The 70,897-nt window shown below is 33.3% G+C and overlaps 7 protein-coding genes and 1 pseudogene across 16 annotated transcripts; 4 read left to right on the top strand and 4 right to left on the bottom strand.

Annotated features, from left to right (window-relative positions):
- The first annotated feature begins 4,419 nt into the window (after positions 1-4,419).
- LOC18105065 (phospholipase A(1) DAD1, chloroplastic) lies at positions 4,420-6,058 on the top strand. The gene has a single exon (XM_024584292.2). It carries the CDS (start codon positions 4,575-4,577, stop codon positions 5,898-5,900), a length of 1,326 nt encoding a protein of 441 aa, XP_024440060.2. The 5' UTR covers positions 4,420-4,574; the 3' UTR covers positions 5,901-6,058.
- A 3,851-nt stretch (positions 6,059-9,909) lies between these two features.
- LOC18105064 (protein VASCULAR ASSOCIATED DEATH 1, chloroplastic) lies at positions 9,910-19,379 on the bottom strand. Of its 2 annotated transcripts, none has more exons than XM_024584889.2 (18): positions 18,966-19,379; positions 18,815-18,874; positions 17,946-17,996; positions 17,646-17,711; positions 17,442-17,537; positions 17,204-17,305; positions 16,979-17,076; positions 16,699-16,883; positions 16,227-16,267; positions 16,004-16,091; positions 15,779-15,865; positions 15,613-15,667; positions 14,535-14,601; positions 12,680-12,779; positions 11,792-11,853; positions 11,659-11,698; positions 11,228-11,532; positions 9,910-10,460 (listed from the first exon to the last, which is right to left on the bottom strand). In XM_024584889.2, exons 1-18 carry the CDS (start codon positions 19,152-19,154, stop codon positions 10,212-10,214), a joined length of 1,941 nt encoding a protein of 646 aa, XP_024440657.1. In that variant the 5' UTR covers positions 19,155-19,379; the 3' UTR covers positions 9,910-10,211. The 2 variants fall into 2 exon arrangements, with proteins under 2 accessions (XP_024440657.1, XP_024440659.1); XM_024584891.2 differs by having other exon boundaries at positions 11,228-11,529; positions 18,966-19,378.
- Positions 19,380-28,583: 9,204 nt separating this feature from the next.
- LOC18105063 (serine/threonine-protein kinase D6PKL1) lies at positions 28,584-34,076 on the top strand. 2 transcript variants are annotated; one of them, XM_024585080.2, is made up of 4 exons: positions 28,584-29,016; positions 29,125-29,210; positions 29,782-31,124; positions 33,064-34,076. In XM_024585080.2, exons 3-4 carry the CDS (start codon positions 29,830-29,832, stop codon positions 33,956-33,958), a joined length of 2,190 nt encoding a protein of 729 aa, XP_024440848.2. In that variant the 5' UTR covers positions 28,584-29,016; positions 29,125-29,210; positions 29,782-29,829; the 3' UTR covers positions 33,959-34,076. The 2 variants fall into 2 exon arrangements, with proteins under 2 accessions (XP_024440848.2, XP_006375136.2); XM_006375074.3 differs by lacking the exon at positions 29,125-29,210.
- Positions 34,077-37,935: 3,859 nt separating this feature from the next.
- On the bottom strand, positions 37,936-43,477 carry LOC18105062 (nitrate regulatory gene2 protein). The gene is made up of 4 exons (XM_006375073.3): positions 42,121-43,477; positions 41,819-42,003; positions 40,425-40,645; positions 37,936-38,993 (listed from the first exon to the last, which is right to left on the bottom strand). Exons 1-4 carry the CDS (start codon positions 43,289-43,291, stop codon positions 38,204-38,206), a joined length of 2,367 nt encoding a protein of 788 aa, XP_006375135.3. The 5' UTR covers positions 43,292-43,477; the 3' UTR covers positions 37,936-38,203.
- A 6,052-nt stretch (positions 43,478-49,529) lies between these two features.
- LOC18105061 (leucine carboxyl methyltransferase 1 homolog) lies at positions 49,530-55,295 on the bottom strand. Of its 2 annotated transcripts, none has more exons than XM_006375072.3 (13): positions 55,045-55,292; positions 54,832-54,920; positions 54,606-54,748; positions 54,276-54,323; positions 53,968-54,049; positions 53,672-53,774; positions 53,139-53,259; positions 52,947-52,994; positions 52,297-52,380; positions 51,724-51,788; positions 50,698-50,749; positions 50,419-50,457; positions 49,530-49,903 (listed from the first exon to the last, which is right to left on the bottom strand). In XM_006375072.3, the coding sequence occupies exons 1-13, from the start codon at positions 55,125-55,127 to the stop codon at positions 49,826-49,828; spliced, it is 1,035 nt and encodes a 344-aa protein (XP_006375134.1). In that variant the 5' UTR covers positions 55,128-55,292; the 3' UTR covers positions 49,530-49,825. The 2 variants fall into 2 exon arrangements, 1 of the variants encoding a protein (XP_006375134.1); XR_008057335.1 differs by having other exon boundaries at positions 49,846-49,903; positions 51,724-51,795; positions 55,045-55,295.
- Positions 55,296-60,488: 5,193 nt separating this feature from the next.
- On the top strand, positions 60,489-64,980 carry LOC18105060 (COP9 signalosome complex subunit 7). Of its 7 annotated transcripts, none has more exons than XM_052447186.1 (9): positions 60,490-60,896; positions 60,987-61,062; positions 61,998-62,086; positions 62,656-62,745; positions 62,972-63,016; positions 63,132-63,202; positions 63,674-63,812; positions 64,257-64,362; positions 64,553-64,980. In XM_052447186.1, the coding sequence occupies exons 1-8, from the start codon at positions 60,738-60,740 to the stop codon at positions 64,326-64,328; spliced, it is 741 nt and encodes a 246-aa protein (XP_052303146.1). In that variant the 5' UTR covers positions 60,490-60,737; the 3' UTR covers positions 64,329-64,362; positions 64,553-64,980. The 7 variants fall into 7 exon arrangements, with proteins under 7 accessions (XP_024441617.1, XP_024441616.1, XP_052303146.1 ...); XM_006375070.3 differs by having other exon boundaries at positions 60,491-60,896; positions 64,254-64,362; XM_006375071.3 differs by having other exon boundaries at positions 60,493-60,896; positions 64,274-64,362.
- Positions 64,797-67,121, top strand: LOC18105059 (mitogen-activated protein kinase kinase 4-like; annotated as a pseudogene).
- A 2,758-nt stretch (positions 67,122-69,879) lies between these two features.
- Positions 69,880-70,684, bottom strand: LOC18105058 (ethylene-responsive transcription factor 13). Its single transcript, XM_006375068.3, has one exon. It carries the CDS (start codon positions 70,607-70,609, stop codon positions 70,028-70,030), a length of 582 nt encoding a protein of 193 aa, XP_006375130.1. The 5' UTR covers positions 70,610-70,684; the 3' UTR covers positions 69,880-70,027.
- Positions 70,685-70,897: the final 213 nt, after the last annotated feature.

Here is a 70,897-nt window from a genome sequence, read left to right as displayed (position 1 = left end):
TTGGTGTCAATCAAATACTATTGGCAAGTGGTGCTATAAAAGATCGATCGGTCGTGTATATTCGAGTAATTTGTTAACAATCAATTGTCGAGTAAACTAATAAAAACAAAGTCATGTCATGTACATGGTTTTGGCAAATCAACCCGACCTTGTTGGCCGATCCAGAAGTAGAAACTCAACCGTTATAACTCCATGTAAGTGTTGGTATCAAATCGACCCGACCTTGTTGGCCGATCTAGAAGCCAACCAACATGTTTTTTTTATCTCAAGTTGGGTGTGAAAAAAATCAACCTAGAGTTAATTGATTTGAATTTTAAAAGTAAAATTAAAATGATTTTATTTTAATTTTAATTTTAAAAAATATTGAAGTATGTTAATCCGAGTTAATTGATTTGAATTTTAAAAGTAAAATTAAAATGATTTTATTTTAATTTTAATTTTAAAAAAATATTGAAGTATGTTAATCCGAGTTATGTTAATCCGAGTTAATCCATCCTATACATAACATAACCTGTATTTAAGAACTGGTTGGCCTGGGAATGAATTTGATAACTATGCATGAAATTACAGTTACCTGTAATTAATACTACGACATAAAGTGTAAACAATGGAGTCAAGGGCAATACAGTAACAGTAGTCAAATTGAGTCGCTACTGCTGAAAAACAAAAACTCGAGACTGTTAAATAAAATATAGAGTGAACAGGGGGAGCTAATCCAAGTATTGTCTACTTTTTTTCCCTTTTCTGTTTTTTTTTTAAATAAAAACTAACATGAAATGGTCAAATAGGATTAAATTATTAATGGATTCTAAATCACGTGGATTAAATAAATAATTTTTAAAACCATGGAGACCGATTAGTTTGTTCTAATAAACTAAGGGACTAAGTTGTAATTAACTGACTAAGGTAATTAAATAAGAAATTATATTACAAAAAACTATAGAGTCGACGGTCAAATCATTGACAATGATTGAGAGACATGTTTCCTATATTATTTCAAATGAATAATAAATTAAATTGTAACTCAGTTAGATCTATTAAATCAAATCAAATCTAATCAAAACTAGATATTTTAAATAAAAAAAATTGATAGGCATCATTTTAATGAGAAAAATTAATTCACATTGACTTAATAAATTTATAAATTTAGTATCTTCATGTCCATATCCGTTCTTAAATTAAGTTTGGCAACTATAATTTATTAGTTAGCTCTGAAATAAAATTGATTATAATTAACCCAACCCTAGAGGATAGAATCATAGAACCGAATGTTTTAGCTCACAATGGGACGATAAAAGGAGCTATCCTTCTCTGCTCATCAAACATGAAAAAGTAGTTTGGTAGTGTTTAGCGTGTGTTTTGGAAGTGCTTTTAAAAAAATTAATTTGTTTTTATTTTTTTATTTTAAATTAATATTTTTTTGATATTTTCATATCATTTTGATGTGCTGATATTAAAAATAATTTTTTTAAAAAAAAAATTAATGTGTTTTGAAATGAAAAATATTTTAAAAAATAACCGCTACAACGTTACTAAACATCAAATTAGCAGCCAGGTACGGATAAAAGCACTGGAAAATCCTTGATTAAGAATTAAGGGTAGGTGGCTTATTCGCATAAATCCATCTTTTTTTTCTTTCTTTAACATAAGTATTTATTGATAGTTATCAAATCATAGAACGTGTAAAGTCGTGGACTGAGGCGGTCCAAAGTTTGATCTGATAAGAGAGGATCTTCACCCGTCTTATCGGATGAGTTCTTAGCGTTTTCCTTTTCCTTTTCCTTTCCTTTCCACCTTCATTCCTTTCAAAGAAATCACACAATCTCCTTCTCACATGACGTGAAAATTACTCACAATAATGATTTTTAGTTGGAAAGCACAGCATCATATAATTTGAAAAAAAATAAATCAATTTGAATGTTTTTTTTTTTAATTCTCAAAATGTTGGAATAAAAGGTAATACTCCTATGAAGAGGAAATATTTCTTCCATATGCCACCGCTAGAAGTATTCCAACCTACATGCATCGATCGGTCCCCTCAGCAATAGAACAATTACATATATTATCGCTCAGAAGTCATAGCTAATTATCTGTGCTGACAGTGTTGATTCGTTACTTGTAGAAAAAACATTTTTGGAATATGGAATGTTAGGTCGGATGCGTTGATTGATTGATTAGGGGTGTCATAAGAAATCCCATATAACTTCTAAGATCTTGTTCCCAAATTCATTATCTAAGTAGTATTTATTGTTTAACATAAAATAAAATAATATATAAAGTTTGCATTTTAGCTCTCTAATTATCAAAGTACCCCCTTGCATGTGTGACATCCAATAAGAAATTAGAAACTTCATTTCATTATACAAAACCTAAACTAAGAATACCATAATTATATATTATATAATAAAAAAAAGAGTTAAGCATGGCCATTGGTAAGGAAGTTCATGTATTGTGATGTAAGATGTTTTTTAAAAGTGTTTTTTATTTATATATATATATATATATATATAATATTTTTAATATTATCACATCAAAATTGATGGGCTAAGATTTATAAATTTTTTAAAAAATATTTAATAGAAAGATGTTCATTTTTAACACAAGGACTTATATCCAGCACCTTGTGGGCTCGAGTTGTGTACCCAAGCTCAACCCTAAGGAGTGCGCCTGATATTCTTGGGTCCTAGCCTCTTTTTAAAGTTCAATTATTTTTTTTCATCATTAATACATGTGGAAGAGATACCTTTCCTCATTAATTAATGTATGTATAGTGGATATTTTTCCTCATTAATGCACGTGTAAGAGATTTTTATCACTCATTAATGTTATAAGATAAGATGACTTTTGAACACCTTTACTTTAAAAAAAAAAAAAACCAAGATTCATGCGTTATAAATATCATTTGAACTACTCATATAAAAGGTTTAAGATTTTACATTCAAAAACACATTCATATTCAGTATAAAAATAATTTTGTTCTTATAATTTAATGTTTTTAGCATATTTATTATTTTTTTCTCTATAAAACTATTGACTTTATAATTTAAAGATTCTCAGATCTCCTCCAAAAATAATAATTTTTATAGGCATCTAGAGGTATTTATCAAAAAAAAAATATTTTAGAAAAAATAGTTATTTGAAAAAATATTTAATTAACTCTCAATTCAATCACCAAAAAAAAAAATTATTTCTGAATATATCAAATTTTGAAACATAGAACTATAAAAAAAAAATTAAAAATCATTTGATACTTACATCCAAAAATAAAAGTTGCACTCAGCAGCCGTAAAAACTAAAAACAGTACTCTTTTCACAACACAGGTTCAAGGCAAGCAAAAGCAGGACTGGTACTGTGAAGTTTGAAGTGTTGAACGGAACGGTTACGCGGCCAGTGAAAAGCACGTGCCTGCACGCTTCCTATTGTTGGTCGGAAAGACAAAACCCTTTGTCTTTTTTTTCGTTGGGTCCAAATCAAGATCTCCAATTCTTCAACTCAGCCCCTTTTTCAATATCCAATCATCATCTATAAATTAAAATTAGAGGTTGACCTCATGCTCATGACTAAGAGATTGTATTAAAACCAAAATTCAGTATTATGCTAAGAAAGAATAAATTTTCTTGAATCTCTCTTAATGATTTAATATAAACAATCTATTTTTATCCATAATTAAAAGGATTATAGCTTCAGTGTATTGAAGTTGATATAGTCGATTTATTCTCTTGCTTCTAGTTTTATTTTTATTTACCTTTTTAACTCTTCAAAAGTCAATATAATTGGTTTTTTTCACTATTTTTCTCCTTGGTAAGAATATATATATATATATATATATATATATATATATATATAACATGAACTCTATAAAAACATCATTCTTAAATCATTTTGAAAGGCTAAATTGTACTTAAATTATTTTAAACGTCATTATATACTATTTAATATAGTGCGTTTTCTATATTTTGAATATAATTTTCTTAATATCTGTTTCATTTTTTTTTCTTTGTTTTTTTTTTATTAAACTAAGTTTTATATATATATAACTTTAAATACTTTAAGATGTGAATATTATATTTAATTTATGAATACAGAGACATTAATATAGTAATATTTAACAAAACTTGAATAATCTACATGCAACTACACATATCTAAAAACTAGTTCAATAAAAGTATTTAAAAAATTAATAAAGATTAATTTCTATTTTGTTTTTGAAAAGATTTGAAGCCAATATATGAGACCGCATGAGCAATAGTTAAAAATCTAACTGGCAGACCCACAGCCGTTTTTCAGGGTATCATGATCCAATTAATATCGTCCCCACAACTATAGAGTACTACTCTACTACCATCTTTCTCAAATCTATACCATCAAAGCTAAGCTACCACCACCTCCCCCCCCCCCCTCCTGATCTTCTTTTTTTCACTAATACATGCACCGCCGTCCACCCTCTCTCTCTCTCCATGGTTTCCTATAAATGTCCACTTTTGTAGTCTTCCCAAACCAACAGAAGCTAAGCACGACCGTCCTTCTTCCATCTAGAACAATAACAACCTTCCAAAACTAACCAGTACTAACAATGAGGCTTGCTGTTGTATCAACAAGGCCATCATCCAACACTTTAGCTTCTGCTTCAAAACACCTCAACCTTACCCACTTCAACATTACTCACTCGTATAACTCCCAAGTATCATTACCTTCTCTTAAGCACAAATTATCAGTGCATTGCAGGGATTTCATTTCTAGATCAACAGCAAAGCTTGGCAAGAAATGGATGGAGTATCAGGGGGTCAATAATTGGGATGGATTGCTCGACCCTCTTGATGATCGTTTAAGAAGTGAGATTTTACGATATGGGTTATTTGTTGAAGCTGCATATCGCTCTTTTAACTTTGATCCTTCTTCATCAACTTACGCCACCTCCAAATTCTCAAGAAACTCACTCCTGGCTCGGTCTGGAATTGGAGAGACCGGTTATCGAACGACAAAGCATTTGCGTGCCACTTGCGGGCTCCAGTTGCCACGTTGGATCAACAGGGCTCCGAGTTGGGTGTCCGCCCAGTCCAGCTGGATTGGTTATGTGGCGGTTTGTCAAGATAAAGAGGAGATTGCCCGGTTAGGCCGCCGGGACGTGGTGATTGCTTACAGAGGCACTGCTACTTGCTTGGAGTGGGTTGAAAATCTACGCGCCACCTTAACTTGCTTACCTGGGAAACATTGCGATTATGTGGATCCTGATGGTGGTGGGCCCATGGTGGAGAGTGGATTTTTGAGCCTGTATACTTCTCAGAATGCCACGTGTCCGAGTTTGCAGGACATGGTGAGGGAGGAAATTGCCAGGGTCATGGAAATGTACGGTGATGAGCCACTCAGCTTCACAATCACGGGTCACAGCCTCGGTGCCGCTCTCGCTACCTTGACTGCATATGATATAAACTCTACCTTTAAAAATGCACCAATTGTGACAGTAATGTCCTTTGGTGGGCCACGTGTAGGGAATAGAAGCTTTAGGTGCCAGCTGGAGAAAAGTGGGACCAGGATATTACGTATAGTAAACTCTGATGATCTCATCACAAAAGTGCCTGGATTTGTGATTGACAACAATGACATGGCAAGGAACCGGGCAGTCCACGTGGCAGGACTTCCATGCTGGTTGCGGCGGCGCGTGGAGGACACACAGTGGGTATATGCCGAGGTGGGGCGGGAGCTAAGACTGAGCAGCAAGGAATCACCGTACCTCAGTAAAAGGGATGTTGCCACGTGTCATGATCTGAGCACTTATTTACACTTGATCAACCGGTTTGTGAGCTCAACATGTCCTTTTAGAGCAACGGCAAAGAAGGTTCTGAATCGGCATCATATAGAGAACTTTGAAGGCAGACGAGATGAGAAACTTAGTAGCTAAGAAAATGTAAATGGAGAAATTGTAAATTGCACATAGTGTTCTCCAAAATCAAAGTGTGGGTTACTATTTTTGTAGAGATATAGATTTGAAACCATTTTTTGTATCCCAAAGTAATTAAAAGGAAATCAACACCCAATTGCACATGAGTGGCAACACTACTCAAAGATTTTAAATCTTCTTTTACTCAATCCAATCACAAAGTTGGGGTTAAATCACGAGAGCAAGTCCTATTCCAAAATAGTTCAATGATGAGACTATTTTCAAGCTATTAAAAATTATTAATCATGATTTTTTTATAAGATTTGAATCTAAAAACATAACAATTTGTGTATATATTAATTAATTATCAAGTTCAATAATCTTTATATATCTATGAAGTTCAAACTAAAACAATCAAGTCAACGATACGATTTCCTATACATACAAAACATAGAGAGTATATATATATATATATACACGATTACAATCTTTTTATACATGAAGAATAATTTCTTAATTAAACGACGAAATGCAATTATTGATCTGCTTCCGTCCATTCAAGTTGATCAAACATAAATGATCACCATGTTTTTTTTTTTTTAGAAAAAAAGAGAGATCACAGAGAATCCCAATCTTGCTCATCAACCAAACACTTGGTGATTCTGGTATTTTGATTCTTTGATCTGTATGCATGGTCGATGTTGTAACATTAGAGACAAGCCACCCCTCTGACCATCAAGGATCGATGCAGCTTGATATTTGACAGAAACTATATAACGTGGAAAACACCATCTGGTACAGCAACAAAAGGCCCGACGGGGTCTATCGTGTCATGGACTTGATATATATATTCCAAGCTTTGATGGGACAGTGGAAGTCGCACTATTCCGCACGTACCTCTGTGGCCAGCTCTCTCCATCATTGCAACGGCAAGACAAGCACTTTCCGCCCTCTCTTGCTGAAACTACTACTCGGTTTTGATCCTAGTGGTAGGGGTACCATGCAATTCTCGAGCTCTCGAGCCCTCGGCGGCTTATAGTCCATACAGAACAGAGACCATGCAAAAGTAACAGTCAGTCGGTGGTCTTCCTAGAAAACGACTAGCACACACTGTATCTAATCAGATCACCCTTTAATTGTCTACATTTAGCTCACTAATATCGTTTCGGATTCGCCAGTCATGCTCAAGGGCCCAGGCCTTATAATTGTTTCGTTTTATCACCATCTATACATAAATTTTAATAATACTGAATATCCTGATAAATATTTTCTCTATTTAAATAAAACAAATAAATCCTAAGAAAATCTTCTTAATTAAATAAATATTATAATAAAATAATTTAGCTTACAATAATAAGATTTGTATCCCACGTCATGATCAAATTAAGAAAATATTGCAAAGGACGTCGCTTGCGCTTGCAGAATTTCAAGGATTCGACCCGCCGCTCTATAGATTTCGAGCTCGAAGATCCTCTGTTATGAAGAACAAAAAGACTAGAATAACCTGTCAGGTTTATAGTAACGGCTAATTTGGTTTCTATCGTAGTAATACGACTGTTCAATCCGCTAACTATCAAATATTAATAAATATTTATCCATAAGCTACCTAACTGCTGGCGTAAGCCTCTGAAGAAATTGTTGAAATTCCTAATGGGTTTTGACTTTTCTCAACTCTAAAATGGACTAAGGTATTCGGCTTTCATGGTCGAGAAAAATGAGGATTAATTTCTCAAACAAATTTTTTTTAGAAAGACTCTCTATATTTAAATTAATATAATTAAAAAAAATTAAAAATTAAAAAAAATAAATTTAGAATAAAAAGCAAATATCGATTGTATGAGGGGTCCTAGACATTTATGCAACATGCTAGTAAAACCGCGTCCTCGTAGAAGAAATCATGACAGGAAGTTGGCTTATTGTTGGAAACTATTTTCTTGGTCATTGAAAATAATAATTGACGGCGTAGATCAACCAATAACAAGATTTGCTTGCTTAGAGTATAATAGAAATCTAGCAGAATATTTCTCTAAATGTTATGAAAACCAATAAAAGTGGGATAAAACTTTATAAACTGTGATATTTTCTAAAATGAGCAATGGGGTGGCATACACTAACATGGTTGTACAACGACATCGTTCTGTATACCAGCACGAGCTCCCTGAAAATTTGCGTGGGATTGGGATGTGGTCCCAAATACGATTTGTTGAGGGGGGTGGGGGGGGGGGGGGGTCTAAAGGATAGATGAGGCCCTAAACGACAGGGTGTAGTGACCAACAACAATCTAACCGTATTTTTTATTTGGGCCACTGTCAATATCTATATCAAAAAAATTATGAAATATAACAAAAGTGACCATTTACTCCATGTGATGACGAATAAAGGTACATCATACATCATTTTCACACGAAAAATCTGACACGACGATATTCCTCTTTGAAAAACAAAATACAAAGTGTGTAAATGTTACCGATCCACTTGCCTAAGACAAGTGTAAGTATTTAAATTGGGTCCAATCCATCCCTTGCTTCTGATTAAAGGCACTCTCAGAGCCCTATATCGAATTGCATCATAATAAATGAGCAAAATCAGATGAAGTGACTAAAATCACCTTTGATTCGGAGAGATTTGAGCCAAGTACAAAAATCGCAGGGATCGTGTTTGACTTTCAGCCTGTCCACAGCAGTGGCGGTCAGCGGTTTGGCCGGTAAGTAGTAGAGCGCACGGACCTCAAGAAACGGCCCGCGTCCTGCCGAAAAGAGCAAAGCAAAAATGAGAAAACGGTCATCACTTTTGACCTTGCATTTTTCTTGTACCGTTTTATTTTTCACGCGTTTGGAACGCAATCGCTAGCAGCAACAAAAAATAATATAATCCATGTGGAACATGCCTCGACGAGGGTTTAGTTTATGGCCATAAAGGTCGAGAGAGTGAGCGTACAGACTTTCCTTTTTACCCATTGTCCCACTATTTTCTTTCCCTCCTCACAGTCATTGTCAAGAATCTTCAGAGAATAATGCAGATAATGGAGTAAATCTAAGAAAAAAAAGTCATATAGCACTCACTGATATACCTAGTTTTTTTTCGAGGATCGAGTGGTTCGAAAGAAAGTAGTCGGTGGTTCATTTTAGTATTTTTGGTGCTAATTAAAATTGTGAAAATTATAATACATTTTAGGCTTTTAAACGTTTATATACACACTAGTTGTTGACTGTTTACTGGGAAAAAAACAGAAGAAGATGCAGTCAACTCTAGCTGTAGAAAAAATTGTATTTTTATGCTTTGACCTCCACATGATAGCAACAACTCATAGAAATGACTAGCTAGCTTCCAACTGAATTAAGCCGCAATGTGTACACCAAACTAAAATAGCAGTTTCGAACTGATCATGGTAGCGCTTAATCACACCATAACCACAAGCTGCTAAAGCACATATTACGTACCGCCCTAGCTCTCTACCATAGTTATTAACCTGACGTGACTCAATATTCGGGATATAAATCAAATTGGTAAATCTATACTTTTTTTAAAAAAATAAACTAAAATAATATTATTTAAAAAATATATATTACAAGATTCAAAATTTTTTGATTAAATCAATCAAGTTCAAGATCACACCAAATTAACTCTTATAATTTTCAACTAAAATCGATTCAAGCAATTCAAGACTTGACACGATATTGACCAACCAAGTTTAATAAGAATGCTTTCAACTTGGATGGAATAGCTACTCCAAGATTGTGCTATTAAATATGAGATCATTGATTCAGGATCAAGATTAAACCGAGGTGGTTGAGAATTTACTCTCTAAACTCAAGTAATCTTATAAGTTAACTTGCAATCAATCAAAACCTAATTTAATTTTTTTCTAAATCAAAACATTTTTATTTATAAAAAAAAATCTTAAGAAATATCATTTTAAATTGACTCCCTCATCTCAAGCCTTAAATCAAGTAATGGCCGAGCCAAGTTTAATACCTTTGCTTCAAGGGAAAGAGGAATTGAATAGCTCATTCAAGGCATGGGATTCAGGTTCTTTCTTCAAATTGTATATCCAAGCATTTATATGAAATGAGATTCCTATCCCCTCTATTTCCTCCAACCAGACAATGGCCGGAGAATAGTTACAAAGACATAAAATCTAAGTATCATTGCTTCTCCGAGGCATCATATAAATTGCCTGTTCATTAGCAGCAACACAGCAGCTATCAAAAGGTCTTCGGCCCAGAAACTTAAATCCTGGGGTCAATCAACTAGGTTTCTTGCCATATATTTAAAAGAAAAGAGCAGAGCGTGGGAAAAAAAATACTTTCTTTTTCACTATAAAATTTTAGGTTATTTATGTTTTTCAAGATTATCAAGGTTTTTCAACTGTGATTTCAACCATGAGTGCTCCTGCTGCAACCTCTCTAGCTTAGCCTCAACCATAAACATCTCATCTTTAAGGTGGTGCGTCCGCCTCTCCAACCAAGCCACAGCTTCAGCTGATTTTTCACCAGCCCCAGCTCGCAGGCCACCCATGTAGTATTCTGGAGAAGCCACGTGGACAGTTTGTGGTCTGTTCAATAGCACGAGGATGCTCACCTGCAGTTAAAAAGGGTCAAAAAGGCAGTGAGAGTGTAGGAAGCTTATGTCCATGTGGTACCTATCGATCCAGATGACAATGGTACTGCGTAAATGAAAGGCTAATGTTATGCTCTAGCCACTACAAAAACCCATGAGACCGGGGATCTAGGACAAAGTGGATAAAAAATAAACAAGCAGCAATACATGGAGCCTAGGCACATAAGCATATGTAGTAAAAAAAAATGTTACAGAAGGGTGCTGCCGAGCAATGCTAAATTTTGTGGGGGCACCTTGCAACTAACCCTAATGTTTTGAGGTGGCAACACAGTTAACCCAAAGTCAAAAAAAAAAAAAAAAAAAAAAACTTCCTTTTCAGCCATTTTGTGAATACTAAACTTCAACTGAGATATGTTTTCAGTTCCTTAGGTTTTATTTTTATTTATTTTTGGGTTCTTTCCAACAAACCAAGGTCATTTATTCTTAACCCAATGCAAGGATCCCAATGACTAGGGAAAATGGAGACTGCAAAAAGGAATAGAAAAAACAAATAGATTTAAATTACTTATCCAGTAGTTATTCCATGGCATCATTTACCACCAAAAACAGCAACGGTGGTTACAAAAACACGGTGACAACAGTCTAACATGCACAAGATGCGTGAAAAATTGAAGACTAAACATTAAAGCCACAAAATTAAAACATCATGCCAGTGTTGGAGTTAATTGAGCAAAATAACTAGATTGAATTATGCATGTCACCAGAAGAAATTCGGGGAATTTGCATACCTGCATCAGGATGATCACAATAAATGCAATAACTAAGACTAGGGAAATTTGGCTCTGGCTTTTAAAAAACGAAAAGAGCTTTGTCACATATTCTCCTAGCGAAGATGCAATGGATGTAGCATTTGTAAAATTTCCCTGCACAAGATCATCTGCCTGTTGACTAACAGCCACAGAACTAGACACCTGCTGCATCCTCACATGCCCTCTTGGCTTGTAAGAGTTTTCTGAAGCTTCTCCAGTCTCCACTTCTCTTTCAGAATGAACTTCTTCCTCATGAATCATGCTGAGAGTCGGCCCTGCCTCTGCTTTAAGAAAATAGGAAATGATAGAATGAAGTTAGTGATTCAATTTCCTGGCAATATCACAAAAAGCAGAGCACATCATGCAGAGGAGGAGCTGGTGTGAAGTCTTATGATGATATGATGATTAACCTTGTTTTTCAAGGTTCTTCTGCTTCAACAATTCATGTGCCTGAAAAATTAGTGAACATGCAGTCAATAAACCCTCCATCCAATATACACCATTGATTTGATAACTCATGTCTAAAAAGAATGAATATATTACCATGTTTATCCATATTGCATAAGCTTCTCGACATTCTTCCACAGTAGAGTGCACTATCTTACCTGTAATATTGCAAGTCATTAGGCATGAAAAATCTAGCACACATCATTATGAAAACATGTATTGCAAAGCTGTTTTCGCAATAATAAAAGCATCCATGAAATGTAAATTACAGAAATGAATAAAAATACAAGTCATAAAAGCTTGTGGGGCACATCCTGACTCCTGAGACTTGATTTCAAGCAATTATTGAACCATAACCCCTGTTCTAAGAAGTATTTATAGCGATAGCATGAGGGAAAGCATATCAGGACTTGTAGCTCATTTTATTCCTATTTCACATATAAAAGAAGAAAGATCATTTTATATTCTTTAACAAAATCCCTGTTCATTCAGATTAGTCTTTCTTGATTACTGTTCGAGAAGAGTTGTGATTACAAGGGAACCTTCCCAGTTCATACTCCAATCTCCATACGTATTATTTTATGCAAGTATTTGCATATAAAATAATCTCAAAGGTAGTGCACCAAGAGAATCCCGTTCAATAAAGATCATTATTAGTGAATCCTGTTCGAGAAGAGTTGGGTGGTCAGGATTTTCCACAGGTTCAGAGATGCAATCCATCTGCAGATTGATCGAGGGTATTTCACACAGCCAAAGGAAAGTGCATTTCAATGATCCTCCCTCTGGTTTATGCCATGTCTGTAAGCTGTTTCTTATGGTATTACGCTAGCAGAGTTGGTAGAGGCTAGTTAGTTTTTCTTTCAGATTTTGGTGCCAAAGGATACCAAAAAATTAAGAACATGATGGTGAAATCAAGATAGATTATGGGAAAAAAATAATGCAACATGAAGCATGTAATAAATGTACGCAATGGCAAACGCAAACCTTTAAAAATAATTTTCTTGCTGAATACAACATCCACATATATCCGCAAAATGCAGCCTTCATTTGATCCATCGCCATCTCTAGTCACATCCCATAGTCCCTGACATTGTACCCATGAAGAGAAGAGGGGCATCAGGTAGGTTTAAATAGTAGAGATGGGCTTAAGAAAGATGGAAGCTCATGCCATGAACTATTTTGAATACTTGCTGCCACTGGTATTTAAAAGTATCCATTCTGTTATAGACTTGTTTTTTCTTTACACAAGTTGACAAATCATTAACATAACCATTACACTGATCTCTATCCACACATTTCATTTTTTATTTCATGAATTACTCGTTTTTTGTTTATTATCTCTTCTACATTAATCTGTCATGTGAAATTGTTAATTGAATCCTGAGGATCATGACCATTCAATTAGTTTTTTTTTCTCCCTTTCTACTCTCTTCCCAAATTTCTTCCTTTTTACTCCTGCAATCTCCCTCCAATCACTTGTCTTACATAGTAGGTACTTCTCCTAGACATTCTAGTTGACTTATTAGTAAAAGTGTAGTACAAGGGTACCCATGAAGACAAAGAACTGAAGAATTACCAATAGGAGAGGAAGGAATAAATTAAATAAGAGAGCACAACCTTGTAGGAGGCTGGAGAATGAAAAAATTCTCATATCTCTGTTTTAATTCACCATGATGTGACCATTCAATTAGTTGTTTTTTCTCCCTTTCCACTCTCTTCCCAAATTTCTTCCTTTTTACTCCTGCAATCTCCCTCCAATAACTTTTCTTACATAGTAGGTACTTTCCTAGACAATCTAGTTGACTTATTGGTAAAAGTGTCGTACAAGGGTACCCATGAAGACAAAGAACTGAAGAATTCCCAATAGGAGAGGAAGGAATACATTAAATAAGAGAGGACAACCTTGTAGGAGGCTGGAGATTGAAAAAACTCTCATATCTCTGTTTTAATTTACCATGATGTGCCCCAAAATACATAGAGTTTATGCTTCCGAAGACAGTAAGAAAATCCTAGTAACTTAAATCCAAAGAAGAGAATCAAAACGAAATATTGTTAAACCCAGAAACTTCTTAGATGATAGTTAATTTCTAAGAGATTATTTAAATTATAAACAAATAAATAAAATTCCATTTTCCTGTTCAGTGTCAAAAGGTTTTTAATGGGCAAAAGATCATCCAACTTATTATCTCTCCTTCAATTAATAAGAATTCCCTACATCATTCCATCTTCTTTTCTAAAGTCAATTCCAAACCTAGGGGTAGAATGGCTGTATCCTCTCTTATTGTTTGTTTCCAACATATTAATGATGTATTAGGAGTAAACTGCTGACCCAAGCCTGACAATCACAGCTGCTTATGGGATACATGCCCTATATGTCTAACATGCCCTATACAATTCACTCCCAATCTGGAAGAAAAGGAAACATGTGACAGAGAATGGTGAGAGAATGTTAAAGTCCAGGAGGGTGAAAACATAAGGAGGATCACCTAATATCAGATGAATCTATCCAAGAGCAACCAGAACCATTTGATACATGCATTTTAAAGATGCATCCATGATAGCATATGCTTGAAAGGAAATAACGTGACAATTCCTAAGCTCCTGAAATGGTTCAATAACTTCATGTAATTCAAGAAAAGAATCAGACCACAAAAGTTGCACCTGCTATATAAGGGCACCAGTTTCTGACTTCATGATGGTTGATTAACATTCAATATAAAATGCCATTATACAATCTATTTCTTAAAAAACTGAGTGCACGCCCTACTAAATATATGAAAAGGAATAAATTTAAAACATTTATCCATCATATCAGCAATGGCTCAGAAACAGCTTGTACCTCAACGCAAAAACAATCTCCAAAAGGGACGTCACTGATCTGTTGTGATGTCTCGATAACCAGATTGCTGGTAAAAGCAAAAGTAAAATCACGAGGAAGAACAAACAATTGGTCAAATCAATTACACGCTCCACAACCAAAAAAGGAGAGGAATTGTATGGCAAATAAACAGCTAAATAAATTTAATCCGTGCATAGTCTCCATTAAGAACATTATTGATCAAGAGCTTTATATGTAATTTCCACAGATTTTGCTACAAATTTATTTTACATCCCAAGAAAAACTAAAATGATTTGAGCAAAGACCGGATAAGAAATGAGTCCACTTGCAAGAAAGTTTACCATTTGAGGATATGTGAGTGTGACTTGTCTGAAATAGTCTGGCCTCGTAGAAAACAAACATATGGACATCATATAGAAGATAAAATGGATTGAAGTGGTAGGAACAAAGAAGAGAGAGAGTGAGAGACCAAAAAGATCATGGATTCAGATAATGAAAGGTGGTTTGGCAGTAAAAAAGCGTGCAAAGTTTTCACTCTAAACATAGCAGAACAGTAATGGACCCAAACTAGTGAAGTAGAAAGTTTAAATGAGTTGTGTATGGTCCCAATTTAAGCATATACTTGAATGCGTGCACCAATGCCTCTAATCACTTTATTAATAAAGAAAAGATGCACAAAAAGGATAGGTTCAAAGATCAAACTCCTTGAACATAGTCAGGGGCAGAGTGTGAAATTGTGCTGATCCATCAAAACCTAACTCTTACTTACCTTTAAAACTAACCTAATCATAACAAAAATGTCCAGATATAGTGCGCCAGCATACCACCAGCAGCACTATGCTACAAAAATGCCCACCGTGTACTGCTTTAAAAATCCTCAAAAACCTTCCTTTCATTTCCAAAAAGGCGTTTTCTTCCATCTAATAAATACATACTTTTTTATATTTTTTTTGGTGCTGTAAAATAGAGGATGATGGATAGTGAATTATTATTCCATCTTACTGAACTCATCACCAAGTCATCTTCAAAACTGTAACAGTGCATCTAAAGTATCTCACAAATTACAGACTACAAGAACCTGTTTCTGTAGACTCGAAATTTCTGGACCTCCTGGCAGCTGCCAAATTTCGCACCTGTATAAAAGCACAAAAATTTAAAACTAATATTAATGGGTAGAAAGAGTGACAACTTTGCTGAAATCACCACACAAACCAAATAGATAAACAAATAATGCACCTCCATACCAAAATATATTTTTATAGGATGCTGAAAAGACACATCACGGGCATGCCCAAATTCCTCATTTGGGTACCATAAAGAGCACCTGAATTCTGAAAAGCACAAGAATTAACCAACCAAAGATCAAGGGAAGAATTATATCATCCAACATATTCATCAAACTTAATCACATCGAGAAACTAGGGATGTTTTACTTGAGTAAGGTTCCATGGGAATTCAAAGCAAATTACCTTTATCTCCACATCTACTATGGAAAGATTCAACAAAGCTAGCAGCTTCATCTGAAAAGAACAAATTAAAGAACTCCTCTACCTTTATCTGCATTCCTTAAAATAAAAGAAGATCAGAGAAAAACTCTTTAATGTGGCAATATTTATTGAATTCTACAAGTAGCAAGACAATGAAGGAGCAAATTCAAAAGAAAATACAAGTCAATAAAAGATAGAACACTACCAGAAACTTCGTCTCTCCAACTTCTTTAAAAGATTCACGTCCTGCATATCAGAAACAGTTCAATTAACAGAGAGCAACAAAAAAAATAGTAAATCCACACCAAACATCATCCCAAAATTTTACCGATGGAAAATAACCACAATCACAACATTATTTTTTGAGTAGAAAAAAGCTCCATGACCCACATCCAAAGGATTCAATCCTCTTCAGGCCATGTCTTGCTGGGAATTACCAAATAATTCCTCTGATAGATTTAATATCGAATTCCCAATTGCTTGATTTAGAATTGACAAAATCTTTTCAGTCTCTAAATAAAAGACTCTATATTTAACTAGAAGGTGGAGAAGAACCATATGCCTTACAATCTTGATTATTAGGAAGATAATGTAGCTAACTGGAAAATGAGCTCGTTCATTGCATGTTATATACAAAACAAAACCACAATTAAAATAATTCACAAGATATAACTAACTCTGAGGTGCTTCAAAATTTTCCACATTCCATGCCAAAGTTGTTGAAGATAAAGAGTCGGTATTTCTAACTAGCTCAACATCCTGTTCCACTTCATCAGCTACTTGTATCTGTGTTATTGAGACAGTGCCATTTTCATCGGATGCTGAAATCTTATAATCAGGTGAAGGGGCAGTAGCCATTTGCCTGTATTAACATACATACAGGCAATTTCTGATCGATCCTCCAAAACATGAACCAGAGACAAATTCATATAAACTCTATATGGCTTGTAAAAATACCTGTCAGGGGAATCTAATTCACTGACTTGCTTGAAGTTATTCACCTTTTCAGTTACAACAAGTCCATTATCTAGGTTACTGGTTACAGAAATTGAATCCTGAGGTAAAATCAGCACATAAGAAGGCGACAATGAAACAAACAGACCAACGGAGTTTTTTACCATTTTATAATTCACAATGAAGTAATAAAAATTCATTCAACGAGTTTCCAATGCTTTAAAATACCTGTTGTTCTGTGATCAAATTGGAACCATTACCGTGTTGTAACCATCCATCAATGATGAGCTTCAAAGCTTCATCGCGAGAAAGGAATGATGCAAAGAAGTACTGCCACACTAATAATTGGATTTAGATGTCGCAGTTGTTACTAAAAATTGGAGGTAAAAGAGCACTATCAGAGCAACAATTTCAAGAAATGCCAAAACATAATAGGAGAGGATCAATACTCCATATCTAGCACTACCTTCTTTCCTCCAGCACAAATTTCTATAGCATTAGGGAAGATCCCAGCTGTCTTCGCTCTTTTTACATCCGTAATTTCATAGAAGGGGATTATTTTCTGGATAAAAACACATCAAACATGTCAGGAAACAGTCAAGAATGAGAAAAGGAACCATGAAAGACAGAGACCACAGTAACAAAAATAAAGCTGATGTTCAAACATTACCTTTGTCTCAAATCCAAATATGTTGGAATAAAAGCAAATGTAATGTACAAAAAGGTACATATGCCCCTGCAACATGTAAACAGTAAACAATGCGTGAGTAATTTAGGAAAACATAATCTTACCCCCAGATAAGTTTTAAAAAAAAAAACTTGTATAAACAAAAATTATCACGTAACTCATCTGTGATATCATTTACCTAATGAAATTCCAAGTCAAAAAGATGAAATGCAGCATACTATAGCAATTAATGTTTAATGCATGCATCTCCAAGAAAATAATACAAGTCAGTATCAAGATTACCTGAAGAAGAATACTCTCCTGGAATGCACAATTAAAGTCTTGTATGAGCACCTATTGGGTGGGGACAAAAGATGAAAATTTTAGATGCATCTTCGAATAAAACAGAGGTCCTTTAGAACTGTTAAGATATCCTCTGCTGTGTGTGTGAGAGAGAGGGGGGCAATATCATAAGTTTTAACAATAAGAACCATTCCAGAAAATCTCAAACCATATAGGATAAGATCAAGGTACAAACATGAGCGCGCGCATGCTTAACTGGCAGACAATTACAAGTGCAAGAAAAACTAAGCATTTTGAACTGTCCCATACCTACAATATGTTCGACAGTTTGAAAATGACACTCAACAGAATACTTTTCGTCAGCTTCTTGGCACATTCCACAGCACTTCCATCAATTTTCACCTCATTATTTTTGAAATTTGTGTTCTAACTTCTATTTGATACATTGGTAAGCTTTAGAATCCTATTAACTTAAAGTTACGATTAATCACCCTAGACTGGGTCCAGCTGTCACCACAAAAGAATAAAAATACAATGACATGTTGTGAACCTCCAAACCTTCTTAGATCCCCACTCGAAGAGAATTTCTGAAATGTTACAAATTATCGGATCCCAACTCCCATAGAATTAACAGGTTTTCGTCTTGATAAAAATTCTCGATGATATTAACCTCAAATTTAGCAGTGATATAATTTAACGAAACCAAAACAACTACGAATAACGAAGAGCAAATGAAGATTTAGCATAAAAAAACCCCTAAGAGATACCAAATGAGTACTTAATTCTCTTTTTTTTCAGCTTAGGAATCATTCGAACGAAAGAAAAAGAAATTTAAAAGACATGATCATCCATAGTATAGAGTGACTTACTTCCTCCGTTGGAAGACGAAACAGTTGCCTATACTCTTCACTCCTCGCTGAAGCCTGTGACTGTAAAAAAGAAAAAAACAGTAAACAGTAAAATCCAAAAAAAAAAAGAGCCGCTTGATCAAGTACAGGTGTGAAATTGAAGGAGAAATACGTGAGGATCGACTTCACGGCTAGGACTAGCAGAAATATTTGAGTGATCATTGAGATCAGGCGTCTCGGTAGCGAAAGAAGAACACGAAGAGTCAGACGCGGCGTCTGTTGCTGATTTTGAAGAGAGAACATCCATCGCTGGCGACGTGTCAGGCCTCTCTCCTCCGCTTGCGGATGCAACTGCTGCCATGGCAGAGAACGAGAGGGAGGCAGGGAGAGGGAGATCGATCTAGGGTTTTTGTATTCGAAAGGAAATGGTGAAATTGGACTGGAAAGCGATCGTGGATTGACTACTGGCGAGGTGGTTAAGTGCTGTTCGTTTCCGTTTTTTAGGATAACGGACAGAAATTGGTAGACGTTGCCGTCCGTTTAAGTCGGTACTCTGTGTTTGTTGCTAATCGATGTCGGTCCTGGTTTGGGAAGTTTACGCGTTTAAGACGTGGTGGTTTGATTTGTGAACGACACGTCATTATGTGATCCGGTACCGTTTCGGGTGGATTGAGGGCGACGGGTCATGTTGTAGAAGAAAAATCTAAAAGATTTTTTTAAAATATTTTTTAATTAAAATTTTATTTTTATATATTTTTTAAATTTTATTTTTAATATTAATATATTAAAATGATCTTAAAGATACCATAAAAAATAATTTGTAAAATAAATTTAAATATTTACAAAAATATTTTCTAAAAACAATCAGAACCTTTGTGTGTGGATAGCAAAATCCAATTTGTAGACTTTTTGACAAAAAAATTTATTGGGAATTAAAAAAAATACTTGCTCGCTATATTAACATTAACATTGAAAAAAATTATGAATTATATATTTTCAATATAGAACCATGTATTAATCTTCTCTATAATACATTGAAAAAATATATTAAATTGATATTTTTTATATAATTTTTTATTATTTTAATGGGTTAATTTTAAAAATATGTAAAATATATTATTTTAATATATTTTAAATTAAAAAATATTTTTAAAAAACATCATTTACCAAATATACACTCTATGTTAAAGATGGTATTTTAATTGAACAAAAGGTAAGAGCTATCAATGATTATAGTTATTAGAACAAGCACGACCTAGTAGTTTAACCCAGGAACTGGGTGATCAGGGATCCTGGCCAGGTCTGAAAAAGTTTAAAGTCGGTCTTGTAATTAGTTTAGTAAATTTCATATGATTTTTTAGATTAACCCGTGACTCAAATGGACATGTGAAACACGGTAAAAAACTTTTTTTTGATAAATATTTTTACAACAGGCTAAAAAATTTAATATTTGATTCATTTATATTTTTTTTTTAGTTTTTTTATAGCATATTTATTCTACTGCTAGTGCTAGAAGAAGAAATGAAGTTGGAGTGGTTGGTAGACAAAGGGTGATGAAGTGGTTGGAGATGCTAGAATCATACCCCTTACTTGCATTTGGCATCGCTAGAAAAAACAAAAGGCTTTAGAGCCTCATCGTTTTGTTTTTCCTTTTCTTTGTGGTCAGAATTTTCATTGACCAGAACAACAGATACACTTTGTAACAACTATGAAATTAGGTGAAGCAGGAGCGTCTCTCTCTCACACACACACACAAGGAAAGCAGATGGATTTCCATGGCAAAGGAGATGTTGGGATCATGCCTGGGGAAGTGAACAGATGGATTTCCAAGGCAAAGGAGATGTTGACACGTGTGAGAACTTCTAAAACGCTGGCGTTTTGAGGAAGAAGAAACATCGAATTTACAGCTAGTAATCAAGTCCAGATTTGCTTTCGATTTTTAAATGCATCCATTTACAATATTTTTTTTAAATGTTTCTGGGTTAATCTGGATAACTATGCGAATGACTGTGAAGGATGGTATTTTATACGAACAAGTGGCAGCACATGAATGGTATACAAGACAAAAGAAATATGAAACGAGATTATTGAAATAAGATTGATATGTATTTGGTATGATGGACAGAGAACAAATTTTGTTCCTGTATTATTTGCATGGTGTAAGGAATGAAACAAAACTGAATGTGAAAGTATATATTTTTTGTATTTCTTGGTTGTATTAAGTATTTTCAAGGGGGTGTTTGTTTTATAAAATATATTTTATATAAATTATTTTTCAAACTTTCTTATATTTATTTAATTTTAAGAAAATTGATCAATGAAAAGTGATTCTAGTCAAAGGAAAAACTCAACCCTAATTTTCGGATCTACAATAAAAAGGAAAATAATTAAATTAATTTTAAAATTAATATTTGCTAAACTGGGTTCGAGGGCCTTTTCATATTTTTATATTGGTTTTTTGGTAAAATTGTTTTTATCTAGTAAAAAGAAAAAAAAATATAGTTTGAAGTAATACAAGTATATCGTCGTTCTTGCATTTTCTTATCTTCATTAAATTTAAAATCATAGGGAAAATATTTTATTTGTAAATCATGCATATTTTATTATTTCAGTATAAATATTTCATTCTCTTCAAAATAATATAAATTTTTAAACTAAAAACAGCATAATAAATTTCATGTAAGTGAAGTCATATAAAAATAAATTGGCTGGAAATACAAATATTCATGGTCCAGTTTATAAGACATATAAGAGTAATAAAATTATAAATGAGGGATTCAATGGAGGAATTTCTGTAAAGCAATTGTTTTTCAAGAAATAACAGGTAGATAAAGATGTCATTAAAAAAAGAAAACTAATATGGGCCTGGAGTTGAGCCCATGCATGTTTGGGCTTTCTCTAGGCCTATTCATTAGACATGTCATTCTTTCATTTCAAAAAAACATGCTGGCTTAATCAAGGTTTGGAAATCAAAATAAAAATAAAAAACACTATTATAATTAATATTGAATTGTGAGATGATAAACAGTAAAAATTGTCAAACACAGGACTTGGCTTCTTCTCTGGCAATGGGCCTGGACAGTTGAGAAGGAAACTTGGAATTAATAAAATGATATTAAATAGTGTGGTAGTGATGGTTTTTTAAAATATTTTTTATTTAAAAATATAATAAAAAATTATTTTTAAAAAAATTATTTTAAATATTATTAAATTAAATTAATTTAATAACACTAAAAATATTTTTTTAAAAATAAAAATAAATTTTAAATTTTAAATTTTTTAAAAAACAAATATTTTATTTCACGAGTTTCCAAACTCAAATACTGGTTTTTTATCTGGCAATGGGCCTGGACAGTTAAGAAGGAAACTTAGAATTAATAGAATGATGTTTAATAGTGTGGTAATAATTGTTTTTTAAAATATTTTTTATTTAGAAATGTATTAAAATTATTTTTTTATATTTTTTAAATTATTTTTGATATTATTACATCAAAATAATTTAATAACACTAAAAAATATTAATTTAAAATAATAAAAAAATTAATTTTGTTTTTCAAAACAAATATTCTGTTGCACGAGTTTCCAAGCTCAAATACAGGACTTGGCTTCTTCTCTGGCAATGGGCCTGGAAAGCTTGAGAAGAAAACTTGGAGTTAAAAAATTGACTCGGAAGGCAGCCACTCAGTTAACTGAGAAGTCTTGTGTGGGGGTAGTTGATGCTCACTTTTTTATAACGGGCCACGGTGTTGTTGACTGCATCTGTCTGGGCTGTCAGGGATTGAAAACAGTCCATTCATGCCTACCGACTGTCTGTTTAATATCATGAGTAGAATATTTTTTTTAAATTACTTTTTTACTTGATATTAAAATATTTTTTATTTTTTATATCAGTTGATAAAAATCATATTTTTTAAAAAAAATATTAATTTAATATTTTTTCAAACAAAATACATTTTTAAAATATATTAAAAAAAACTATTGTACTTTCAAACACTGTAAAATATGTTTTAGTTCTCATAATTTAGAGCTTCCTGGGATGGATTATGGATTCTCAAGACATGCTATTGTTAACACGTTACAGCAGAATTAAATGCTTTTGATAAATATTATTTATTTTCTTTTTTATATATAAAAAAAAGGATTATAAATAGGTTCATTACGATCAAGGCAAGGGACATTATGTCTTTTGTTCACATATTTGAAAATACCTTCCACCGCATTTATGGTGTAGCCAAAATTTAAACTATTTATGCGTGTAAAGCTGGTCGAATATAGATATTTTATTTTTTCAAAGTCAATGAAGGAACATAAATTAATTATTTTTTTTAGATTGGAATGGTTTCGATGCTTTTGCTACGCTAAGATAAAAAAATTACGATTTTTTTTTTTAACATGATAAAATTACGATTTATTTTTTTATCTGATTAGCGTTTAAAATTAAATTATATAAAAATTATTTTAATATAATTCAATCAATTTAACCGGTCAAAAAACAACTTAACCGATCAGGAAAAAATTATAAGAATAAAATTGATATAAAATAACATTTTGATCTGATTTTTTATTTATATCAAGTGTAAAATTACACAATGTACAAGTTGTATCAAAATAATTGAATTAACTTGATTGGTTCAAAAATAATCTGGATAGTTGTTAAAAAAGAGTACAAAGATGAATTTTTTTAAAAAAAAATAGTGAAACTAGAATAAAAGAATAGGGGCTTAATTGAAAATAGTAAATAACTTAACTAACAATATGAACAAAGAAGCTTCTTGATTCCCATGGTTTTATAATACAAGTAATGAGTTATCTTCCTGATCCAATAACAAATCTCTCTAAAGCTAATGCGATTCATTTGTATAAATTGAAAACCTTTGGATATTACATATTATATTATTATTATTATACCTTAAACCAAAACGTGTAGCATTTTTACTATTCACAAAAAACACAGCTCACTCCCTCACATTTTAATGTGAATTACAATAGTATAATTTTTGAAAATTTTTATTTTGATCATCCATTTGTCTTTGCACAATCGAGCTATTTTAAAACCAAAATATAGTTTAATTACATGTGTTTTTGTAAAGAAGGGTTGAATTAAAAAAAAAAAAACTAAATTGAAAAAAACAGGTAATATAAGTGACAGATTACAAATTTTGGTCAAAAATTCATTTGAGTCCCTGTTTTTTTAGCTACTAGGTGATTGATCCCTTGAGTTTTATAAAATTCAATTTTGATACCAAACTTTATTTTTAGATTGGTGCTCAATTTTGTGACTACATATTTTTATCATATAGTTAAAAAAAATATTTTATAAAAACCAAACTATTAAACTCAACGGAGTTCATGGCACAATTTGCTTAGGAACCGTGATTGATATAATCTGTCATTATCTCAATAATTTTTATAAAAAAATTATTATTTTTTAAGTTTTGTTGAAAGTCAATGCATATTTTTATCAGTCATCAAGATTGTATTTTAATTTATGAAATCAATCAATTTAATTTTGATAAATTTCCACATAATTTAGTTTAAAATTTGAGTTACGTAAAGAAATAGATTGCGAGAGTTTCAAAATTGATTTAAAATTTTCCTCACGATGTTAATATTTTTTTTATATTTTAAAATATTTATCTAGCCCCGTTAGCTAAAGTATTGAGTTTTTTTTGTGGTAAATTGAATTGATACGAACTGTAAACCTCTGGTCGCAATTCTAGTAAAAAAGCAAAATCAAAACTGTCATTTCCAAGAAATTGAATCCAGACCTCAACGCTCGATAGGTATAGTAGATTTAACTCACCACCTACTACTTTGGTTGGCTCAAGGCTTCGAATCGGCTAATCTTTTAGAGATGTTAGTGTACTTGAAAATTATTAGAACTAACTAGAAGCAGTGCCAGTCATCTCTCCCCCTCCAAGAAACACAAAAAAAAGTACACTCAGGCTCCTTATTTAGTGCATGATTCAAAGGTAAATCCCACCAACTAAGAACACACACCCACTGAAAAAGTCATTTGTGGACCAAGAAATTCTCAAGTGAGAGATAAATCATGAAAGAGCCCACTTTCAATGCTTCTTTTTCCAATTCCAATACTCTAATCTCCAACTTTTCATAAAGAAAGGGCAACAACATGCAAGACCCACAAGATAAAGATGGCTACAAAATGCTTGTTTCTTGGTTTCTGGAAATGTGGGTGCAGGGGATATTTGGTTTTACAGTAAAATCCACGTTTCATGATTCTTTAATTTTTTTAATTTTAAATTAATTCTTTAGTGTTTTTATTTATATTTTTAAAAAATATTATTTTTAAAAAATATTTTAAAACACAACTCCCAAAACACTAAATTAGCATTTGAGCAGCAGCATTGGCAGGAAGTATGTATTGAGCTAATCATTTTACTCGCTAAGCATAGCTTTCATGGGACTGGAGACCCACTCACTCACCCACATGACAACTTGTCCAATATTGATCGTGACCATCAAAGAAATAAAGTTTTCCAATCATGATCCTCATCATCCACTTTTTTTTCTTTTTTTATTTTTAATTTTCCCAGTTAACCAGTTTTATGGTTCTCCTTAGCTTTATCTACATACTGTGTTGGGATAATGTCAGGCAAGTGAGCCAGATTTAGTCACATTCAATAATCTTCCTTTCTTGACTAGGTGAACGTGAAGGGAATTGAATTTGGTCTATGAAATCAAGCTTTGTTGGATTCCCATTTGAAACAGTTGCTTTGACCAGTTTTCTCCAGTCGCAAGCATTCGAATATATTGTAGGAAATCTTGGTCAAAAAGCCGTAGGACTGTAAACTGATGCGGGAAAAAAGAAATAAATTACTAGTTACTAGAACCACAGGCTCCAAACGAAAACCTCCAGGAGAGAAGAACAAGAGTACGTGAGGGATTTTATATATATATATATATATATATTTTAAGAAATTTAATCTAAATAATATATGGTGGATTGAAACTCGATATTCATATTATGATTTTAAATTTGAAAGGCTTTGAAAAATAATTTAATTAACTCTATTAATTATATCTAATTTAATATCAAATATTTTTTTAAATAAAATATACTATTTTAATACATTGACATGTAAGATGAGTATGCGTTCTAGCATTGTAGTCTTTTTTTAAGAATATTTTTTGTTTAAAAAATATTATTTTTAATTTTCAATATTAATACATTAAAATAATAATTTAATATATTTTTAAAAAACAAACCTATTTTTTAAAAACAAAATTCATCCCACTCCAAAACAGGGTTGTAATAATTCAAGCTCTTTACCGTTCTGGATCGGAATTTCCAGAGGCAGAAAATAATTGTCTGAGGTGACAACAATCTGGACCACCAAGGCACAGTGAGAAGCTGACGACTCCCTCCCTTTTTATTTCTTCTGATATAATATTTGCCCCTATCTGATCACGGTCCAGACATCTACCGTTTTTTGCTTACACTTTTTGTTAATTATTGACTGCCACGTTAGGAATTGACCATGCACGCGTGACCAGTGTCTTTGCAAGTGTCTTGATATTGATATTGTACTAGTTGTTTTTTAAAACTTTATATTAAAATAATAATTTTTATTTTTAAAATTTATTTTTTAACGACCACGTATATAAACAGTTAAAAAAGTATTAAAAAAATAAATTAAACTTTAGAAAATCTCTGTTTAACCTGTACTCTCTGAAACAGGGCATAATATCCAAATTGACCTCTGTTTTATCCTTATCTTGGCCGTCATCATTCTCTTGTACACAGATCCTCTGGACAATGTCAGTAAAGTATTTTTGAATAGTAATTCTTTTAAAAAAATAATTTTTGTTTATAATATATTTTTATTTTTTAAAATTTATCTTAATATCCGTATATCAAGATAATATATATATAAAAAAGTTAATCAAAAACAAAACAAAATAAAAAAATTTAAAAGCAATTTTTAGAAAAAAAACAAATATACTTTAATAATGCTCATTGTCAAATACAAACTTGCTTTTGTAGCTCTTTCCAACACATTCCAATAATGTACTGAACTATCATAATTATACTCGTAATTTCATTGTTGAGAAATTTTTTTATTCTTTTTTTATATTGCGTAAAATAAATATTTATCTTATTAAACATATTGAAAAAGATTTCATGAAAAGATGTTAGTAAAAATGTGAGAAATATTTAAGACTTACGAATATTTGGGAACGTGGTTTAACCCGTGTTCCTAAAAAATTTGAAATTATTTATTTTGCTAAAATTTAATATGGTTTGTACGTTTTGGATCGTTTTGATGTGCTGATGTCAAAAATAATTTTTAAAAAATAAAAAAATATCATTGACATGCATTTTAGCACGAAAAGTTATTTGAAAATCACCCGCAACCACACTACCAAACAAGCTCTTAACTATTAAATTTTACAATTTTGCAATGTAATTGAAAATGAGTACATTAGTTAGGAACTAAATTGATCTTCTCTTTTCTTCTTTTAATTTTGGCACAAGATATTTTTTTTAAATGTATTTTTTAATAAAAATATATAAAAATAATTTTTTATTTAATTTTTATATTAATATATTAAAATCAGCAAAATAATATCTAAAAAATATCAATTTAATATATTTTAAAAAACATGTTAAATCACATTGCCAAATAAATACACTATGAAAAGTATACTTCACCATCGGATCCAACACCCCAGAGATTGCTGGAATAGTTTTTGGTGCAAAAAAAATAAAAAAGAGAGGTTATTTTATTATATCATGGTGATCTATCTCGGTACATGAACTCCTCGAACCAGGAACATTGACAGAAGGTAAATAGGAAAAATGTCTTGAGACCTTTTGATATTCTAATTTCAACGTTTGAAAGGGACGAGTAGTTGTCGATGAATTCTTGCTGAGCGGTTACCAGGCAAGGCTTTGGTAAAAGGTGATGCTTTGAGTTGCAAATACGCCACTTACCTGATGCACCCAGTCGCCTCGCTTTCTCAGTATCAATGCGTCCATATTTGACATTTTGTCTGTGTTTTGATCGAGCAACCCTTCCTGCTTTTTTTTTTTTAATTGTAAATATTCAAACCAGTTTATATACATCTTAATTAATCATTTGAAATTCTAAAATTAAAAACAAGGTATATCTTTAATAATTTTAAAATTTATAACACACAAACTGATAACATTTAAAAAGCAAATTTTTATTACAAGGATGGCAAAACACAAGAAAATGCAAGAAGTTAAAAGTAAAAATAACTTATTTTAAAAATAAAAGATAATAATAGCTCATCAATAAATGATTTTTAATTCCACGAATGGATATTTTTCATAGAAAAAAAAATTATATATTTATTGACTGATACTATTTCAGAATCATATACTTAGAATTCTTTCAAATATCCTTCAAAAAAACCGATATTAGTAAATATATATATATAAAACTTAAAAGGTGAATCGAACGACTCCTTGCTGTCTAGACTAGAGTATTTGAAATTTAACTATAATAGTTTTTTAAAAAAGCGAAAAAAAACTATTTAAAAAAAAAACAATTAGATAACATCTCTTTTTCCAAAAGGTTAAAATTGTCTATACCGTGGTTCAATCAACACTAAAATTCTGATAACTATGGTTTATACGGAGTGAAATATCAAAAACAAAAAGATATCTAACACGCGCTAAAAACGGGAGTGAGAAATAAAACGAAAATGGAGAATCCAAACCCGATCCTGCAAAACCAAGAGAGGGAGATTTGTGTAGCTTAAAGCACAAACACAGTGGATCCCACACCCAGTACACACTGGTCCCCCCCACCCTCTCATCTTCTCTCCCTCAGCAGCAACTGAAAAGAAAAAAAAAGGAGGAAAAGCCAGCACTTCAACAACACTAGCGCCACAGTACTTCCCTGCTGCCCATCCATACAAAGTAGCGAAAGAAAAGCTAAAGCAAATACTACTCCCTGCAACCATCAACCAAAGCTTTTCTTGCAGCCGAGCTACCCTGTCGGAGCATTCCAGGGAGAGAGCTAGCAAAATTTTGAGAGATTTAGAGAGAGAAAGTGTGTGTTTTAGAGATAGGGTGCGAGAATAAGCAGGACTCTTATTAATTTAGTTTCATTTCTAAGCTTTTAGAAAGAGAGAAACAAGAAGAGGAAAAAAATTCCAGCTGTCTTCTGTCTCTCAGCATAATTCTGCCGTACAAGATTCTTTTTCATTTTCGTTTATTTGTTTAACAGGTGCCTTTTTATATAATTTTTAATTATTTATTTTGTTATGTTCTCTTTGTTTCTGGTTAAATGCTGTTCGGTTGTTCCTTCCTCTTGCTTTGTTTAATTTCTATCTAGGGTTTCGAGATCTCTCCCTGCTTCAGAATTTTGGATTTTTATTTTGACTTTTTATGTTATTGCGTGGAATTAAAGGGTTTTTTAAGGTAAGGAACGGTGGTAAGGGGGATAATCGCAAAGCAAGTTCATCGAATTCCACATTTCTTTGCCTTTTGTTACTTTATTGCAGTTGATTGTGAATGAAGTTAAGAGTTTTTTTTTCGTTTATTGAATTTTTAGATGCTTGATGCAGTCAGATTTGGAGGTTAGGTTTTTTTTTGCTCAACTGCCTTGTACAAAACGGTTGGTGATTATATCTAATTTGTTTAATGACATTTCCAAGTTTTTTTTTTAGTTCTAGCATAAATGTGTTGTTCAAAAATCTAAACAGCTAGGAAATCAATGGAATAAAAGAGATTTAGTGACCCCCGAATCGAAAATTAGGTAGTAGATTGGGTGGTGGGTGAATTGCTTTGAGATTCTTTTGTGTTCTTCTTTGAAGAAAATTTTGATTGATGATATCTATATTTCTGCTTGTCTTGATTGTGCTTGAACAAGAGGTAATCATATTATGTTTTTCCTAAGAATAACATGACTCTGCGGATGTTGTTTGGATAAATAAATACGGGCTGTTCAAAGTGCCTAATGATTAGTGGACTCTTTGATCTCCATTTGCAGGTTTATCAGCAGAAGGATCAATCCATGTAATATTATTAATTTCATAATATGGAAAGGGTTGCAGAATCGAAGGCTCTTCCTGTGAAACTGCCTGTTGTGAGTCAGGTATCGATAAATGCTTATGTAGTGTCTGGGAGAGAAGCGAGCCAGGCACCCAAGCTGCAGACAGGTCTGGTAAGAGATGTGGCGGGGCGATTTAACGTAAAACAACCCCAAATTACGGACTTTCCTGTGCCTGTTAGACCTTGGAAAGGAAAAGTCTCTGCAATTATTGAAGAAGAGTTGATGCCTGATGTTGTTACTTCTAAGGGCAGTGGTGATTACTTTGATGAAGGTTGCCCTGGTTCTTTCTCCGGGGCAAGTCATCCACCTGAACCTATTGATACAGATCTAATAATGAAAACAGTGTATGTACCAATCGGTCAAAAGAAAGCTGAGCCTCGATGCCTTGTGAAGAGTATGTCTGTGAAGGGGCCTTTTCTAGAAGATCTTTCAATCAGGGTTCCACCCAAAAAACCAAGCCTGGTGGTTCTTTCTCCAGCAGAAAGTTTGGTTGAAGAAACTAATGACTTAGTTGCATTGCCTACTCCATTTTCAGTTCCTCGTGCATCACAAAATACAGAAAACTCTCTCCTTCCACCTGATTCAGAAGAGAACGATTGTGTGTGGGACACCTCATTGCCTCCTAGTGGTGATGTGAGTCCACATAGCAGCATTGACAGTACTGGTGTTGTCACAGCTATGAGCATTGTCAATAGCTGCGCCAGTACATATCGGAGTGATGCTATTACAAGTGATGGCATGCTTAGTATAGATAGAAACTGTGAGAGCACAAAAGGGAGTGTTAGAGGGGATTCACTTGAAAGTGCAAAGACTAGTGTTAGTCGAGCAAGTGACAGCAGTGGCCTTAGTGATGACAGTAATTGGAGCAATATTACTGGGAGTGCAAATAAGCCTCACAAAGGAAATGATCCTAGGTGGAAGGCTATTCTTGCCATTCGAACACGGGATGGATTTTTGGGTATGAATCACTTTAGATTATTCAAACGGCTTGGGTGTGGTGACATTGGCAGTGTTTATCTCTCAGAGCTGAGCGGGACTCGGTGTTTTTTTGCAATGAAAGTAATGGACAAGGCTTCCCTTGCAAGCAGGAAAAAGTTGACAAGGGCTCAGACAGAAAGGGAGATTTTGCAGTTGTTGGATCATCCATTTCTGCCGACTTTGTATACTCATTTTGAGACAGACAGATTCTCATGTTTGGTAATGGAATACTGTCCAGGAGGTGATCTGCACACTCTGAGGCAACGACAACCTGGGAAACATTTTTCTGAGTATGCTGCAAGGTATGTTTTTTAGTCTAGCAGCATTCTCTCCATTACCTGCAGCATTTATTTATTTGATCATTTTGAACAAAGAGTGGTGTCTTTAGTTCTCTTCCTTTATGCCATTTCCTACTATGCCTTGCTTCGCAGCATGTGATTAAACATCAGGTTAGAAGTTGTGTGCTGCTAAGTTTTTAAATTTTGTTGGAGGTGCATGGTTTTCAAATTTTTTCATAGTTAAAAGTTAATGGGACCATCATGTTATAGTTATGAGAATAAACTAATTGATTGTTCAGAACCCTTTTCCTTGTTAACAAAGCTAGATCACTTCAAAACCTAAAACAATAATTTTCCTAGCTGTGTCTAGTCAACATCACTAGAAAATTTTCCACTCCATGCTATCATCTCAGACTGCTTAGGAAAACCATCTCCATGATTATTTTTTTCACTCATCGTTGATGCTTAAACTGTGTGCAAAATGAAAGGCAGAAAGGCACGTGTAAATGGGTTTTTACCACAGTTCAAACTTGATTGCTTGTAAATAGCGCCTGTTACTGTAGTGAATTGCAAAGATGGAAACATAGCATCATAATTTCTTTTAGTGGACAATTCCATGATTTTTTATTCACTCATTGTTAATGCTTAAACTGTGTACAAAATGAAAGGCTAGAAAGGCACATGTAGATGGGTTTTTACCACAGTTCAAATTTGATTGCTTGTATATAGTGCCTGTTACTGTAGTGAATTGCCAAGATGGAAACATAGCATCATAGTTTCTTTTAGTGGATAATTCATTATATTTCCTCATGTAAGTATAAAATTAAAATCTCCATGTATGAGTTTCTGTGTCCTTCAAGTTATCAGGGATGAAAACCAGTGAAATATTAAACGAACGTGGAAAAAGGTAAGCATAGAAGAGATGATTAAGCTTGTAGAAAATTGGATCAAATTCTAAAATGTTAAACGCAGTGGACTTATGTAGCTTCCATAGTATTTGTTTTCAAAATATTAAATGCAGATGTCTTCCATTGATTAACGCTGTCATATTTTAGCCCACATACCAATGCAGGGATGGGAAATGAACGAGTTTTGTTGTCACTAGCTGTTGTTTCCTTTCACATTTCTTTCTCGCATTGGGATGACAATAGCATTCAGATCTAGTCTAGGGAGGGCATGCACTTAAAGGAGATCAGTGGAACAGAAATGTACCGTGTCATATTGGGCTGCCTTAATTGAAACCAATTTCAGAGTTCAGACTTTGACTCTCCCTGATATTGTCTAATTTCAATTTCCAATTCTTGGCCCTGTTGAAATTTTACATGCAAGTTTCCTTCCTATAGGATGGCAGCATCACCAATCTCCTCTTTCACAATCTAAAGTACTCTCAGGACTGAGAGTGTTGCGTTTGTCTTCTATCTAACAGGATCTTGAGAATGCTGCCTCATTTATATGGTAAAATGCTCCAGTCACTGTTGTAAGATCTCACGCACAACAAGTGATGCTAGCTCACTAGAGTACCTATTCTGAATGCTTTGGAAACAAAATTATGGCTCAGTTCAATATTCCAACCCCTATGAAACGATTGAAATCTATCTCTACCTCTTTGTAGCCCCCAATGTGTAGTAAACATTCCTGTACATGAAGCTTCATACTTTTGGACTGCACAAGTTACCTATCAACTACGTTCAAATAATGTCCCAAACTAGATCTTGATGTTAGGTTTTTGCTGATAACTATGAAATGGAGGGATCCCTCTGGAGTCAGATCGATTTCCTTCCATGATATTTTAGGAACAAAATAGATTGTCCCCTCATCAAGGATAAATACTATTTCTGCTGCAAAATGTTCTCTCCTACCCTCCAGCTCTCCCTTTTTTGATTTGATCACCATCTAATTTTTGCCAACATTAGTAATTTTGAGCCGAGAAACTATTTAGTAATTGCTTTCTTAATGTGTGCAGATTTTATGCAGCAGAGGTTTTATTGGCACTTGAATATCTTCACATGCTTGGAGTTGTTTACAGAGACTTGAAACCTGAAAATGTCCTTGTCCGTGATGATGGCCACATAATGCTTTCAGACTTTGACCTTTCCCTTAGATGTGCAGTTTCACCAACCCTGATAAGAACCTCATTTGATTCTGACCCTTCAAAACGAGCTGTTGGTGGTGCATTCTGTGTTCAGCCTGCCTGTATTGAGCCTTCGTCGGCTTGCATCCTACCTTCATGTTTTGTGCCTCGTATCTTCCCTCAGAAAAGTAAGAAAAAAAACAGAAAACCTGGAAAAGATCTTGGGCTGCAAATTAGTTCACTTCCAGAACTCGTGGCAGAACCGACAGCTGCTCGGTCCATGTCCTTTGTTGGTACCCATGAATACCTGGCCCCTGAAATCATCAAGGGAGAAGGGCATGGCAGTGCAGTTGATTGGTGGACATTTGGCATTTTCTTGCATGAGCTATTATATGGTAAAACCCCATTCAAGGGTTCAGGAAACCGAGCTACCCTGTTCAATGTGGTCGGGCAGCAGCTTAGATTCCCAGATTCACCAGCAACTAGTTATGCTAGTCGAGATTTGATCCGAGGCTTACTGGTGAAGGAACCTCAACACAGGTTAGGGGTGAAGAGGGGCGCAACTGAGATCAAGCAGCACCCTTTCTTTGAAGGTGTGAATTGGGCTCTAATTAGGTGTAGCACGCCACCCGAAGTGCCAAGACCAGTGGAAACTGAGCCGCCTCCTGTCAAGTCTGGGGCAGTCGACAAAATTGGGGTCGGCATTGTTGGCAGCAGCAGCAAAAGGAGGATGGCTGGGACAGACGCGAGGCCTGGGGGTAATTATCTGGACTTTGAGTTCTTTTAGTACAGGCTTGTTTAGCTGTATTCAGCCTGTATAGTAAATGTGTCATTTGTTAATCTTACAAGAACATGCCTGCATTACCCTGTTCTGATAATCACCTTCCTCATAAGAGGATAAAGCATCAGTTGGAAATCAGTAGCTTTAATTTACAGAGTAGTTTAGGTTTCGCCCATTGGGTTTTAGTGGTTGAGCATCACGATCCATTTGAATCATTACAAACTTAGTATTCTTAGTCGAGTGGCATTTTTAAGAACTAAATGATATTAATGGCCAGGTTTTACCAGTTTCATTACTGAGTAATGCTAAAAATTTTATTCATTGAATGAGGGGGGTTTCCATTGGCGGATCTCAAATAAACCAATGGTTAAAATATTCCGGTTGGTGATAGTGATGACAATCATGAAAACCTGGTTTCATGGAGGTCTGTCCCCTTTACCCGGATGAAGCTGGGCGTGGAGGAACTTTAGTTTCCATGGAGACGGGCATGGAGGTGGTAGAAATACTCGGAAATATTGCAATATGGAGACGGGGTAGGATATCTCGCGATCCAATGGACTTTTATTAACTGAATTTAAATATTTAATTAATTTAATTTGTTTATAATTTTTCAATATATTTTTAAAATAATCTATGTAGCTCTTTCTCCTAATTATTACCTAATACTTCTAAAAAGGCTGGGATATGAACAGTGATTTCTCTCTCTCCACATTTCTCTCTTTTTAATTTAATATTTATTAGATTTTAAATTTCTCTTCATAAATTGCTTTTTCTCCTAATTATTACCTTATACGTCTAAAAATACTGGGATATTCTATCTCGCTGTTTAGTGAATTTTTAATATATATATATATATATATATTATATATTTTTTTTTCAATTTTTACTAGATTTTGATTTTTTTTTTCATAAATTATTTTGATTTACGTTCTATGAAATAATTACAATCTCAAATAAATATTTTAATATTTAATTTATTTTTAATTTTACAAGTATTTATTTTTAATAATAATATTAAATAATTTTCTATAATTTTATTTTTCATTTCTAGAGCCGCAAGATGATTGAAAGTTGCCTTTGACAGAAATGGAAGCCACGTATGGAGGTTAGGAAACTTCCGTGAAAACTTCCTCGGCTTTGCTACTCCTAATTACAAGCCTGCAGGGTTCCATTTACCATTAACGAAGCAGGAGATATATCCAGATTCAACCTCTGCTCCAATGACTGAAAAATTAAGCATCTCCCCCTGTAGCAGCTGTCGTAGCGTGCATGAAATTGACAAAAACCTGTGTGTTACTCTTTCAAGGCAAAAAGATATCGTATTAGAAATTTAAGGCCCACCCATTTATACCTTTCTTTTGCCTTTTCTTTACGTCAATTAGTTTGGTCCCCTGCCTGCTCCTCTATCCCACCATTGATACATGCATCTGGACGCTACAGCTTCACTTCTTGCGGAGTCCTTTTTACCTCTTCTGGTGTCTAAATATCAGCAAATCTGTCATGGTGGTTTTGAAAGTGATCGCCCGTTTGGTGATTATCTGACACGCCCTGTATCGTACCTGAACTTGGGAAAGTTGACTGGATTGCTTTGAAGACGCTAGTAGTAGGAACAGGCGAACAGCAATTATGCGAGGATGAAGAAATCATACACGCTAGCTAGTAACTGGTTTATGTAACATTTGCTGATAGAAATCTAGCAGGTGGTCTAGTGATAAGAACTTAAGATTAAAATATTTGTTTTTCCTATAATTTCATGTTCGAGTTTTGTGGTTGTTAATATGATGGCTACTGGAGGCTTATATAATCGTTAACTTCAGGGCCCGTGAGATTAGTTGAGATGCGTGCAAGCTGACCCGGACATCCACAATAATAATAAAAAATTTTGCTAGTTGTTGGCTTGTTGCCTTAATTTATCAAACAAAAAGGCATAGTTATAAAAGCGTGCCCAACTGGTTTTGTTTTTAAACTGTTTAAGAAGTTGACATGGTAAAATACATATCATTGAACTACTCAACTCATGATCCAAGTAAAACTCGGTTGGATAATTCCAAAAATTTTTGAAGTTTTTATCCAGAATAATATCATTTTTAAATAAATTTAGGTTGATTTACTAGCTTGGAAGTTAACTCAGATAATTTTCAACCCGGATCTTGAACCTAGCCTCATGAATATTATAAAAAGTAAAGAAAAAGAAAAGAAAAACCTTGAGGTATATTGGCTTATAAGGTCACCCGAAGATCTCAATCATCTCCTCAGCTGTTTCCAGCTAATATGTTCTTGTTACTGCTGCCAGGCATCGGATAACGAGTCAGAATTGGTAAAGTAACATGACTTGGATTAAAGACGGCCATTTTTTCCAATCTTTCCATATTTTTAACCCACCCCATCATCTTCTAGTCCAGCAACAGGATTATTTAAGTCAAGCAAGTTAGCAAGCATTTGATTCCATAACAGACATCAAGTGCTTGGTAGGATCTGATTCTTGCTGTTATACAAAGAAGACGTGCAGAGGGCTTCAGATCCAAGGTAAGAAAATACATAAAGTAACTGGATTTTTTTTCCCAGAAGGTAAATAATCTAATAATTGTAGTTGGAGAAGATGACCGAGGTTTGCTTTTCAACAAGCAACATCGTCAGTGCAGAATGCTATATATATAATATATGTTGCGGACTGAACTGTTCAGTGAATGAGTGAGGACCTGACCACTAAACTGGCTGTTCAATTATATTATTATTCGTTAGGTTTATTGCTTGCCGGTGAAATGTAAGATCATTGGCTTTAAAAAGCTAAAATTATAAGTTAATTTAATTAGATTTCTGCAATGAAGCTGTATAACGTGCATGGGATTCTCAAATCTAAACCACTTTGTCTTCCTTTTTTTTTTCACTTTATTTTTTAATTGCCTTGCATCACTGGATTTGAATGGAAAAGGGATTCTTCTGAGAAACAATTTCAAATTAGTATATATTTTTATTTCATTTCAATGATTAGATGACATCAAATGTGTTACAAGTCAGAACATGTAGCCTGGCTTTATATTTGATTGTTGCATCGTGTTCATATTTTGCCAGACTTAATTTTATAAGAGGGTGGTTTGCTGTAACCAGCTAGGTCCGGAAGATCTTCAAATTAGATCTAGAAAATCTTGTTTTTTTCAATTATTTTTCTTATTAATTTTGAATTTTAATCACTCTTTTTATTTGACTTTATTTTTTTTTTGTTAGGTCGGGTGTGTTATTTTTTTTTTTGGTAAATTATTGAATCATAAACTTTTCAGAAAATATAGAGTTTTCTCTTTATTTACTTACAGTTGCAGCTGTAATTTTAGGGTTTAAGAATTCTAATACTTTAAATATTTTAACCAATTTTTATACATTATTATTATAAAGTCTATTTTCAACTGATTTTAAGCATGTCCTCCATTAAAAAGTGTGCTCATGAGCTGGTAGAGGTAAGTATTGGATAAAAAGGAGCTATTTCAGATAGTTTTTTGAATTATCCGAATTTTATTTTTTTATGTAAATTCTCTGACTTAAAATAAGTTTTAATTTTTTGAATTACATTTTATCTTATTTATATTTCGGATAATTTGGATAACCTGAATCTTGAACCCACTAATTGTTTAGCCAAAATTCCTCTAAAATTCTTAATTAACTGGACAAATAAGATTAGATCCTAGAAAAGTTTTGACTCTCCAAAATTAGATTTAAGGAAAATCACAAGCACATTAATTTCAAAAATTTAAAAATAAATTAAAAATATAATTCAAGTAATTTGAGATGCCCGATTTTTTTTTCCTCCTGTTTACAGGTAATTCTCCAAATTACTCATTCTCTAAAATTTTTAAAAATTCATTATCCAAATTGTTAAGATAATTGGTAATTCAAGTTTTTTTCGTAGAAGGTTAGCGGTCAAGATATAATAGATTCCACATTACAAAGTAACGAATGCCAAGGAGCTAGAACAGTGAAAGCAAAAATCATGAGGAAAAAGAAGTATTAATTTATTAATCACGCTGAAATTGTGAAACCCTGATACTACAATCCAAGCAAATTCCTGTACAGAGAGACATTTCACTCTCTTTAAACTTAGAAGGATGACCAAACCGCAAAAAAGTTCCATATATTTACATGTCAAAAACCCCCCCAAGAAAATAATGACAATAATCGTAAGAGCTCACAGCCAAAAAATTCCCAGCCCTTATGAAATTCCAGCTTAACGCGAAGATCCAAGTAGAAAAATTATGCATGCTATTTGATGGCGTAGGAACGGTTGCATACCAATTGAAGTGCCTCCATAAACAAGGAAGAAAAACTGGTCAATGCCTGAAAAACTCCAGGGAGGCCTGTCTGAAGGTTATTTAGTGTCATTGCTCTTGTCACCTCTACTGCCTTAGCATGCCTCAGCATTTCATCTTCCACACGCCTCTGACAGGCTACAAGCTCTGATTTCTTTTCAGCCAGTGGATCACGAGCATCCAAAAACTGTCCATTATCAGATCCACCAGTATCAGGAGGTCCAATGCCAACCATGGAGTATGAGTGGTAGAACTTTCTTTCTAAGCTGCGAAGAGAGGAAGCCTTCTTTTCCAGCTCCTTTGATGCAGTATCTGTTCGCTTTCTAATCTTGAGCTCTTCAGTTTGTTTTGTAGATATCACATGAACAACATTGATAAAGCTCTTGATGGCTTCAGAAGCTACTGTGTCAGGGACACGGTCAAGGGCAAGCTTCCACTCATCACAGAAGGCATATACATCAGAGGGTTCCATGTTGGCATTCATGTTGTCATTGCTTACAGGAATAAGGGTGAGCTTGAACCAGCCATGGATGGATTGAATAAAGTCCCGTTGGAACTTTATCAGGTGGCAGAAACTGGAGTGCCAAGCAGAAACAGCTGATTCAAGGTCACGTGTAGCCTGCTTGTGCAATTCAGAAGTTGAATCACCCTTGGCTGATTGGTTCACAAGGCCACGGACTTGCTGCACAATGTGGTTCTGAACTTCATGGTATTGATGCATTGACTTCCACATGTACATGAACCTGCATTCAAATCAGATCCATAAATATACCAGTCTAGATGGATGTCATTTTAGCAGCCCACAATTTCATCATTCAAATCACAAAGACACCAGGGTGCCATAGAGGCATGGTGCAGATGATGTTTCTCAAATATATCTGATCAGATTATGACTGTCAAGTCACATCTGGGTTCTAAAGTGCCTCCATTCATGGCAGAAGCATATTCAGTCTTTTAATGGACAATAATGGTGCCTGCTAGTTCTTTAATCCGATTTCTCTTTCCGACTTTTCTCTATATACCACAGCAGACCACAAGCTAGCATCACCGAGTTACCATCAATCATAAGGCCTTGTAAGGTAGCTGGAAGCTACAAACGTGTAAAATAAACCCTCAGATGTCGTAAAATGGATGTCATAATCTACAGTAGCCTAATCTAGGACTGTTAATCAAATGGTCAAATATTCCAAAACATAATAAACATGATCGAGTAACCAAAGCACTGATAATGCCGTGACATGTGTACACCCAACACTAGAGTAGCCCTCTTACTTAAAGGAGGCGATTGGAAACGGCAATCAACCCGTATATTTACAAAATTTAATTTGTTTTTACTAAAAATTAATTTTTTATATATATTTTAAATCGTTTTGATATCCTAATCTCAAAAATAATTTTTTAAAAATAAAAAAAATATTATTTTAATATATTTCTATATAAAAAATATTTTAAAAAACAATTACAATCTTAAACATTTCTTCTCAAACAGAAGGTCAATAGATTCGATGGATAAATGATGACATAAGAAGAACAAGCCTAGCAATAAATGGTTGTTGAGTTTACCACATCAAGAAAAGAGGTTACCAATCCAGCAGGGTGGGTCATATCATACTTAAGTCCCTTCCACCAAACTTTCCACCCATACTTTAACCTCAAAAGGCCCCACCAATCAGATGAAACAAAATCACTGGGAGGTCTAGGGTTGGGGCCACTGCCTGATTTTGAGAGGTAGTTTAGCAATGGGCAGTCAAGGAGGGCAATGCACATGTGGATACAGACTGGATGAAGCAACAGGCATAGCAGTGCTACCCCATATAATGCTTCACCTACCAAGGCAAGCTGCAAAGGTCTTATCTCAAGCGAGGATATTAGATCATGAAAGTCAGGATTTAATTCAGTAGTATGAAACCAGATCAACTAGGGAGAGGCACATTCTTCAAATCGAAATATACAGGTAGAAAATGCCTCTTTTGAGAATGTACTAGCGGCTTTGCTTAGAAATGGTTCTTGATTATAGCAATAGTTTAAAGATTTTGACCTGGGCAAGAAACTGGACAGTATTACGATTAAAGCTATGCGGCCTCACAACCACCACAAATTGTTGATGCAGATTGATCTCATATTTGTGCATAAACATAACTTACTCATAAAAGCTGAAAAATGAAATGGCATACCCATGACAGAGTTCAACTAGCTGAGGAACAAGATCACTGTCTCTAAGTCCAATAATGGCCGTTGAGGTGGTAGAAACAGCCTGAGATGTAACAATAATCAGAGATTGCAGTCTTGTTATTGCAGCTTTGGTCTTGTCTAGCTTTGCTTCATCCCCCTTGTATTCCTGACTTTGTAGAGTCGACAGCTTCTTCTCATGCTCAATTTTAACACCTTCTCTATCCTACAAAAGCACATTACCAAATTGTTCTATGCATTAGCACTCATCAACACATAATCCTAACACAACTGGACACTAAAATTCAGATGCAATAATGCACAATAAATGCATCAACTTGACGGGAAAAAAGCGCCCTCTTAGGTGGACCGACCACTAACATGTTCCTGGAGAAAACAACACTAGTCCTTGTCCTTCTGACAGGTTGTCAAGGGCATTCCAGCCATTAACAAAACAATGAAAGCAATAGACAGGTAATTCAAGGAAAATGACAAACCATCCAAAAACTGTTAATAGCTGGGATAATCCTGATATAACACCTTTTTAGACGGTTCATGTCCTCTTTCCTACTTATAAACTTCAACATGCAGGCTCTGACCCGTGTGCTTTCACAGGTATAATCCGGATACATCAATCGCATCAACCGTCGCTAGTGCTAGAAATTTTCTAGCTATTTTTGGTTTTTGGCAATTTTTTTTAAAAAAATTGATAAAACAGTACAATTAAAAAAATTAATGAAATAACACAATTTATACATATCCATATAAAATAACACAATTTATACATAATTATAAAACATGATTTTTAACTATGCTATTTTGTTATTATTTTTAATTAATTGTGCTTATTTAAAAAAATATATCAATTTTCTAACCACCATGAATGATGCTATCCATCACATAATTAAGATTGGTAGGGGATATTTTTGCAGAAAAAACCACTTGCATGTATTCTGCACTGAAATAGTTTTTATCTACTTAGAAAAAAAACTAAAAATTATAGTTTTTTTTAACCAATATTTTTTTGTAAATTATGTCAAAACTGTAATATATATTAATTATCAGGATATTTTCATATCTTTAATTAAAACAAAACACTCAACACTTTCAAATATATAATTAAAACAAAACACAGACAGCAATCAAGCAAATCAAACAGAGACCGACGAGAATGGGCCAAGTTGGGTCATCGTAGTCAAAAACTGCGGTGGACTAACGCTGATCTCACAAGCGCATTTCCTACTCAATCCAACACCCTTTTTAACCCCAAAAACATCAATCTGGTAAGGTAAATTAAGAGGGAGAGATGAAAAAATGATAAAAAAAAATAATTGTAAAAGAGTACTTCTAATTTTTCAGACAAAAACCACAGCCATTCGATTTGTGGTGCAAAACTTACCTTAACTTCGTCGTAGAGTTTCTTCTCCCAGGCCAACAACCGTTCTACGGTTGAACAAAGACTTCTTGGACCACCAGGTTCAATCAGTGAACCGGTATCGAGTCGATACTTCACGGCCAACGGTGGCTTTGAAGTCCAACTCGAGCTTAAGTTGCTCAAAACACTACTCGAATGATACACAGTCTCTGCAGCAATTAAACAAAAACCCAATATTATATTATAATCAAGATCAACTCTAAAATACTGAACAATTCAACAAAATGTAGAAGAAAAGAAGCCCTTGAGAAAAATTTGAAATTTACTCTTCAATTGCCGGAAACTTCTATCAAGCTGAGCTCTACCGATCTCAAGCATCTCCGAAACCTGATCTCCAGCAGCAGCCGCCTTGTCAAAATTCTCCTTGATAGCCCCAACAATCTCATTCAAATCCTTATGTCTGACAACCATTTTCATATTAGAAACCTCTCCAGTCCTGTAACTGGTCGTCGAGGATCCCGCCTCAGACTTGTTATCCAACTTACCAAAAGCATTATCATATTGTTGTGGATGTGGTTGTTGCTGCGAAGGGTGCTTGACTGGCCCGAAATTGGACCGGGTTCCGATCTCGGATCTGGACTCAGTATCATTATCCTCATCCGATGATGTTGTTGAGTTGCTGAGATGATCATGATCTCCCCATTCACTGCATTGAACTTCCTCTTGCTCCGTCTCGCTATAATTTTGTTGCTGCTGCTTCTTATGCTGTGTGTATTGCTTTTCGTTAAAGAAGTCATACTCTGAGAATCTCTCTGTTGCAACATCCTCATCTGCATCTGATGACGACCCATCATCAGTATCTAAATGGGGATGCTGTTGCTGTTGGTTGTGGTTGGCTTTTCGAGCGAAGAATTCTGAGTCTGGAGGGGAAGGAGGGTAGAAATTTTCCCAGTTCCATACAGAAGAAGCTTGAGAAGGCGTTGTAGAATAAGTTGAATGATTTTGAAAAGCAGTTGGATAATCATAATTCGATTTCGGAGAGACTGAAGGGCTTGATTCTGAAAGAATATGAGGAAGCTTCTGAGGCTTGACGCGGCGGTGGCGGTTAGACTTAGAGTGAATATTTGAAGAAGAAAGAATATGTGGAGGTTTAGAGCTAGCTATAGAAGGAGAAAATGGAGGAGGAGGTGGTGGAGGGTGGAGGGAGGGGGAAGGGGAAGGTGGTACACGTGGAGGGATAGGATTGCTAGGAGGAGTTGGGCTGGTTGCTGTAGGAGGGTGGAGGATAACAACAGGGGTTTGGTCAGAAACAGAGAGGGATTCACCAGCTGCGAAATTGGATAGAGCTGAGCCAGTGACTCGGAGTGAACGGCAGTAGTCTGCGTGTGCAGCAGCTAAGTGGTGGCGGGCGTAGACTGCTTCTTTCATTAGGCGGCGGCGCTCCTTGCACCGCCGTACTGTGTCCTCGTTGTCTAGCTTCGACGCCGTGCAGCCCATGTTCAGAAACAAGAGGAAGTGTTATATAAAGAATACTAATGGTGAAGTTTATATAGCTAAGTAGAGAATACTAGCGGTGGCGCGTATGTAGGTGGGTGGCGCGTATCAGGTGGTGGCGCCTGAATTCTTTGTAAGAGAGTGAGAGCGGAGAGCAGGAGAGTAAGGTGTTATAGGAGGTGTTCATTGGACTGTTTGCTGTTTCTGTCCCCATCTCCTATATTTTCTCTGTTTTTTTATTTGTTTATTCATTGTAATTAACTTATTATAATATATATAAATATTAAAATATTGTTGGATTAGTTTTTGTAAAGTAAAAGTAAATTTTATTCGAAATATTTAAAAATTAATAGTTTTTTATTTGATATCAAAGATTTTTCTTATTTTTTTCTTTGATAATAAAAAATATATTTATATATATTTCAAACGAAATTATTTTTTTTATCAGCCTAATGAATTTAAGATTTGTTGTTGGGAACTTGGCATGATAATTTGAATAACAAATTCATTAATCATTAAATCCAATGCTAGAAAGGAGAAGTAATTAGTGATATAATAAATTAATAATGTTAGATTAGTGGTAAGTGATTGTTTATTAATGTTGGTAATATAATAAGGAATAGTGTAGGAAAAGGGGAGGGGTGTTTTTTGTTTTGTTTTTTTTTGTTTTTTGCTAGCTAAGGCAGAGGGCATGGGGGTTTTGGGGGTGGGGATCTTTTGTCAAATTGTGTGGGCCTTGTTAATTTATTATTAAGCAATTATTATAGTTATTGATTTTTTTTATTTTTTATTTATATTTAGATGGTTACTTTATGTGATGAAAAGAAAATTATAACAAGTTTATTACAAGTCAAGATTATAAAAATTAAATGAGTTTGTTACATATTAAAATTTTAAAAAATCAACAAGGTTTATTGTAGATTAAAATCTTAAAAAAATAAGATCATCATAACTACAAAAAGACACTTGAAATATTAGATTTTTATTTATCTCCATCCTGTACAAAAAAAACTAAAGAATTATTATAATATTGAATAAGAAAATAAAATAAAATAATATTACCTATAAATATAAAAAAATAAAAACCCCTAATAATACTAAATATAAAAATAAAAATAAAAATTCTAAATTCTGATACTTAATCCTTGCACATTTATTTCGAGAAAAAAACTTGTTTTAATTTCCCCTATTCATCTTGGAAATCATATCCTTTTTTTATTTCTTGGATCTTTCTTGAATTATTAATTTGATTTTTTTTCTAACGCGTCATTATTTTACATAATATTTTGATAAATTTCCATGATTGGTCAATTAAGTATTAACTCTATCAAAGGGAAGGGAGGGGGGTCGTGAAATTGAATTATTAGGTATTTAGTAGAATGGGCCAACCATTAATGAGAAAGTTTCTCACAAAACCATGATTATGTTCTTTCTTTTATTGGTAATTTTGATTATTACAAGCATTTCCAACGGAGAAAAAGATTTTTAAAAGCTTGAAATATAATCCGAACAATACAAAATTTCTTACAAGCAACGTCTCAAGCACACTCTCATTTTCTTCACAAGCAATCGATATAGCCAGAATATTAATTGTTACGGCAAGAAAAATGAATATAGTATCAACTAGACAGCTTGCTGGCGATTGGGTGAGCCTGATTTTTTTAAAACGTAAAAGAGCAATGATAAAACGTTATAACTATATTTTAAAAAGAAAAAAATATTAACGGCTTCATAGAGCAATAAAATACTAACCGTCAATTCTCAAAAATCCAAACGAGAAAGATAAAATCAATAAAAAAAAATATCAGTAAACTCGAGTAATGAAATTAAAAAAAATCAAGATTATAAATCTAATAATAAAATAAAAAACAAGTTAAAATTTGATAAATGTGCCAATAATAAAAATTTAAAACCAAAACACTTAGATTCAAAACTTAAAATACCATCAAATATTGAATTAAAAAACCAAGTTTTTAATACATCGAGGGATAAAATAGTCAATACACTACTTGAATCCATAATGTTATCCTACCATGTTACAAGAAAAAGTTGACCTTTTAGTTTTTTTTTTTTTTGTAATTTCCTTTTCATTATGAATTCATTATTACTTCGAATGAATACATACAGTGTTAGTTACTATTTACATACATACTGTACACGAGTTTTTTCAACCTTACCATTTTAATTTTGGATTCAAAACAATATGCTAAAAAAGCAATTTCTCCCTAACACAAATCTTTATAATGTGAAAACTCGTTTAAGATCTAACTAAAAAAATCTTTTTCACAATGGACATCTCCACAAACACTTAGGTAGCATTTGGTTATTATCCCGAGATAAAAAAAACAAAAACAATGGAGACAAGACAAAAAAGAAGACAATAACATAATTATATTTGTTACTAATGATAAGACAAAGTGAATGTCTTTATATTTTGTTTGGTTATAGTGGACAAGATAGAATAAAATAAAATAAAAGTCTATTTTACGTTTAATATATATTGTTATCAAACTTACATATTTAAGAAAGTAATTACAAATTATTATTTTTACTTTAGTTTATATTGAGTGTTGAGATTAATAATATTATAGCAACCTTAAATATAAAATCATAAGTGACTTAATGGGTTGACACATAGCCTGGACTGGTCCGGTTTAAGAAAAATAGAGGAATGATTGACTCGACCTGACCCGATAAAAAATCCAAGTCAACCTGGGATAAAATATGGGTCAAAAACTCATTGACTTTTTTGAAAAATAAATGGTCAAAAAAAGGTTAATTTGATTTTTTTTAGAAAAAAATTGGATTTGCTCAGTCGGCCCTCCCAACCCGTGACCCGAACCTTACCTCATATCGACTCTTGAGTTGAATTTTAAAACTATAATAAGAACTATTTTTATCCACCTGCTAACCCTCTCAACTCTTGACCTGGGCCTTGCTCTTGTCAAACTCAAAACCAGGTCTTAAAACTATGATAATAACAACTTTTATTCTTACATTAACCCAAGTCAGCTCTCCTAGTTCGTGACCCAACCCTTGCCCTTGGTTGACCTCCAAATCAAGTTTTAAAACTATGATAATAACTATTTTTATTTTACATCAACCCGAGTTGACCCTCCTAACACTTGACCCAAGCCTTATCCCGGTCGACCCCCAAATCGGATTTTAAAACTATGATAATAACTATTTTTGTCCTTATGTTGACCCGGGTAAATGGTCAACCCACTCGTGACCCACACATTGCCCTGGTTTGACCCCCAAATTGGGTTTTAAAACTATAATAATAATCATTTTTATTCTTACGCTGGCACGGGTCAACCCGACCCATGACCCGAACCTCGACCGGTGACATGAGCTTTGCTCCGGATCAACCATTGAGTTCGGTTTTAAAACTTTGATAATAACTATTTTTATCCTTGTATGACCTAGTTAGATAATTTTGGAATTTATAGTTTTTTACAAAGATATTTTAGGAATAAAAAATAAAAAAATATATTATCTTTGGAGATATGTCTATTTTGCATCTTATATTTTAGATATACAGAAATTCACTCTAAAATTATCTCAAAGACGGATTTATTTTTATGTTCATGTCTCTATCTCTTCAACCAAACACGTTTTTATCTCCATTATCTCTATCTCTTCTGTCCCATGACAGTAACCAAACAATACCTTAATGTGTTTGATAATATAGTGCATAATGTTTTTATTTGAAGAAATTTCAATTAAAATGATATTTTTTTAATTTCATTATCATCACATCATAATCATTAAAAAAAACATTTTAAAACATTAATTTAATTTTTTTTCATACAAAAAATACTTTTTAAAAGGCCGATTAAACCGGAATCAGATAATTAATATTGAAATATAAAAACTCAAAACTGGATCAAAGTAATAAAAATTATTACTTACGGTGTTATACAATGTAGTTAAATCACTGCTTTGAATAGTGATCTAACTAGGGTTGATTGTTATAAAATGATTATTTAAAAGCAAATGCAAAGCATGGAAAGGTAGAGAGAGTCGGGAAAAAAAAGTAGGGGGTGAAAAGGATACCTGTTGTGTGAGGGAAAGGCAGAGATTGAAAACGGTGAAAGGATTGTGTTTTTTCTATCCCCATGGTCTTAGTAGCCTTGCTGGACCCAACCATCTTTTCCCTTCTTTTTATTATTTATCTTCTTTCAAAGGAAAGTTTTTTGCTTTCGATTTGTCATCCTTGGACCTCATCTTTACACAGTGTCCTGCGCACTTGCCTAGGGTTTGCAAGCACTACATGGAAGAATTGACGGTTTGAAAGTTGCTCTCTTAGGGTTTGTATTCTGGGCTTTTCCCAATCCTTTTCAGACCCCAATTCTATTTAGGTCAGCATCTGATTCTGCAAGAGCTTAAATGTTTCTTTCAAGATATTCCCTTTTTATTCTTTTCTTCAGGCAGCTTCTCTCCCAAGGTTTTTCCACCTTTTCGCTCTGCTTAATTGGTGTGGGCTGCGATAATCAAGGCTAGAGACCGAATTGTCCAAACCCTTTCTCTGTCTCCTAAATTTGTTATTGAATCCAAACCAAGATGCCATGACTGAGCTCTGTCGAGGTAGGAAGTTCACAGTGCACATATTTCAAAGCAGAAGATTAGTACTGTTCTTTCCTTGAAAATAATACCCTGTAAGACGGCCAGGTTCAAGTACTTTTCTAATATATTTTTTTAACGGTAAAAACAGCCCACAGCCCACATTTGCTGCTCCAAATTGCAAACAGAGAAGTGTAAAAGCTGCGGCAAGTAAATAATTTTCCCAGCGGTGTAATTAACAGCGTCCAGGATGACTACAAAAAGTCGAAAACAAACAGATTTAGGGTTGGCAGCAATCCAAAGAAAATGATAGTACTGTTTTCATTCAAAAAGCAAACCAACGTGGAACATTTTTTCAGACCCGGCTCGAGAAGGTTATATAGTATTTTAGTAAGGCCTTTACATCCATCTATCTATACAGTCGGTGCATTGGGCAACCCTTTTATTTCAGTATGTACATTTAAATACAAGTACTAGGTAGTTTACGACCTCATTTGCGTTCCAAATAATATTTTTTAAAAAAATTAATTTTTTTATAGTTTTAATATATTAATATCAAAAATAATTTTTAAAAAATAAAAAAAATTACTCTAATATATTTCTAAATAAAAAGTATTTTAAAAATATCACTATCATACCTGAATCACTCTCTATTCCGTCAAAGTTGAGAATACAAATTTGATTGCTCAGAAGTGTAGAAAGGCTATACCTTCGTGCTCCTTGCCCCAAAAAGGATACTCGTGATTAAAAAAAATACAAGGACTAGATCTGCAAAAAAGAGAAAAACAGGGGCTTTAACAAGTAATCAGGAAATAAAATTTTAAGATACAAACTTGCCATCGAAGTTCCCCATCCTTGGGAGGGATAAGGGTGAGCCTTGATTTGTCTGTTAGTCAAAAGGCAATCTATATAATAAATCCTACAGTCTTTTTTTTAGTTAATCTTCTTTTCCATCACCTAGCAAAATCGAGTTTGTTAACCAATAAAAAAAGAGAGAGGGGTTACATAGAGTTTTTGAAGTGTTTCTCAATTGGGAGGCTCAAATAAGTCTTGAGGTATGTCTCTAAGGCCTCTAGCCCTCCCCGTTTCTATAAATGCTTGATCCCCCATTACTCGTGAAAATCCCAAGTTTCAGAACCCCTCATTTTTTATAAATTCACAGTTATAAAACCTAATTTAAAAAGGACGGATAGATTTCAAAACCTAAATCACGAGTTAAATAAATTTATCTAAATTAACAAAACTATTTTATTTTCTATCGATTCAATTCGAGTTAACCTATAAAGCCAGATCAAGTCTTACAACCAGGTGTTCAATGTTTAGATTGCAACACTTTGTATAAAATCAGATTTGATATAATATATCCTTCTATCACCATGTTTGATTTTATCACTAGGCATCCTTTGTTCCCTAGTGCAAGAAAACTAACATCACCATTCATTCGTAGTGAAGGAACTCCAAACCAAGAAGGGAAGCAAATTCCCATAAATAAAAGTGCTATAACTTTAATTATTATCTCTACCTCAAACCTACTCAGCCTCTATGCTTCTCGCCACCCATCTATAAGTCGTCCATTCTTTTTCTCAAAAGATGATGCACCCACTATTATCTTGATCATCCACCAAAGAAACATAAAACACATAAAGGCAAGCAAGTGGATAAGGAGAAGGGAAAAGAAAAGGGGAAGTCGAGGAAAAATACATTAAAAAGCAACCAACCATACACAACTGGGCATATATTTTTCCACATGATACAGACCCCACCATAGATTGATATGACACATTTTGGTGCTGTAAGGTGAGGTCCCACCACAATTTCTTTTTGCCAAACAGCTAGCACAAATAAAAAAAAGGATCTGTCTTGTGGAATCCAAACAAATAATATGCATAGAGGCATATTCTCAAAAGGCCATCAGATACCTTATGAGACTTTTTATCTAGACACTAATTACCGGCTTGTGGCCTCGTGTGTTCATGGCAATGCTACTGTTGAGGGAGAGTTGATCACGTGCGGCTGGGTCTTAGTAAAACCAAAATCCCCAAAGAATCCCTGCATCATCAAATGTAAGCCATCATGTGAATATCAAGACTTATCCTTCCCAGGGCATCAAATACCAAGCATATGCATCACCAGAAAAAGCGAATTGAGTTTTAATATCCATATCCAGGCATATTCAAATGAGAGTAGGAGATTACTGTGTGACTATACTTTTCCACTTAATTGGTTGTTCTTACACTGAACCTTTTCATGTCCAAAATCACTTAAGTTTTGAGTAGCAGTGTGTGTTCCAAATTCAAAAAAGGAAAAGAAAAGAAGCCTTAACTTCACATGAAAAAGAAACATGGTTCAAATTTACTCGGATTTACCAATACCACTCATTTGGAATGCCAAGGAATAGTGAATGTATTGTTAACTTTTACTACTACAATACACTAGCATTTCACGTTCAGATTTTAAAACATGAAAAACGAAATCTGGAGTTATGAGGGAAAATGGCATTGCAAGGGATAGAAGAACAGATTGGGGATAAGAGGGTTTGGGAATAGTTTCATGTATAGACATACCATGGCATCGTTGATTGCATAAGCCACACAGTAGTGCTCCTGAGAAAAAGGAGTTAGGGAGAAAAATTAGGACAGACAAAATCAACAATGATGACAGAGAACCAGACCAGAATTTATGACAAACAGAACATAAATCACAACTCCCCAGATACTCTCAAGCAGACACAGCTTAGTTCTAATTAGGTTGAACCCCATGCACATAGAATACCACGCATTGTCATTTATTAAGAATCTGTGGCACTTTCCACTTTCTTTTTCAACAGGAATGATTTGACTTGCCTGCATCATGTACCACTCTTCAAACTCATCGAACAATTCCAATCGTTCAATCCTGATCACCAGAATATAGTGGATGAGAAACTTCTCAGGAGCATGCCAGGGTAAAAAAGGGAAAGAAAACAAAGGTTGTACAGTTAAGCAAATCAGAAAACAAACTAGTTAAACAAAAAAGGAGACGTGAAGGATGAAAAGCCAAACAGGAAAAGAGATTCCCTTTGTATCATCCTAGAAGCATCATTTACAAGACAATGAAAGAATTAAATCGGCTGGTTTTTTTCACAACTGCAACCGAACCAAAATCTTCACAAAAAAGACAACAGTATTTATTCTTTTGCAAAGGAAAAAATCTGAAAGACTCACCTACAACCAGGTACTCGTGGTCTCTTTAACCACTCCTGATATATTTCCTTTTCTCTATTTTTATTTTTTGTTGGCTAATAGGCGAACAACATTTTGAGGTTTCTACTCCCAGACATGCTCTCAAACAGCCAGAAAGATATCATTTTGCCACCGTTCAAAATTGCATATTCCAAGGAGAGTTATAAGAAAGACGCTGCCCTTTTTCCAAATTTCTTAAATTGCAAAAGCAGGCATCTAACCACAATTAGTTTCACAACCAATGGGTCTGCTGACCTCTCCCAAAATGCATTCTGCAAATGTGCCCTCGTGTCCTTATATGTTTGCATGTTTTTAATCATGGTAATCAGATGATGACTGATCCTGTTTCCAAAACCATGAGCTCTAGAAAAGCATAATTACCCACTAATTTACTATGTCATCCCAAAGTATGTACACATATTACACTCAGCCAAAAAATACACAGAAGTAGAGCATAGCACATATACAGAACCCATTACTCCTATATAATTAGGAAACTGATTAGAAAGTTCTGATAAAGTATAAGAAATAATTCCCAGCACCTATCTAGTATATCAATAATAGGCCACAGGGCACATCGGCAATATAACAGAAAAGATGAAAGCAATGAAGTATTTGTGAAATGTCCAAGGATTATAAAGCAAATACCTGCGCCTTTCTTTAGCTTCAATAAAATCAGTATAAACTTTCAGCATGTCCCAGGCAACAGCTCTCTGATACCTCACATATTTTGTAACAAGAAAATATTTTAAAATATGAGAAAAGAAACAACAGAAAATGAAGGTAAGGCTTGCCAGACACATTCTAAACCAACTTCAAGAGAAAACCCCCAAATATCGACTTCAATGCCAATGTCTAAAACCATACAAATTTGAAGTTTTTGGTTCCAGCACTAAATAGAACTGATATTTAATTGACCATGTAAGATGCTCTTCCCGACAAAAATCCATGCACCAAAAGTCAATTAATTGGAACACCTGAGAAAATAATTGGTAACTGCACTGCCTCTGCTTCAAAATGTACTATGATTAGATATATATTATTAGTTATTGAACTATTCTCATAAATTGGATCCACTTATCAAGTGACTGCCACATCTAGAAAATCCATTGCCCTCAGATAACACATTGTTGAACAAGATTGATTGAATCAACACTGTATTTTCTTTATTTGTAAGAATCTCAAGTTTGATTCTCAAGAGGAACTCATCAGAAGACATACCTGCCATCCTTGATCAAGAAAAAGTTTTTCCTTCGCAAGTAAAGTTGGTGTGTCATAGATACCCAATAGTGCACAACCTCGACTCTGAAAGCAAACATAACAAAAGGACACTTTAGTTTAACAAATACATTTACAACACAAACAGATAGGTCTGGTATTGTTCGTTGTGTAGTCAAGACATTTAGGGAATTATTTATGTAACCGGTGCCCTGTGCACAACCTGGTGTACCCAGTACTAGAGCAATAAATTTTTAATTGCTCAAGGGACCAGAGAGTTCTGTGGTTCATGTATTGCTCATTCAGCATTAAGAACTCTAAATTGCCTGGTGCCTGGAAAGGAGGACACATTACCTAGCATATAACAAAGTGTTCCCGGACTTAATAACTGAACTTCTTTAGGGATTCAATAAGTTAACTCATGAAACTCCTACCTTTCCCTTGCACCTAGGTTAGGGATGGTCATTAAGAAATAAAAGATGTGTATTTCAGTTGGTAGTGATGGAAGTCAATTTCCTGGATTTGAAGGTAGGAATTTTGACTGAAGGACAATTTACTTGGTTCTATTTGTGCACTTCAACCATTAAAAGATGTCAAGGATAAAATGAATTAAGCCAATTCATCAACATATACATTAAAAAGGAAAACTCAACCTCCAAGTTTCTGATCATTTGCTGCCCAAAAGCATCATCCGGATGTATCTATTGAACAACCACCATAAAATGTAAATATAACAAATTGTAAGCAAACAGACCAGACAAGCCAGGACATGAATATGAATAAAGAAAAAGTGACTAACATGTAGGGGAAAAAATAAGTCAATTAGCCTTGAGAAAGTTTAAAACCTGCTCATATAAGAAAAATGCTGCTGTTGAAAACGTTTTTGAAGCCCAACCGACTATACCACGAGTTGACTCAGGATCCAAGTATATTAAAACGCATTCTGCAATTATAAACGTTGGCAAGCTGATGCCAGTATCAGAATGAAGACAAGGAACAAAAATCCATAAGAAAAATGATAGGAAAAAACTGAGTATGAGGATAAATTTTTTTCTCAAGAAGCTATTTGATGATGTAAACTTGCCAAGTTTCCAGAACATCATGCGTGCAACAAAATACATAATTGACAAAAATCCAAAGCAAAATGCTTTGAGAAAAGCAGAAGGAACCTCAAAAGCCACATGCCTAGAGATATGAACATAATGCCCTTAAAAAGTTCAGGTGCATAAAATAGCTAAAACCATCATAATGACTACTTAGAATAATAGGGTTCTAAACAAACTTAGAAGCAGACAAGACCCAATTACAAGTTCCAAACCAGGTAAGTTAATGAGATTAATTTGGTTAAAGAAAAAGAGGATTGGGACCGCACGTATACCTGGGATTCATACCAGCCAATGCTATGATATCATCTAGTTTTTGTATATCACGCAAATCAACCGAGAGCAGCTTGTAATGATCACTGAGCACTTCTCCCTTCTCTGCAGGTCAAGGAAGCCAAATAGTGCAAACCAGAAATGAAGCCAAGCTTTTGAAATCATATCAATATTGCAATTCATGCACACCCCATAAAAGAAATCTGTCAGGAATGGAAACAGATGCTACTCGTTTTTTTTTTTTTTTTTTTGTAAGAATACCTCCAGAGTTCATGGCCTTGCAACCAAAGTCACTTACCTGGTAAGATTGAAGCCGTAGCACCAAGCTTTTCCCTCAACTGACTGCTGGTTTCAATAATTGCTGCCTTTTTACTAGTTACCTAAAATTTAAAAGCATTAATTTCATCTAACTTGGAAATCAATAGTCAATCATTGGTCCAGCAAGCATGTATAGATGAATAATTAACCTAGCTCGGTAAGCCGAAATCTAGTGAAACAGAAAATAATTTAGTACATTGGTAACTTCTATCATCATTACTTTTATATCATAAGCGCATTGATAACTAAACTAAACTTCTATGGCAACACTCAACTTCAAACTCTCACCTCCTTAAAATCCAGCTCTACATATAAAAATGGCGCTTTTCCTTCATCCTGCCATCAAAAACACAAATATTGCAATCAAACCTATAGTGGTATCAGGTTCTTATTAACACAATTAATGAATGAACTGCCGCAGCAAAAAGTTAATAAATTGATAGTAAAAAACATAAAAATTGCTTCATTTTAAGCATATATTAAAAAACCTATTAAAACAAAGGATGTGCCTCTACGCAAATTATGTCAGATCATAAGGTTATATGGTTATATGGTTACATTGAAACAGAACATGCCAAAAAAAAATTAATCATAACACCCAAACAAACTACCAGGCACCTGTAGTTGAAAATACATGGTATCAAATCCTGCTCCGAATGATAATATCTGCTTCTTTGAATCGCATTTTCCATCAATATTCGATTCACAATCAAGAAACTGGAAGAGAAGCTTTCGAAGAGCAGCCCAGCGCGCAAAATAGCCTTAACAGAAACAACACGCAGAAATCAATTAAATACAATTAGTATTATATAGAAATTTTTTTAAGAAAAAATTTAGCAATTACCGCGGTTGATTATAGGAGATCGCCTCACAGGTCTTCTAGCAAATAAATGGATATAATCGTCTTTCATGTATCCCTTCTTAACACAAGACCTGTGATGAAAAAAGTGATGATAAGTGACGAGTAATGTTTTCCTTGATTTTTAGTTTTTTCGTTTTCTCGGCAACCAAACAGCGAGAAATATAACTAAGATAGAAGAGTAAGATTGATGCGTACAGTTTACTGGCGGAAGCGTCATCGTTTGTGGCTTGAACTGCTGCTCTGTTGCTATGCGAATCGGCTACCGGCCTTGTTGCCATCGTTGTTTTAGGCGAGAGGACGGAGCAGGAGCTCAAAATCGCTGTGTGTATTGTTATGAGTAGGAGGAGGCGGCTTGAAAATCGATTTTAATCGGTTGGAAAATGAACGTATTTCTCCGTTACGAAGAGGGGCTTTCGACAGTGACGCTCCGTCTCTGATGGACCAGTAAAAATATGGACGCCGCGGGCCCTGGGCACTCTTGAGTAAATTAGACCTAGTCCTTTTTTCAGAAAATATTAAATTAATCCCTTGAGTATAAAAAATTTGATCTAACATTCAATATTGAATAAACCTGTTTTTTATTAAAATTTAATTTTTTTATTTTAAATTAATTTTTTTAATTGTTTTAATATGCTGATATTAAAAATATTTTTTAAAAAAATTATTTTAATATATTTTTAAAAGAAAAATACTTTAAAAAACAACTTTTATCACACTTTTAAACATTCTCCGAAAAAAATTAATACATTTTAATTCAACTGCTAGTTTATTTAAATCTGTTTAATATTATAATAACAATTATTTTATGAAGTGCATTGAAATAAAAAAATTAAAAAAAAATTATTTATAATATTAGTACATCAAAACAATATAAAAACATTAAAAAATAATTTGAAATAAAAAATATATATATATATATATATTTAAAAGTATTTTTGAAATATAAAAATAAGATGGGTTGAAGTATAGAAAAATAATTTAGATATAAATATTGAAAAAAATATATAACAGATGAAAGACTCACTTGTTAGTTTTTTAAATATAGATACTAAATTATACTTCACTCGAAGCTTGTTTTGTTTGAATAGATGATTAGAACACCAATGACATGAAAAAAATAATTCTGTGCATTTAATTTAATAAAATATATAGCATAAGCTTTTTAGTTTTTTTTTCTCTAGTAGCAAAGGTATTTAGGATGATTCTAGTTTTTTTATATATAAAAAAAAGGCTTGTAGCAGCTAAAAAAACTTGAAAATATGTAGCTAAACTTATCTGGTAAAATTCCAAAAACTTCTTAAACTTATTTAAGATGAGATATTTTAATATGTTTTATTAAATATATTTTTTTAACAATCACGTGTTTGATATTATAATATATAATATTTAAAAAAATATATTTAGAAATATATTAAAATAATTTTTTATTTTTTACTTTAATACATCAAAATCATTAAAAAATATTTAAAAAGTTATCAATTTATATTTTTTAAAATTAAATATACTTTTAAAACTAACCTCGAAATTTTTTTGCATGAAAATTTTTTATGTTTCATTATATCATTCACCGACCTTAGCTTTATAGGATTGAGCCCCGAGTTGGTTGAGTACCGAGTTGATTTACCGAGCCGGATTTTAAAACTATATTGTAAAGTATTAATAGCACTGTTTGTTTTTGTGTTTTAAAAGTGTTTTTAAAAAAATTGAAGTTTATTTTATTTTTTTCATTGTTTCAAATTAATAATTTTTAGTGTTTTTAGATTATTTTAATACGCTGATGTCAAAAATAATTTTTAAAAAATAAAAAAAATGTTATTTTAATACATTTCTAAGTGAAAAGTATTTTGAAAAACAACCGCAATAAAAAATAATTTTTTAAAAATAAAAAAATATTATTTTAATATATTTTTAAGTGAAAAACAATTTAAAAAATAACCGAAATGATTATATTAAATTTTATTTTATTTTATTTTATTTTTATTATTATTATTCTTTACGTGCCTTTTTTATCTCATCAGATCCGATGCGATTTGCAGGTAGTGGGTCACGTTTGATGTGATTTTGGTAGCGAGGATACAAAACCTGGGATGGTGGATCATGCATCCGAAGGCATATCTCAAAGCTTCTCTCCTTTCCTTCTTCTTCTTTTTTTTTTTTTTACTTACGTGTGTTATTTTTACTCGACAAAAAAAAAATCAATTCATCTTACCCTTTTACCCAAGAGTCCAAGCAAGCTTTGATCTCTTCGTACCTTTCATTATTATTCAGTGATCTCGAAACTTTTTTTTATTCGATTTGTAAGTAATTCTCTGCCATGTTTAAATTTAATTATAATATTTAATTTAAATTTAATTAATAAATAAATTTAATTATATATTTAAAAATAATATAATTCAATTCATCTTATTTCATATATTATTTTTTTCATTCTCATTTTTTCCTTCAAATGATTCTAAAAAATATAAATAGATGAATATTTTAAAATTAATTTTAACATTAATTTCTCGTGTTTAATGTAGTAAATCACAGTAGTTTATATCTTATTTATTTCTTTGCAAAGTTTAAATTTCATTTGAAATTTATTTATACACTTAAAATAGTTCAAAATACAAGATTTTATTAAAACTTCTTAATTAAATTTAATTTAAATGATTCAACTTATTAGCCATTCATGTTAGCTAAATTAACCTTTAATGCTAATTTCATTCTTCCCTCGTTTAACGATCTTATTAAATGTTAATTAGTAATCATCCCTTGTTAAATTAACCTTTAATATTAATAGTTAGTTGATGATCTTAAAACCTCTAATGTTGTATTGGATCATTGTACATGTTATGCTAGAGTATGGTGTTTTTTTTATATATACAGATATTTAGGTATTGTTAATGTGTTTTCTAGCATAAAAAAATATATTTCATGGGGATCGACCTTGTGTTATCTAGTTGATTTTACAGGTCTAAAAAAACCTCAGATAGCCGATAAAAATATAATTTGACTTAAAAAATTTAGACAACACCTTTTAAAGAATATTTAAATGAAAACATGTTATATTGACTCAAATTAACCCGGGATAACCTACTAAATCCGTTACCCAGGTCACAAGACTTTAATAACCCAATCAACTCTTAATCAATCTGATGTTGAAGAATGAAATTGAAAATAAAATTCAACTAAAAAATTGAGTTAAGTCAACCCGGGTTAAACTAACAGACCAAGATAATGAGACCAAGATTATCCCGTAAAAAGCAAACCGATACAAATCATGAAACTTAATTTTCAATCAACTTAATGATGAACGATTTTTTTTTTAAAAAAAAATCTATTAAAAAAAAGACACAAAAAAACACTAAATTCAACCGACAAAACTTATAACTCAAGTCATGAGACTATGATAACCTTACAAAACACAAACTAAAACAATTTACAAAGCCTAATTCTCAATCAATTTAATATTGAAGTATGAGATTGAAACAAAATTCAACTAAAAAAACAGTAATAAAAGCCCGAGTTAAGCGACCTAACTTGCAACCCGAATCATAATACTGTGATAATTTCATATAAAGCAAATAAAAAAAATCATGAAATGCATACTCCAATCAACTCAATGTTCAAGGATTAAATTGGAAAGAAAAAAAATGACCCAAGTCACCTCGAGTTAACCTGCTAGACCCGGGGTAGGAGAATGGGATGACTACATATAAAGCAAATCGAGAAAAAATACAAAGTTCAATTCACAATCAACACAATGTTGGATGATGAAATTGAAAAAAAAAATACTCAATTAAAAAAAGGACAAGAAAACAAGTCAATCTGACTAATCCGTAAAACACGTGGTATGGGTCATAAGGTTGTGATAATCCTTTGAAAAGTAAATAAAAAGACAATTATAAAGTTTAATTTACAGTCAAACCAATGTTAAGCAATGAAGTTGATAAAAAATTAATTACAAATAACAAAAAAATACCTTGCTCAACATGGTCAACTTGCAAAACTCGTTTCTCAAGTCATAAGATTGAGATAACTTCATAAAAAGTAAATTGAAATAAAATACATAGTCCAGTACCCAATAATATCAATGTTGGAAGATAAAAGTGAAAAATAAATAAATTAAAAAAAAAAAGAAAATCATGAAAGATTTTGAGGACCAAGGTGAAAAAAAGATATTGACATTTAATTATTCATTGTTATTGTGAAATATCAAAGTCTGTCTATAATAATTTCAATTGAATTAACCTTTAATGTTAATTTTATTCCTCTCTTGTTAGATAATTCCCCCGTGATATGCTACAACGGAACCAAAATTTTTTAACATGTAAATAACTAATGCTCATTTCATAAAAAATTATTTGACAGTGTTATTAAACTCAGCTCAACAAATTAAAATTAAAATATTTTAACTATACTTTTTATCTAACTCGAGTTTTAAATTAAAATATATATGAGTTGTTTTGGTCGATTTGACGGGTTAAAAGAAACTCGGATGACAAGTAAAATTGAGGTTTAACTTTAAAAATATTTTATAGATAACATATTTTCTTAATTTTTTTTTTAAGATGCTATATATTAGATAAACCTTGGTCAACCCATATTAACTCACCTGCCTCGCGACTTGAGTAATAAACTCTATCGAAGTTAATAACTTTTTTTTTATTTTTTTATTTAGTTATATGATAAAAATATAAATGATTGCAAAACATAGGACTGACTTAATACCAAATTGTTTTTTCGACTATGATAATTCTATTAAAAATAAAATAAGATAAATTATAAAATTTAATCTGTAATAATTTTTTTTTTCTAGAATAATATTTTATGTAATATCATAAAAAAAAACAGATGCTCGATTTATTGCGGGTGCGGAATTAGAAATTATCTCATTTTTCTAGCGTTATCCAACATGTTCCTATCCTAGGATAGAAGAGAAAGATAATTGGAATATGAACCAAATATTATCCATGCATCTTTCATTACAGGACAAAAAACATAAAGGATTAATAATTTCCCCCCTCTCTACTTGTAACGGGTGCGGAATATCATGACATATTAAATTGAGATTTCTCCTAATTATAAATATATTTAAAAATACATCTCCATTTTACTATAAGAAAAGAAGTTGTTAAAGTGATTGAGTTTTTGTTAATGGTTTTTTTTAAAGTATTTTTTATTTTAAAATATATTAAAAAAATATTTTTTATATTTTAAATTTTATTTTTAATATCAATCTATGTGTTTGATGTTTTTTAAAATACAATCACACTACAATACTGTGTGTTTGAAATTGTGTTTTAAAAGTGTTTTTAAAAAAATTGATTTTTTTTATTTTAAATTAATATTTTTTTTGATATTTTAATATTATTTTAATATGCTAATATCAAAAATAATTTTTTTAAAATAAAAAAATATTATTTAAATTTATTTTAAAATAAAAATACTTTAAAACACAACCAATATCACACTCTCAACATAAAATGCTTTAAGTTACCAACAATTTTACTGCAGCGACGACAAGTCGGTTCTCCACGTAAAAATCATCGAGTTCTGTCCCGTCCTCATGTTCGTTTGTACAGGGAAAAGAGAGAAAAAAGAAAATTCCTAAAAACACCTTCATCACGTCATATATAGAAAAAAAATAAAAATAAAAATAAAGGCAGAGGCTTTTCTTCTTCGATTTTCACATCAGTACTCTCATAATCCCACACTGTCTTCTCCTTCTCCTTCTTCTTCTTCTCTCACAAGCCCTAACCCTTCCAATCCCCCAAATCATACCCATAAACTTCTCTCTCCCCTTTCTCAATGTCCTGATTCCCATCAACGTCTCTACCAACTCGTTGATTAATTTTATTGGAGCTTGTGAAGGCTAGTACTCAGTCATCGTCAATTTTTAAATCATGGACATCGAACAGAAACAAGCAGAGCTCATCGATCACTTCGTAAATCAAGCATCCACTCTAAAAGCCTCCGCTCTTTGGCCTCTTATTATCGAAGCCACTTCTCATCCTTCTCTCTTCGCCTTCTCCGAGATTCTCTCTTCGCCCACCGTCTCCGAGGTATTTTTACTTACCCTTTTTTCTACTTTATTTTCCCATGTCGTTGGAGGGTATTATAGGTATTTAATTTGGTTTGAATTTTGTTGACAGCTTGAAGGAACTGAGAATTCCTTTTGCCTTGATGTTCTTCGGTTGTTTGCCCATGGAACCTGGAGTGACTACAAAAGTAAGCATTCAAGCCCCTTTTCCCTCTCCCCTCTTTCTTAGTTTCGCTTTGAGTTGGTTTTAGTTTTATTTTTTTGAATTATGTATGTGAATTCATGTTGGGGTTTCAATCACAGCAGAAAATAATTTTGGTATTTTCCCCTTAATATCAGAACTTGATGATTGGATGTTGAGAGTTTGAGTTTAAGTTGCTTAAGAATTGGAGTATTATTGCATGGAAAAAGCATGTTGAATGATTTTAGCCACTTAATTTTTTCTTTTTATCACTGATATATGAACCAATGGGCTTTACTGGAAGATGGATTTTGAATTTTGCTGGCTCGGACGAACCAAAAGCAAGGTGACCCTGCAGTTTTGTTTCCAGACTCGTGGGTGACAACCGAATGATAGTTATTTTCTTTTTTAATAAATTTATGAGTTTTCACTATTGGAATTAGCTTGGAACTTGTTATACTAATGATAAATGGCTATTTACAGTCTTCCTTGGAGCAACTGGAAACCAAATATTTTATTCTCTTCTAACTTGTTTTTGCCCTGAGTTTACTGAATTAGTGTTGTACTTGGGATAGTTTTATTTATTGCGCTTCTCCTCCTCCTTTTGCTAGTTCTTGCTTTTGTTATGCCTCGTGATAGGCATCTCCATGGACATTTACATGAGAAATCTAGTTCTTAACTCTAATTAGGCACCTTGAAATTTGATTCTTGAAGAACCCTGACCTCACTCAGCTGCCGTGGAGTTTTTCTAATAGAGTGCATGAATGGAATAGAAATTCTGTGTTATCATTACTACTATATATGATGGCACTGTTAGGGACTGCGCTTTTCTTGTATTCTGGCTGTATTGTGTTAATAACACAGTTGGTTGTCCTTGATTTTACTTTTTCCCCTCTTTACTTTTGAGACTATTTTGAAATGGGAAAAATTGTTTATTTACAGGTAATGCTGGTCGTCTTCCACAATTGGTTCCTGATCAAGTCCTCAAGCTAAAGCAACTTACTGTGCTGACACTGGCTGAAATGAACAAGGTATCTTTCCTTGCATTATGAACCCTTTCTACAGAAATGAATTTACTTATCTGACTAGCTAATTCACCTTCCTGATTGTCTCATGGATTCTCTGCAAAATTTTGATGATCAAGAATCTTGCCATAAAGTCAATGACATAACTCACAAGATGTTTCAACAGTTATCATGAGGGAAAAAAAAACAAAAAGAAATGTGCAGTTAATTGTCACCTAAGTTAGAGAAGTTACTGATTGTAGTTGGGGCTAAAATGTAATCTCTGTTTCGATGAATCTGGTTAAGTTACGGTAATTTTGTATCAAGTAAAATTGAAATTGTTTTCAAGCTTGGAATGTGAGTGAGTGTTGGAAAGTTCATACCATGGTAGTGATTGTTATAAATATATTGTATAAGCAGATTTCATATGTTGAAAATTACTATTTTTTTTATTATCGTTTGCATATGCTGTACCACTAGTTTAAAAGTTGAATATTGTATGTTACATCTGTTTTCTTCTACACTTTTGATACAGAATATTTTGCTGATCTCTTGACCCTCACCATTTAGATTGTTTTGATGCCCATCCTTTTTAGGTACTTCCCTATGATCAGCTAATGCAGGAGCTAGATGTTACAAATGTCCGTGAACTTGAAGATTTTCTTATCAATGAGTGCATGTATGCGGTATGTTTTATGCCAGCTGCATTCTATTCTTTCTACAACCATTATTGGTTTTTTTTTCTCCTCATCTGTAGGAAGATGGAGTTGACTGGGCAAACAAAATGTATAAATTTGATGTTGCTGTAGTTCTTTCTTTCTGCATTTCTTTCCAGACAATTGCACATGTTATTTGCATTTTCTTTTCTTTCTTCTTTTTTCTTTTTTGTTGCCTTAACTCTGGTTCTTTCAGGGAATAGTACGAGGAAAGCTAGATCAGTTGCGAAGGTGCTTTGAGGTCTGTCAGTGAATGTGTCATCAACTTGCCTTAAAGTTGTATTCTATGGTATCTTTTTACCCTTTACAAACATTTTAAAGCTTATATGATGCTTTCTTTTTTATTTGATCTATAGGTCCAATTTGCTGCTGGGAGGGACCTTAGGCCTGGACAACTTGGGAATATGTTACAAACACTATCAAACTGGTATCGTCTTTAGCTGACTAGTATTTTCATATCCTCTATGATGATGCTGTGTTGTATGCCTGACTGCAAAAATGCCTGAACCCATATGAAATGGGAACTGCTGCTCTATTTCTATTAATAAAACACAATAATCTGCTTAAAAATCCAGAAGACTCCATAGTTGCATTCTAAGTTATTTGATTTTTCTTGTCCCCTGGGTAATGATGTTTTAGATGTTCCTCCAGCAATTTGTCTGTTTATTTTGTCGAGTTTGTCAAGTTCAAGTTAATTGGTTTTCACACGTGATCTTGTACATTCTGGTGTTACGCCATAGATCTTGATACTAGCCTTTAAATAACAATGAAACTTTCTTTCTAATCCTTTAGATGGTTTGGTTTTCTTGCTCATCATGTATTTCTGAATATGATGTTCATTGTGTTTAATCTGTTAGGTGTCAGCTCTCCATCTAACTTTATTCCTATGGATGTCTAGGTTGGATACATCAGATGATTTGCTTGTCTCGATTCAGGAGAAGATAAAATGGGCTGATTCTACGAGTGAATTGGATAAGAAGCACCAAAAGGATGTAGAATATAGGGTGGAGGAAGTAAAGAAGTCACTCTCCCTCAAGGTCAGTTGAATCCAGTTTTATATCCAAGCATGATTCATGAGGCATGATATAATTTGAAAATCTATTTGAAAATAAAAAATCTGAAACAAATAATTATAGATCCTTGCACATCAAATAGTGTCATGGAGCATCATATAAGTTGAAAGAAATAACTGGATATTCCAAATGTATTGTATGTAGCCAGGAAGTGGAACATTATTTTAATTTATGTTGGCTGCAGCTATTATTTAGTAGATTCACATGACTTGCTTATTATATTCGATAGCAATGCTGCAGCAGGATAAATGCAAATATTCTGTGTTTAGCTGGGATACGAGGAGGGTTATCGTGATTTTGTTCAGTCGGAATCTTGCAATAGCAAATTCAATTAGTGCATGGAAAAGAGTCTTTATTCAGTAACTGTGATACGTTTTTCGATGCGTCTTACTTACGTTGTGGCAGAAGTTACACACTGTAAGCAGGCAGACATTGACTTCCGAGGGCATGAGGAGATCTATTCTGAACCTGGTGGAGTGATGGACTACGAGGAAGACCGAAGCCGGCCCAAGAGGTATTTTGATCCGGCTTCCATTCTTGTGATTCTACATTTATGTATGCACTGTCATCTTGTTGATATCACTTAAAGGTCCTGGGAATACCAATTATCAAATTAGTTAGGGAATACGGAGTTGTTTTTTTTTTTTGGTCCAACTGGACTGGCTTTGCTCTAGTGTTTTTTACTGGTGACTTGGAAATTGCAGGAGACGACATCCAATATATTGAAGATATAGATAGATCATGAAGCTCATTGGAAAGGTGCTCTCCATGTCTTGCCTGATTTTTGTTCATGGCATACCGACGGCAATTGATTGCAGCTTTTGGAGATAGTGATATTCCCGGACAGTGAATTTGTCATTGCCACTTTAGACTGATATTTGAAGATTGTACCTCGTTTTGAACCAATTATCATTCTTATTGAGGTATAAAGAACAAGACCAGATTTGTTGGCGCGGCTTAAGACTTTATGAAGTCAGATTATGATTCGGATAGTGTGCCTTTTGATGTCATCCTTCAATTTGTGATGAAGAAATCTGCTTATATATTTTAGCTGCTTCTTGAATGAAACCACAAGCATGTCAAGAACTATTTATGGGTGAGTTTCTTATGAATAATTACTATTTTAGATATATCTGAAATTCTTATCTCTTGGATAATATATATATGATATGGTTATTGCTAACTCAATTCGATATGTGTATATGTATAAGTCTATGTGTGTGTATATATGTATGTATGTATATGTATATGTATATGTATGTATGTATTTCATTCAATATAATATTTCCTAATATTTCCTCTATTCCAAAAAAATTCTCATGTTTCGTTTTTGACATATATTAAGAATTTCATTAATTAATATGCCGGGTCATCTATTTTTATTTTTATTTTGTTTTAAAATAATTGTAGATTTTTTACACATGGGCTTTTTGATTATAGGTATTGTAGTAAAGTATATGGCTTAAATGTTTTGACTTGACAATCATTTTGAGACAAATAAAGATAAAAAGCAAGACCATCAATTTGGGACGTGAAGAGTATTATATGCATATCCCAATATTTATATTATGTGTATAATAATTATAACTTTCCCATATCTATATATATAAATTTTTATATTAAATATTAAATAATGTTTAAATAAACGACACTAGGTTGGATATAGATATTCAAGATTTTCACTCCATGAATAATAAATAGGAATAGATATAATTATTAGTTTGAGTATAAAGAAATGTTTGGCGCAGCATTAAATCACTATTTTGTTATTTTAATTTTTTTTTCTAGCTTTATTTTTTTATATTTTTAAGTTGTTTTGATAAGCTGTTAAAAATAAATTTTAAAAATTAAAAAATATATTATTTTAAATTTTCAAATAAAAATTACTTTAAAAAACACTAAGCAGGTATGATTGTGTTGACTGCAATAACCTGAAAGTCTGAAATCCAGAGATGCTGTTTCCTGGTGGCTTGTTGAACCCCCTATTCTTCATTTCCTTCGCGGGAGTTCATTTTTTGTTCATGGATCAGTAGTTATGCACTCATCATTTACTAGTCGCCAAAAGATACATCTTTGAGCTGTTGATCAGCTGTTAGAGCCTTATATTCGATAGGGACTTGGAGGTTAACATGGTTATATCTGATTTTTCCAAGTCAAGATCGTTGATTGACTTGGATGCCATTGCTTGGATGACATCTCCTCTTGGAGGCCATAGCCAATTAGAGAAAATTGTGTCTATAAATTCTTCCAAGTTCTCTCTGTACTTCCCCCACTCTGCTCATTGCTTTAAATTCAGTCCTCTCAATGAGTCGAACTAATCTGCTCAACTTCTCCAAGCTTGATCAAATCAACCTAATGGGCAGCAACAATGGCTGTGCTGTCTACCGAGTGAGAAACCCTTCCAGTGCCTACTTCGACGCTCTCAAAGTGATCACCATTGACCCCGAGGAGGAATTTTCCCGCTGCGAGATCCTCCACGAGATGGAGTTATTTCAAGACCTCAACCACCCCAACATTGGGAAATGCCACAACATAACGGACAGCAATGGTGAAGATATTCAGGTCCTCCTTGAGTTCATGAATGGAGGATCCCTTGCTGACAGGCACATAACTAGCGAAGGCCATTTATCGAACATTGCTAGCCAAATCCTCTCGGGCATTGCTTACATCACAACATCAAACCATCCAATCTTTTGATTGATAATGCACAAAATAGCGTCAAGATTGCAGATTTTGGCTTGGGCGAAATTCTTTCACAATTTCTGGACCCAAAAGATTTTGTTGGAACCATCAGGTACACGAGTCCTGAAAGGATAGATTGCGGAATGTGTGACGAGTATGCAGGGGACATCTGGAGTTTTGGATTGAGTATCTTGGAGATTTACCCAGGGAGGTTTCCAATTGAAGTTGAGACCCGGGATTATTTGACAAGGCTGGTGTTTGCAATATGTATGTCAGCCCCGCCGGAGGCACCGCCGAGTGCATCAACGGAGTTTCGCTACTTCATTACATGCTGTTTGCAAAGAGAGCCAGAGAGAAGATGGGAGTGCTCTGCAGTTGTTGCAACACCCTTTTATACTGCAGAACCAGGTGAATCAGTGAAAATTGCAAGCAAAAACAAGAACTCTTCCAATAATGTTCTGCTCCTTTTCCATCCTGTCACTTCCATCATAAGTAATCTCTTCCATCAAATATACTCAGCGATCACCTGGTGTTCATGTTTGTAATGGTTTTACTATAATGTCAATATACCAAACTGATTGCTTTTCTTTTTCCCTTCTAGCCAAATGCGTTGATATTCAGCGTCTGATTTGCACACTAAAACACTGCCAACCTCTCACAAGTCTACTCGAGTTAATTCAAGTTAATTTAAAATAAAATTAGTTTAATTTTTTTATAAGTTATAATGCTTGTTTTATTTTTTATAAGAAGTAAAACTATGTTGATGGAGTTTTTATTATACATATCAGGTCGACTTGATTTAACCGAATTAATAATAACATAATTTGGTATGAAACCTAACCTAACCCAATCTAGATTTTTAATTAGCAAGTATTCAGGTTGACCTGTAAATAATGTTGGAATTAATAACACTATTTAAAATTAGGGGTGATCATTTTCGATTCGGTTCGGTTTTTATAAAAGAAAAGCAACCAAACCGAAATTATTATTTTTTAAAAAAACCGAAACCGGTTCAAACCGACCAGTTTCAGTTTGGTTTTTTTAGAACAAAAACCGGTTCAAACTGGTTTACTCGATTTTTCAGGTTTGACTTGATTTTTTCTGGTTTGGCTCTGTTTTTTCCCGGTTTGGCTTGGTTGTTTTTCAGTTTTTTTGGTTTCAGGCTTAAAAAACTAAAACCAAACCGAACCAATCGATTTTTTTAAAATTCTAATAGGTTTAATCAGTTTTTTTTCACAGTTCAGTTTTTTTAATTAATTTTTTTTCAATTTTCTTGATTTAATTAGTTTTCTAGTTTTTTTTTTTAGCTGACTTCCATGTAAAACTAAAAAAAGGCGGAATACATCTTCCATCTGGACATGATCATGGATGGTCTACCTAATACTCGGACAAGAAGGAATTTAATCTAGATAAGCTAATCTTAAAACAACCGAGGATTTAAAAAATTCTACTCCATGGTATCATAAAAACACGGTTTGATCGATTTTTTCAAGTCAAAGAAATTGACTTGGACTGATCCATCAACGATTCCCATATCCTGACACCATTTTCTTCTTCGAGGCAACGACTTCAGAGTTTTCAGTTTAGCCTTCTCGATGTCTCAGAGTCAGACTATCTGGTTCAACTTTTCTCAACATGATCGAATCAGTTTAATAGACAGCCACCATGGTCGGTCCAGCTACAAAGTTAGCCACCGTCCTTCTGGCCAACTCTATAATCTCAGCCAGGATTGTTAAATTTTTTTTTTTTTACGATACAAAAATACAATGTTAATTACTAGATGATAATAATAATTTTGATGGATATTTTAGGAATAATACGAGGTTGATTTTAATTTATATAAGCTAATAACATATTATTTGTTTTGGATTGATTAATTTTTAGCTAATGAAATTTTATAGATATAATTATATTGTATTGTATTTTTAAGTTACTTAAACTATGTATAAATTTTTATTTGAACTATATATTATATATTTTAAGTTATTTGAACTTTTATATTGTTTATTTCATTTTTGTTTTAATTATGCTATACTATTATTTACTATTTACCTGTAATTATAAATATATAATTAATTAAAAAAATTTACTTATAATAAATTATTAATGCTAATACTAGTATCAATATCAATATTACGAGCACCAATGATGCTACTAATTTCTACAATAGCATACATCAACCCAACTCTCATCAAACTATTAATATTTTTTTTAATACTTGTCTAGAAATTCACAAGTTCAAACCCATATCAAGCTTTGTGGTTATCAATATAACTCACACTATAATATTTTATTTTTAGGGGAGATAAAGCTTAAATAAAATAATATCTTGAATCTTTTTAATTATATATGTAAGAAAAAAATTAACAATTCGCTTTGCTTAGGGTTTGTGCTTCTCTTCTTACATAAAAAGAAACTATATAATTAGAAACAACAAGAAAGAAGTGAATAATAAATAAATAAATTGAAAGCAACACAGGAGTCAAAATAAAAATGAGGAGAAAAATTGAAAAGCACTTATATTGTACCTCTAGCTAGATCACTGGGAAAAAAAAATCCCCAACACTGGGAAAAAAAAATCCCCAACACTGGGAAAAAAAAATAATGAAAAGAAAGAAGTTTCCACAGCCTCTGCTTCACAAACTCCAGAGGATGGGAGAAATACAAATTCTCATGGTATGTTAGCCAAACTATTTGCGCAAGTGTTGGCTACATGGGTGATTTTCAATGTAGATTTTGTACAACCACTCGCAACATAATCAATTCAGTTTAATTTTTTAATTTTTTTTCAAAATAATACTGTTTTAACTTTATCTGTCTAAACATGTTTTGAATCCAATTATAGATAGAGCCGAGTTTTATAACTAGATTTTGCATTTGTTGTTAGCTTGTTATTAATTTATTATGATTATACATGGGGAATCTCCCGATTTGTATAAAATATTATATATATATATATATATTTTTTTTTGGGAATGGTTACTTTCTATCAAATAACAGAATTAATTAGATCAATTCGAGTAGTTTAAGAGTATAAATTCACAAGGAAATTTTATGAAAGAAGTTCATAGAAATGACTTACTATAACAACATAAACAATTTTTACATGAGTTTATGACGACTCGTTGTCCAGATTTTAAGGTTGTAAGTGGCACATAATTCTCATTAGATCATCATGCTTTCTTGCCTTTCTTTGTTTCTATGTTCTTCCTAAGCCATCCTATAATTGTTGTGGTCTTGTATTCATTTAAAAAATAATAATTAAACAATGGTGACTTAACTAAAACCCATTATATCTAACTTGGACGAAGCTTATGAGGATTCATACGACATTACCTTCAACTCTTGATTTCTCGAAAGACAAGAAGACTTTTTCGATTAATTAATTAGTTAATAAGAACATAACTAGGTTTCTAATAATTCATCGCTCAAGACCTCAATAGTAGTCTTAAGGAAATATAGAGAATTACAAAGGGATGTCTTGGCTCGCGCGCGACTCATTTTCTTTTTCTCCTCTTGGGGGAGCCATCGTGCACCAATTCAGGCTCAGGGGATCTTCTCTTGGAGCTCAATCTAACAGGTTCATATTCTTCAGAACCAATTAGATGAGGAAAATTAAGCTTAGCTTTGCTTCCACGAATCTTAAAAGCAGCTTGATCATAAGCAAGAGCAGCATCCTCAGGTGTCTCATAAGTTCCAAGCCACATCCTTGCTCCATTCTTCTTCGGGTCCCTAATCTCCGCCGCATACTTCCCCCACGGCCTCCTCCTCACTCCCCTATATTGACTCCCTTTCGGCAGCGCGAGATTACTCTTACACGCCACGTCCACTCCAGGAACGCCCTGTCCCTGAGGCTCCGATTCAACGACCGCTAACGTTGTTGAGGTCATTGAATCATTAAAGAGGAGATCATGATCACCACTGAAGCTTGAAGCAGTACCCTCACTATTTTCCATTTGTGGGCAAGTACTCATTGGAGTATCAAAATCACGAGCATTAGTGCTAACAAGATACTGTTGATCGGACTCCAAGAAATCTAAACCTTCAGACTCTAAGCTGTTGTTCCCTCCTTGCCACATATTCCTGATAAATCTTGGTGTTTGTTTCCACCGATAATTAGGGTTTTGGTGTTTCTGTGGATCGTTGCTCTTTGGGTTTTGATGTTCAGTATGTCTTATACAAGTTTAAAGATGCTTTGTCGGTAACTTATTTTATTTTATTTCATTTCAGCAATCTTGTTCTGAGAAATTTCTGCATTGCTGAGCATTCTTTTCACGTGTTGGAATTATTTGTTTTTGTGGGGTAGTTGGATTGAGGTGTTTTTTAAGGTGTCCAAGCTGCCCAATTAATAAAGTAAAGAGACAAAT

This window comes from Populus trichocarpa, chromosome 14 (genome assembly GCF_000002775.5).
Source record: "Populus trichocarpa isolate Nisqually-1 chromosome 14, P.trichocarpa_v4.1, whole genome shotgun sequence".
In the NCBI taxonomy this organism is placed as follows: domain Eukaryota; kingdom Viridiplantae; phylum Streptophyta; class Magnoliopsida; order Malpighiales; family Salicaceae; genus Populus; species Populus trichocarpa.
The sequence above is the reverse complement of the archived record's forward strand: the minus strand, read 5'-3'. Positions and strand labels throughout refer to the sequence as shown.

Bases quoted from the DNA above. Each gene is read 5' to 3' on its own strand.
- LOC18105062 (XM_006375073.3), bottom strand. From the start codon at position 43,291: ATGGGCTGCACGGCGTCGAAGCTAGACAACGAGGACACAGTACGGCGG. The intron at 42,004-42,120 runs GTAAATTTCAAA...TAATTGCTGCAG, and splicing joins AAGTTTCCGGCAATTGAAGA to AGACTGTGTATCATTCGAGT. The intron at 38,994-40,424 runs GTATGCCATTTC...ATTTGAATGCAG, and splicing joins CTAGTTGAACTCTGTCATGG to GTTCATGTACATGTGGAAGT.
- LOC18105058 (XM_006375068.3), bottom strand. From the start codon at position 70,609: ATGTGGCAAGGAGGGAACAACAGCTTAGAGTCTGAAGGTTTAGATTTC.
- LOC18105064 (XM_024584889.2), bottom strand. From the start codon at position 19,154: ATGGCAGCAGTTGCATCCGCAAGCGGAGGAGAGAGGCCTGACACGTCG. The intron at 16,268-16,698 runs GTTAGTTATATC...TCTGATATGCAG, and splicing joins AAATTTTGAAGCACCTCAGA to GACGTGAATCTTTTAAAGAA. The intron at 15,866-16,003 runs GTAATTTGCTTT...TGTGCTTTTCAG, and splicing joins TAGTAGATGTGGAGATAAAG to AATTCAGGTGCTCTTTATGG.
- LOC18105061 (XM_006375072.3), bottom strand. From the start codon at position 55,127: ATGGCAACAAGGCCGGTAGCCGATTCGCATAGCAACAGAGCAGCAGTT. The intron at 54,921-55,044 runs GTACGCATCAAT...TTTTCATCACAG, and splicing joins GACGCTTCCGCCAGTAAACT to GTCTTGTGTTAAGAAGGGAT. The intron at 49,904-50,418 runs GTATGTCTATAC...TTGATGATGCAG, and splicing joins ATGCAATCAACGATGCCATG to GGATTCTTTGGGGATTTTGG.
- LOC18105060 (XM_024585848.2), top strand. From the start codon at position 60,738: ATGGACATCGAACAGAAACAAGCAGAGCTCATCGATCACTTCGTAAAT. The intron at 60,897-60,986 runs GTATTTTTACTT...TTTTGTTGACAG, and splicing joins CTTCGCCCACCGTCTCCGAG to CTTGAAGGAACTGAGAATTC. The intron at 62,746-62,971 runs GTATGTTTTATG...TGGTTCTTTCAG, and splicing joins TCAATGAGTGCATGTATGCG to GGAATAGTACGAGGAAAGCT.
- LOC18105063 (XM_006375074.3), top strand. From the start codon at position 29,830: ATGGAAAGGGTTGCAGAATCGAAGGCTCTTCCTGTGAAACTGCCTGTT. The intron at 31,125-33,063 runs GTATGTTTTTTA...TAATGTGTGCAG, and splicing joins TTTTCTGAGTATGCTGCAAG to ATTTTATGCAGCAGAGGTTT.
- LOC18105065 (XM_024584292.2), top strand. From the start codon at position 4,575: ATGAGGCTTGCTGTTGTATCAACAAGGCCATCATCCAACACTTTAGCT.